The following is a 70,595-nucleotide window of genomic DNA, read 5'->3' as shown; positions in this document are numbered from 1 at the left end:
CTTCCACCACCGTCATGGGGACTTCGTAGATGAGGAGAGGCCAGAGGATTCTTGGGAGGATCCCGTGCTGGTTCCCAGGCAGGATCCCAGGCCTTAAATCTTCCTGGGAGCCCAGACTTATCCACTGCCCTTAGCCAGCTCTCAAGGTCTGTACTGGTTGCCTTGATAGAATCTGCATCCTTTAGACTGCAGTTGAAAAAGCAGTTGAAGACCTTACCAAGGCTCTTCACTGGCCTCTCGGTGACTAATGGAATCTGGTCTTCTCCCAGGCTGAAGCAGAATTTGTCTGTGACTCTGCCCTTCTTCATTACCAGGGACCTGGACTTTGCCGGTTTGAAGCTCATCTGTGCCCACTTCATAACACGCTCCAACCCCTGGAGGATCCACCTGGCTCCTGGTACAGCTGTTATTGTGACCGTGAGGTCATCCATGAAGGCTCTGATGGGAGGTTGCCTTACTCCTGACTTGCTCTGAGGACCTCTACATGGTTCAGCTGCCTTGACCAGCATGTTCATTGCCAGTGCAAAGAGGGTCACTGAGATTGTGCACCCAGTGATTGTACCAACTTGAAGCTGGTGCCAGTCTGAGTGTCAACTCACCAGAGGGGACTCTCAAACTGAACTTGCTATAGTAGTCCAGTATGAGATGCTTAACCTTCTGGGGGACATGATGTCTTTCTAGAGCTACTTCCACCAGCTTGTGGGGTATCGAGCCGTAGGCATTGGCGAGGTCCAGCCACAGCACCGCCAGGTCCCCTTTCCCCTCTCTCGCTTCCCTGATGAGTTGCGTTACCACGCCTGTGTGTTCCAGACAACCAGAAACTCCCGGTATTCCTCCCTTCTGCACAGACGTGTCGATATAACTGTTGCTCAACAGGAAGTTGGAGAGTCTTTTGGCTACAATGCTGAAGAAGATTTTGCTCTCAACATTGAGCAAAGAGATAATGCGGAACTGGTTGATGTTGTCGTACTTGTCGTCCTTCGGTATGTACAGGACTGTCTCAGAAAATTAGAATATTGTGATAAAGTTCTTTATTTTCTGAAATGCAATTAAAAAAACAAAAATGTCATACATTCTGGATTCATTACAAATCAACTGAAATATTTCAAGCCTTTTATTATTTTAATATTGCTGATTATGGCTTACAGCTTAAGAAAACTCAAAAATCCTATCTCAAAATATTAGAATATCATGAAAAAGTATACTAGTAGGCTATTTAACTAATCACTTGAATCGTCTAAATAACTCGAAACACCTGCAAGTGTTTCCTGAGCCTTGAAAAACACTCAGCTTGGTTCAGTAAACTAAATCACAAGTATGGGGAAGACTGCTGATCTGACTGCTGTCCAGAGGACCATCATTGACACCCTCCATCAGGAGGGTAAGACACAAAAAGAAATTTCTCAAAGAGCAGGCTGTCCACAGAGTGCAGTTTCAAAGCACATTCACAAAAAGTCTGTTGAAAGGGAGAAATGTGGCAGGAAACGCTGCACAACCAAGAGAGATGACCGCAGGCTTAACAGCATTGTGAAGAAGAGCCGCTTCCAGAATTTGGGGGAGCTTCAAAGACAGTGGACTGAAGCTGGAGTCCAGGTATCAAAAGCCACTGTTCACAGACGTGTCCGGGAAATGGGCTACAATAGTCGTATTCCCATGGTCAAGCCACTTCTGAACTCAAGACAACGGAAAAAGCGTCTGACTTGCGCTATGGAAAAGAAGCACTGGACAGTTGAAGAGTGATCCAAAGTCCTCTTTTCAGACGAAAGCAAGTTTTGTATTTCATTTGGAAGTCAAGGCGCCAGAGTCTGGAGAAAGGCTGGAGAGGAGCAAAATCCAAGTTGCTTGAAATCCAGTGTGAAGTTTCCACAGTCAGCGATGGTTTGGGGCCATGTCAGCTGCTGGTGTTGGTCCACTGTGTCTCATCAAGTCCAGAGTAAATGCAGCTGTGTACCAAGATATTTTAGAGCACTACATGCTTCCTTCTGCTGAAAAGCTCTATGGAGATGATGATTTCATTTTCCAGCATGATCTGGCACCTGCCCACAGTGCCAAAACCACCAGTAACTGGTGTACTGACCATGGCATTACTGTCCTCGATTGGCCTGCCAATTCCCCTGACCTGAACCCCATTGAGAATTTGTGGGGTATTGTCAAAAAGAAGCTGAAAGACACCAGACCCAACAATGCAAATGAGCTAAAGGCCGCTATTGAAGCATCCTGGGCATCCATAACACCTCAGCAATGCCACAGGCTGATTGCCTCCATGCCACGCCGCATTGATGCAGTAATTCGTGCAAAAGGATTCCCAATCAAGTACTGAGTGCATTAATGGACATTTTCAAATGTTTGATTTTGTTTTGCTGTTATAATTTTGTTTTTTTACTTGGTCTGAGGAAATATTCTAATATTTTGAGATAGGATTTTTGAGTTTTCTTAAGCTGTAAGCCATAATCAGCAATATTAAAATAATAAAAGGCTTGAAATATCTCAGTTGATTTGTAATGAATCCAGAATGTATGACATTTTTGTTTTTTTAATTGCATTTCAGAAAATAAAGAACTTTATCACAATATTCTAATTTTCTGAGACAGTCCTGTACACTCCCTCTGCATACCTCCATGAATGAGCCATCTTCCCTCTCCTCAAAATTACCTTCAGAGCCTTCCAAAGCCGATGTCTAAGCTTTGGGCATTGTTTATAGACCTTATACAGAACTCCGCTTGGGCCTGGGGCTGAGTTTGCCCGTGCCCTCTGCACCACTTCCTCTACTTCACTAAGGCAGGGCTCCTTGAGGTTGAACTCTGATGTGGGCTCTGGTGGTACTGCCAGTGCATCACATGGACCCAGCGGATGTTCTCTGATAGGGTCACTGTACATGGCCTTGAGGTGCTCATTGATGGCATCCTTGGAGCAGGTAAGGCGGCCAGACCTCTTTTGGCCAAGAAGCTGCTTGGTCAACTTGAAGGGATTGGCCAGGAAAGCACTTCTCTTCCGGGCCCGCTCCCTCCGCCTCCTCCTTTGAAACTCTGCCCTCCGCAAGGTCAAGAGTTGTTTCCTCAGAATTGCTCTCAGGTCTGCCAGGCCAGCTCTCTCAACTTCCCCTGTTGACCTGAACCACCTCTTTAGCAGCTTAAGCTCTTTCCTGAGATCCTGGATCGTTCTTACTCTGTGGTTAGGAGCATTAGCCAATGGCGTGGGCTTGGGAGCCTCAGTTCCGAAACGCTCAGCCGCGATGTTTACCATGAGGGTGGCCATTGTTTCCAGTCGACGGTCCACGTCCCCTTTGGCTGTCACTCCCAAGACACGATCTACATCCTCATCGAACTGCTGCCACTCCGATCTCTTTGAGGATTGGGGCCACTGGATCCTCCGCCTGGCTGAAGGCGGCAGGCCAATTGTCATGGTTGAAGTTCGCTGGTTTTGGATTCTCTGTGGGTTGCCTAAAGATGATGCTGTTTCTTGGGGGCTTAGCTAGGCATTCAAACTGTTGACAGTGGTGGTAGGCGACACTGGGAGGCTCTGTGTACTGCCTCCAGGCCTAGCTCCTCCTGCGTCTGACCAGAAGTCACTTCTGTGCGTTGTGTCATCGTTGCCACTGACAAACATTTCATCCTGCCCTGATGTATCTTTAAACCCTTCTGATTCTTGCAGGTTTTGCCACAGATGCATTGTACTGTCGTCGTCGCTGTGCCATTATCCTTAGTCGTCGTTCTTAAATCCGTCCTGTTGGGGTGCTCATCCTCCCCCCCTCTCGGGCACCCCTGGGGGTATTTTCCTGTTGTCGTGCCTGTAGCTTGCTTTGGGATCTTCCTCTCGGAAGATGTGGCTTGGGCTGCAAACCCTCCCCACCCCGGTTTGCCGTCTCTCCAGCCGTCCTCTGTCTCTCCAGATGTCACCACCCTTTTCGTAGTCGTCACCCAGTCTATTCCTGGGTGTCACTGGTACTCCCTAAAATATTTCAGTCCTTTATTTCTTTTTTGTTCAGTTTCCAATCACATGTATGAGGGAATTCTTTTTAAAGCTTCATTTCATATTTATGTACAAACTAAAGACAGAAAAACTACAAAAAATAAGTCGATTATGTCTATATGTTCAGAAGGACCATTCAGAAGTCATGAAAATGCACAAAGAATATAATAATATTTACTCAAATCAGACTATTTGTCTTCAACAAGGAAGTTGTAAACCGTAGTTAAACAAGTGTTTCAATTGTTTCATTTTTATTATGTATATTTAAATAACCGATCAAATTAAATTTTCTTATATGATTTGTCTTTTTGATGAAAATTGTTTTGTGACTATACATATATGTGTGTGTCAAAACTAAACTTGAGATAAAAGACGAAAGAAACTTGACTTATGGATATGAGTGATGATGTTAAATAAATTTCTGACTTGTTATCAGATGATTGGTTCATGCACTGTGTTTGGCTCTGATGCTTCCACTGATCTACGTGTGTGTGCGTGTGTGTGCAGGAGTTTGTGATGATCGTGGTCTTCGGGCTGGAGTACATCATCCGGATCTGGTCTGCAGGATGCTGCTGTCGCTACAGAGGCTGGCAGGGCCGCCTGCGCTTCGTCAGGAAGCCCTTCTGCGTGATAGGTGAGCCGCGCTCCACGTCCGATTTCGGTCCCCCGGCTCCTCTGCTCCTCCGCTCCTCTCTGGAGGTCCGCGGTCGTCCCCTCAGCTCCTCCAACGTCCTGCTGCTTCACCGGGTTTCTCCTGACCAAACACTCAGTAAACCTCTGCCTGAGGATCGCAGGATGTTTTGCATTCTTCGAGTAAATCGGAGATTTTTAGTTCTCACTAAAAAATATAGACCTGGTTGAAGGCCATGCTCAGGAAATGGTGCTAACTAGGGCAGAGATTTAACAGATTTTGCATTTAAATAGTAATTATAGTCGACATGTTGTGCAATAATCCTTTTCCAAGGGCTGCAGTAGAGCTGTTCTTTATCATAGCAGACCTAAAGTTTCCCTCTGCTATCAGTTGATATTAAAAATAATTTTCTCCATAATCTGCACTTTTTTGTTGTAGTTTCCCAAAATGTCCCATGATCCTTTGCAATCTACAGTAATATCCTGTGCGCACACACACACACACACACACACACACACACACACACACACACACACACACACACACACACACACATATTCTGTACTCTTCATTCTAGAAAATGTCTCATGTTTGTAAGAAGACACAGAATAAATAAATAATTTCACCTGTATAGATTTGACCGCTGCTGCTCTGCTGCTCTGATTTCCCATGATGCCCTTGGACATGCACGATCATTTTGTTAATGATTAACATTATTCTGCTGTGAAATACCCAGCAGCAAACGTTCATACATCTGTGTATTGAACACTCTTTGATGAACTCAAGGGGAGATTTCTCTGTGAGGAATAAACATGTTTTCGTTCAACATGCGCAGGTCTTCAGGCACACACACACACACACACACACACACACACACACACACACACACACACACACACACACACACACACACACACACACAAACACACACAAACACATACACACAGTGTTTTTGAAGGATTCCATCCACCCGCCCTCTCAGTGACTCCAGTGGACGACCCTTCGCTGGAATTGGTTCGAACCCTGTTTATTGAGTCCAAACCTCCCTTCCGATGGTTCAGATGTTGCTTCTCGATCTGAACGGCGCAGGCAGAGGATGACTGGAGGTTTTGGCAGCAGCGTGACACCACCTGCTCACATCCAGCTCTGATGTCGAGTCATTCAGGATCCTTGCTGCCTCAGATACTCTGCTTCACACAGTTTCCCTCTGGCTCCAATCAGCAGCTTATAATATGATAGAAGTGGATGAATAAAGATCTGCACTTCATGCATTTGGTGCTATCTGCTTGTCCCTGTTGGGGGATCTGATACTGGTGTACTTTCTTTTCATTAAGTGTCATTGCTTTTTTAGTCTTTTTCTTTTCCATTTGCATTTATTTACTTACTGTATGGAGGGTGAGTGGAAACAAGCTCAGTGCAGCAAAGGTATAAACCTAAAGCAGCTAAAATAGAAAACGGTCCAGGCTTTTCATTCATATCAAGCCCCATTGAAACTCCACTTTGTGCACATGATTGCACACACTCTAATCAGTCAGACCCACATATTTATCTTCTCCTCCTGTTCCTACCTCGGATGGGAAGTGGAAGTGTGCCTCTACTTTCTGAGATCTGCCGCCGACCTCTCGTCTTGTCGTCCTCGCCGTGGGTCAGCCGGTTCACAGCACCTTAGTCAGCATTCTCTTCCTCTTAAGAGGGGTCTGGGAGGACTGAGCTGAATACCATCACCGGGTTCGGTTTCACCGGGTACGTCAGTGGACCGGAGGAGAGAGGGGTTCGGGGGGAACGGGGAGAGGAAAATGTTATTTCTCGAGTCGCAGGAGCTCATTACCGGAGTTGTCTGTGTTCTTTGTGGGTTCCATGTTATTCGTCGGCCCGCTGCGGTTTCTCCGTGAACTTCCTCTGCACACAGCCGGCGCTGTGTGTGTTTGTGCATCTGTCCGTCTCGATTTGCAGCGTCTCGGTAACACAGTGTGTCTGCACTCCGGGAAATGAGCAGAAACAACCGTGAAGGCTCGTGCACATGTATGAACTCTGCTCGTACATGCAAGGGAATGTCAGTGTGAGAACTCTGGCCATGCAGCCATAGAGAGAAGTACTTCGCTGTCAGATTATTACATGCGACAGTCAGTGGGCTCGCACAGATTACAGTGTTTGCAGGAAGAAGCTCAAGGACACTGCTGGACTGTTGATGCACGTGGCAGATGGTGGCATTTCCTCGATACGGAGCCTTTGTTGGGGTAATTTTCTGCGGCGCAGTGAGTGGTGACAACAAAATAACACCGAGGAGCTTTCATTGCAGCAGTTTGACATTAGACTGTCTGGCTTCAGGGCTGGGATGAGCGCAGAGGCCGGAGGAGGAACACTGTTCAGGGTCGCTCGATCCCGGCTATCTGTGGGCAAAGGTCACCGGTTAACCTCACATGCACGACTAACTGATGAACAAATTGTTTTATTGCAGTTCACTGACCCAAGAACACACTCATCAGACATAACATAACTAATACTGACTGATTAAAGCTAAATAAACGAAACTAATATGAAACGTGAACGGAGCCTCAATCACAGCTCCTGTTAGGAGGTGGAACAGGTGAGTCCTAAAGGCTCGCTGATCTAAGAGGAAAAGTACAGTAGATGATGGACGGTCTGATTGAGTGAATGCTGACCCGAGTGGTCCCATCAGAAAAGTTCTCCCTGGTTCTGATAGAAGAATTTACAGTGACTGATAAACTGAAACTCTAATGACAGCCTCTTTGAAAGCTTTTCTGAAAGTGAGGTCTGTTTGTTTGGATTCTCTCTGATGCTGAACGTGTTTGTGCGTGCGTGCGTGCGTGCGTGCGTGCGTGCGTGTGTCTTCTCCCCTCCTAGACATCATCGTCCTGATAGCTTCGGTGGCCGTGGTGTCGGCGGGGAGCCAGGGCAACATCTTCGCCACCTCGGTGCTTCGCAGCCTGAGGTTCCTGCAGATCCTCCGCATGGTGCGGATGGACCGAAGGGGCGGAACGTGGAAGCTGCTGGGCTCCGTGGTCTACGCACACAGCAAGGTGGGAAGACGAGGAAAATGCATCTCTTTCTGCACTAGGATCAGTTTTCTTTACTCATATTTTATTATGAGGCCAATTCTTTCATTGAACGATCCCCTCCCTTTTCCTTCTTCACACTTGTCATTCCTCTGCACGCACTAACCTTTTTTTCTTTTCTCTGAGTTCTTGAAATAAATCAGTGACCTGAGGGTAAGACAGAACTCTTTCTTTACCTCCATCAAAATGACACATTATAAAAGAAAAGGTCAAACGCTGCTCTGACTGCAGATATGCCCTCGCCGCTCCTCCACTGTAACCAAGTCTCTGGCAAGAAAACCGTCTTCAGGGCACTTCTGAGGGAAAACAGACCAAAATACAAAACCGTACAGTCATTTGTTGGATTTTATCACCTACATGCAAAGCACCACATATGATATTTTTTCAAAAAAAAAAAAAAAAATCCTGAAGCAGTATTCCCATTGTATTTTGGGGTAGAATAGTCTAAGTACAATGTGTGACCTTTTGTCCGGGTAGAAGAGGGAACATTGTTCATTTCTCTCCTCTTGTGTTTGGTGTCTTGAGTTGATTTTCCTTTCACAGAGCTCTTGAAGACATTTCCTGGAATCAAACCAAAGAAACCAGTGCTAATCACTGCCCCACCGTGTCAAACCACAGCCTCATTAACTGCGTTCATTGGGACTTGTGCCTACAGGAACTGGTGACTGCCTGGTACATCGGCTTCCTGGTGCTGATCTTCTCCTCCTTCCTGGTTTACCTCGTGGAAAACAAATCCAACAAAGACTTTGCGACCTACGCGGACGCCTTGTGGTGGGGAACGGTGAGTTCAGAGACGTTAAGGAAGCCGAGACGTTACCAGACCCAATGCACAGCAGGCCTCGTCTCCATGACGACGTTTTCCAGTGAAAGCAGGAAACTTCCTTTGGGTCTTTGGGTGTCTGTTTATACGACAATATAATAAGTGTAAGATTCTCTAATTTTTCTGGGTAAACATTTCCACTTGTAACCCCGTCGTGTAAACGTTACCTAGTGAGACTTTGCAGGTTTCACTACGTTGCATCAGTGTCTTCGGCGGCGTCTGGAGTCCTTGCTGCCATTTCCCCTCATTCACGGACAGCTCCTCCATAAACATTGGCTCCATCAGACAGCGCCTCCTCAGATATCCATAATGCTAGAAAATGGCTTTTGTCATGAATACAAATCAGAGTTTGAATGCAGGATAATCAGTCTGCACATCACGGATAGATCGACGGATATAGAGCGCTGCCCCTGTCGGTAAACACTGAAACGTCGCCGCATTAACTGCTAATTTGAGCCTTTTCCAAAGCGGACATTAATGGCTGAATTCAGGGTTACGCTGCACGTGTTAACTGTGACTCATTGTGACACCCAACTCAGTTTCTCCTTTTATGAAAACCGTGCCCAGTCTTTGGCTTCCCATTGTGTGTTTAGATCGTCCCCAGAGACTCAAATGCACACACACACACACACACACACACACACACACACACACACACACACACACACACACACACACACACACACAGTACAGAGCAGAAACAGTATTTCTATATTCTACCAGGGCAGAATAAACATGCAAGGCTTCCATCAGCGTCCTTCAAACCAAGGCCGCGCAGGCGTGAGCCTTTGAAAAAACAGCCTGAAGGCACCAAGAAAAGAAAACATACTTAGAAAAAGCATATTTACCCAACCTGTGTTTTATTTTTAGCTTCAGAAAGTTCCCTCTAAAATAAGGCTGTGGAGCTCCTCTGACCTCTGACCTCTGCATTCCAATCCAGGTCCCCTTTAGGTATTTTAGGGGTGGTTAATTTTCTGCATTCATATAAATATGCAAGACAAAATTATGAAGCTCAGACCAGGTGAAACCTCTGCTGATGTTTGAACGACCTCGAAAAGGTGTCTCACCCCGCTGACCACAGGTTTGGAAACACAGAACTAAAGGAAAGTTCCTCAGAATTTTAATGGAGAATCACTGGTGCATACCGGAGTCCTTAACCCTATGAATCCAATTCAAACGTGTTTAAGGAGCACAAACTAAAGTCCAAGATCAGATCCAAGTCCCCATTTCAAGGTTGGATCGTCTTTGGAACAAAAAAGTTCTAGATTTTCTTTGGCGTTATCTTTGGACCAGTGTTTGGACCCTGTTTTGAATTTCCTCTGTCGATTTGCCCTGATGCTGTTTCAATAGTGTCTCAATAGAAATGTCTCAGTTATTCTGCTGGTCTTCATGCGCCGCGTTTTCACAGATCACCCTGACAACCATCGGATACGGAGACAAGACCCCGAAGACGTGGACGGGACGGATGCTGTCGGCGGGCTTCGCCCTGCTGGGGATCTCCTTCTTCGCTTTACCAGCTGTGAGTCTTTTCCAGCCGATTCGTCATTTCATCCTCTTTGAAAGCTGTTTTCTTGTGTTGATTCAGTGATTCAGTCCTTGAAGAAAACACATCTGAGTAGAGCTTAAAAACAGACTTTAGCTGCAAAAATAGAAAGTAAATCCTTTTTTTTTTTACTAGAATTTTAAATGAGTTGATTTATGTAAAAAAGCAACAATCAGGAGTCAAGAACCTGTCAAATAAAAGCAGGCAAAGATTAATTCTCTAATGAAACCTGTCAGAGTGTAAAAATGATAACAATGACGACCTTCAGAGTGTCATGACTCCCCGGGACTTTGATGTTTTATTGTTGCGAGTCATTCATTCATTCATTCATTCATTCATTCATTCATTCATTCTGTGTTTCTTCAACCCTCTCAGGGTATTCTGGGCTCAGGTTTTGCTCTGAAGGTTCAGGAGCAGCACAGACAGAAGCACTTTGAGAAGAGGAGGAACCCAGCAGCCTACCTCATCCAGGTACACACACACACACACACACACACACACACACACACACAAACACACACACACACACTATTGTCATTTCTGATGACGTATCTCTGCTGATTTAAACTCATGAAGGATCTTTTCCAGTTTCTCTCTTTCCTTTGTGGATCCTTTCAAACTCAAACTGACCCCATAAGAAGCCTGTGGCTCTCTGAGGGGCCCCGGGGCCCCTTCACCGGCCCCTCACGCACTTTGCTCCATCCATTGTCTTCCCCCTTGTGCTCTCCCACCCTCTGTCCTCACCTCCTCTCTTTCATAACGTACAGTCAGCTGTAAAAGAAAGGTTACAATGCAGACATATTTGAACCTACTCGACTGTCCAGGAACAGCTTGTGAAAAATTGAATAAAAATGAAGAAACTGTCTAGATTTATTTGTTCCTCTCATAAATTTTAAAAAGTGTGGCGTTTTTTTGTTTTGTTTTAAGATACTATATATATCACTGAGCCATCTTGTGAGACATTAAGCCAAAAATGCTACAGGAGTTGTTTCTGTTCTCAAGGGGATTAAGAAAGCAAACACAGGATCTCCTCTCTACATCTTACAGCCTCCGTAGCTTCTCTTAGTCTAACATTTATCTGCTTACAGTCTCCAATGTTAGTGCATATGTCAAAATCCTGCAACTTGACGTTTGGAGAAAGCAGAAGTACATAAATAAAGTGAAAGTTGCCTTATGGTACAGAGGAAGTGACATGTAGTTTAGCTAAAAAAAAAAAAAAAGACATCTGTTGAGCAGCTCAAAACCATCGTCTGATCTGTTGCTGCTCATTTTAGTTCATTCAGAAACTCTTCCATGAGAATTACCTTTATTATCTATAAGTTTAATGGTCGATAAGTTGATAAAAACAAGTGTCCTCATTTTTTACACAGAACTGTATTTCTCCCATTCCCTCCTCCATGCGCCTCCTCACTCCTCCATGCACCTCCTCTTAACCTCTTCCATGCACCGCCTCCTGACCTGCTCCTCCTCTCTTGTGTCCTCCTCCTCCTCCTCTTCACGCTGTGCGTCCCCATGTTGCACCAGGCTGCGTGGCGTTATTACTCCACCGACAGCTCCAGGCCGTACCTGGACGCCACGTGGCGGCACTATGAGCGCCTGCTGCCCCCCCTCAGGCATGTATCCATGTCTGACCTCCGCCCAGCCAGTCCAGAGACTCTCCTTCTCTCCTCTTTCTTTTTGGTTTGACTAATCAGCTCTTTTCATTTGTTTTTCTCCTCACCTTCCTCTCCCTCCTCCTTGTTTTCGTTGATTTGTTCCATCCTGACCCGTTTTTATTTCTTTGTTTCTCCTGGATTTACTTTGTCTTTTCTGGGTTTTGTGTATTCTGCATGCAGTGTGTTTGGCGTAGTTATGCGGCTGATGAGAACTCGGTTTCCATTGCTACCTGGAAGCCTCACTTGAAGGCGTTGCATACCTGCAGCCCTACAAAGTAGGTACAACTATGGCAGCTGGTGTCTGTATTTGGTGTCTGTGCCACTGTAGCCATCTTCTCCGACACTGCAGTTATATCCACTTGAACAATGTGAAAAATGCCACCTTAGATGTTCTTTCCTATTCTTTCACACGTCTGCTTCGTTCTCCCTACTGAGCGTATAAATGCACTTTCTGTTTCTTATGGGAAAATGGTTCACAGCCATCAAAAGGACCAATACTTTCCAGGCTCTGTTGATATTGGTGCCTTAAACGTCATTCCTTGTCCCGAACATTGATCCAGCTGGACAATAACATCTTGTACCTTTTACATGGGAACGGGTTATTAGCCCAGCGCCCGGATCGCCCGTCGTCAGGTCTCTACCCTTCAACCTGCTCAGCATGTGTGACCCCAGCAGGAGTATAATACTCCAGCTGACCTAGCTCTAGTCAGCTAGTGAGCCCATTGATAAACACTGAGTCGGTGAAAGTGGTTTAATGTCATAGAAAGGTGAAGTCCATCATCATTAAGAATGCGTTAACACAGTAAATAATTTAAATAATTAAGAATATTTAATAAGTAATTCAGGTGCACTGAATAAAGTTGACATGAAACTGTTGCTGAGCCGCTGTCTCTTCATCATTGTAAGGAGCCTGGAAATATTGGGACAGCCATATGCAATGCTTACAATTCACTTACAATTATCACAACACCCTCCCCCCCCCACCACACACACACACACACACACACACACACACACACACACACACACACACACACACACACACACACACACCTGTCCTGCTGCGTGTGCTTCTTTAGTTCGCCTCCACAGTTTGCATGAACCTGCATGTTTGGACTCTCAGTTCTGCTTATCGCACTGATTCCAAGAGCCACGTGGGTGTGTCTGCGGGTTTCAGCTCCTTATGCATAAACTTTTACAGATTGTAAATATATTTCATTATATAAGGAGCAAATCCAGTGATTTCAATCGCGTGTTACTGGCTGTGGATTTTCTCACCGGAGCAGCTCCACCACAGTGACCGCTGGTATCTGAATGAGGTACAACTGACAAACATCAGGCAACAGCAGAGCTGGGACTGTTTTTACCAAAAAACGACATAATGTACCTTCAAAAGATCAATCTGGTTGATTTAATTTGACTTTATGGCTTATTATTTATAAATTGTTATTGTGGAACACAGCTTTCGTGCGAATACCACGAAATCACCAATAAACGAGCTAAAGCTAGCAAACACACCCGCATCATCATTTAGACACTGAAACGTCATGCTTAAGTGTTTTCTCATTCGTTTTTTTTCTTTTTTTTTGTCTTCTTCTGATTTGCCTCCGACAGGAAGGAGCAGGGAGAATCCACCACGAGGTTTGTGTTGTTTTAACGAACCTTTACAGTTACGTTATGCTGTAGCTTCCCGATAGTAGAATTAAGCTAGCTCAAACCACAGGAGATCAAATAAGATGCTGCCACGACTCGGATCATGTTTTTCAGCCTTAAATCTAGAATAATCCATGGAAACTGCTCACTACTGAAGCCTTCTTCTCTGCGGACAATACATGCATCGGCACCAAATGAAAAGTATTCACTCTGTTAGCCTTGGGAAGACCATGCTAATTGCCTGAAATGCTTTGTGCGAGCTTCCGAGCTCCTGCTGTGAGTCTTGTTAGCCGTGAGGGGAGGAGGACTGTGTGTGATGTAACATGTCGTGTTTGCAGTTATGAAACACTGAACAAATGTTTATCTGCAGACCAGCACCGTGACCTACATCCTGACCTGGATGCATTCCTGCATCTAGGTCTTCATCCAGACCACATTGAAGATTTCGGTCCAGACTTGCATCTAGGTCTTTTTCTAGATCAGATTCAGGTTTTTACCCAGACCTAATTGAAGGTCCCTGTCCACCAGACCTCTAACTAGGTCTTTATTAAAATCTTTCTGTAGACCAGATTCCAGATCTTTGTCTAGATCCAGATCTGATCAAGGTCTTTATCCAGACCTGTACTATGTCCCTCCAGCCCAGTGCCACATCTGAGCCGCTCAAAGTAGAAAACACTAAAATAAAGATGCAAAGCTCACACTCAAAAGAGGAGAGCACATTTTTCTGGTGCATGCTGAAGAACAACAGGCCGTTCACAGGGTCGATTCACAGAGGCTCATTATATGCGAGCAGCCAGACAGAAGAATCACTTTAAAACCTGCATCTTCATCTCCTGGTGCCATGGGGAGTGTGTGTCTGAAGGTTTGGGCTCCACGCGGCTGATTCAGGCACTTGTTGCCATGGCCTGGCTAAATTCACATATTTAAATGAGGGATATCGACATGAAGAGCGTGAGTCACCAAATTGCAGCCTTTTTCAAATGGAGCCGTTCCTCCACTCGGCTCAATTACCTCCGTTCTGCTGCTTCTAAATGTCAGCGGTCCACTAATGGAGGCACCGCCAGCAGCTCGGCTTCTTTAAACTTCAAACACACATTGTTGCTTCTATTGTCCAGAGTTTTAATCATGTTTAAAGCTGATTACTATGTTGTGTACTCATGTGAAACACAGAGACGGTATTAAATAACATGTTAAACTGGATATTTAAAAGAAGTCTTTCGGCTTTACACTGCACAAGTTGATGTCAGCTCATCGTCGATTGAAAATCAGGCAATTAATTGAACATTTAAAAATGCAATCAAATAATTGGAATTATTCTGTTACAAGTCAAGTTGTAAGAGAAACTTCTGTATTAGCACCGTTAATGCTATAAAGCAGCCAAATAGGCCTTTTGCTGTTCAAAAAAAACAAAAACAAGTTCAATTAAACTGTCGAAAAATAAATTTGAGGATGAATAAAAATCAATCAAATATAAGTTATAATCTTGATATAGTTATACGGAGCCCTGGTCATGACATGGTAAAAAAAAAATTAAATTGTGGCCACGAATTACTAATTCGTTCCCACGAATTAGTTACATCATTCATATACTGAACAGTCCAGTAAAGTTGGCAGCATATTGACAGATATGGACTTTCAGTCTCAATAACTCTTTAACAAAATGTCAGTAACATTCAAAGGGCGCTGCATCCCATCGTTGTGAGGTGGACGATATGCTCCAAGCTCATTTTCATTAAAAGTATCTGTCTATCAAGCAGCAGAAAGTGCTGCGGGGTTAAGGGACCGTCTACAAGACGCTGCAACAGTGAAGACAAATACCATATCCAATAAATTTGATAGGAGACAAATGTAGGTTGTAGCGATTATGGTGACACTGTAGTGAATTCCAGTGGTGGTATTACGTTTTTGTTGTTGTTGTTGTTGTTGTTGTTGTTGTTTTTGAGCTATTTGTCTTCACTGTTGCTGCGTCTTGTAAATTGTAGACAGTCCCTGCAGCACTACCGTGCTGATTGAAATCAATATTGTTTCTGCTGCTTGATAGACAGATACTTTTAATAAAATGAGCTTGTAGCATATAGTCCACCTCACAACGATGGGATGGAAGCGCCCTTTGTATGTTACTGATGTTTTGTATTGAGACCGAAGGTCCGTATCTGTCAATATGCTGTCAACTTTACTGGAATGTTCAGTATATGAATGATAGAACTAATTTGTGCGAACGAATTACTAATTCGTGCGCACGATTTAATTAGTTTCGAGGGAATGAATTAGTCATTCGTGGCCACAATATAATTTTTTTTTTTTTTTTTTTTTTTTTTTTTTTTTACCATGTCATGTCCAGGGCTCCGTATAGTTATAATCCCAAGAAAACATGTTTATATATCAGGCAGGTATTTGAAAAAAAACTAAACTAAACTAAAAGGTTTAAGGAATACCACTTTTGCTCATGAGATGACCTCAGTGAATCATGAGAGTCAGTCACTCCACCATCTGCTGGTAGAAACTAGTACTGCACATAGAATCAAGCTAGTGAACCACCTTGGTGAGTTTGGTCAATTTCTATGCTACATTCAAATAATTATTTGATGAAATACAGGGCACTTTGAGCAGGACCTTGCCTGAAGTTTGTATGGGAGGAATTCATTTTTTTTCATGTTGTACAGTCATCGTTTGCTTGACCACCATATATGTGCCTCACTATCAAGCTAATAGTCACTTGAAAACATTCTAATAATCATAATTCATCTTTAAAACACAGGTTCTCATGTTATCGCATAGTTGTGTCAGTTAACTGGAACCAATCAGCATTTTTTAGGTGCAGTTGGTTCGATTTGAGGAATGCCACTTCTGTCCACTGTGGGGCAGTAATGAGTGGTTGTTCCTCGGAAGTTCTACATTTTAATTTTGAGTATTTTCCTCTTCTTATCTATGCCAGAGTCTGCTCTTTTTTATTTTTTTGAACCGAGTTTGAGCAGAGAGACATAATGACTCACAGCATCATCTGCAGGGCTGCAGTTAGCTGCTTAACTTGTTAGTTTTGCTAAATTTACAACTTTCAGATATTTTTTTTTAAATAACTTTGACATGCTGCATATATTCAGAGGACAATCCTGGGTTATTTCCCTCACTTCTGGTGTTGTCTTGACATTTGCCTGGAGGACGCTGGGCCAAATCTTTCTGAAATACGAGTTTCTGGGGCTAACTTGAGTCAAACAGTCAGACCTTGTTTCTTTTTAAAAAAAAAAACAAAAAAAAAAAAAATAAATGCAGAAATTTTAAAATGCTGACAGAAGAAGAGCTGAGGGGCAGTAAGAAGTTCCAAGACAAGAGACAAAGTGTAGATCCCCTTTAAGTCACATCCATCAGCTCCATAGAACATGAACTGGGGTAGTAAGAAACTGAGGGTAAACATTCTCACCTCCTGTCTCTGCATCATGTAACACGTCACGTGTGTCTATCTCCTCTTGGTTTTTAGTCAGATTCATAGTAGTAAACAGAAGCTACTGAGGAGGTGTACCACTCGGAAACATAGGTACACAGCATTTCTGCTCCCGTGGAGTTTTTCTTTGGGAATGCTGACTAATTCTTGGTGCATGGGAATCCGCGGGAGGCCGTGCAGGTCCAGTCCAGTCCTGCAGGGAGGGGGAGGGACTTCGCCCTCCTCCACCTTTTTTGTTTGGATTTCTGCCTGTGCACCGTGCTGCTGCGCCCGCTGTGTGTGTTTCTAAACCGTCCGATCCAGGTTTCACTCTCACATCCCGCACAATAACTCACCACTTGAAGCTTGTGTGCAGAGCGTGGCGCTCCATCTTCACTTTCAGCGTGTCGCTCATCTCCTCATGCTGCATCCCAACAAATAACTGCATCACTCCACAAACTGCACATGCCACGACTCAACTCAAATATTTTGGGCTTCTTATTATCAATAAATTCTTAAATAAAACTAAATTGAATAATCCTCCACCAACAGCACTATACTTACAGTATAAAAAGAATAATTTGATTCCTTTCTGTAAGTGCTGTAAACTCAAATTGTACAAAATTAGTTTTCTTCTGCCTCTAAATGTAGTCCTGTTTCTGTGTGCACAGTGCAAAACATCTATTAAAATGAATTTGTCCTGTGCTGCCACCAGTGTTGCACTTTATAACCTCTACCTTTGATGTTAATGAGCAACTCGGCACGACTGTGAAAATAGTTACTGTTACTGAAGTTTCAGGCCCGAGAGACGAGAGACATTTCAAGTGAAGACTCATTGTATTTTTGCGTTTTAGTTTCAGAAAATCGTTGCATTTACACAACAGTGTTTTGACAACAATGTCCATGTAACACAGAAACACCAGTAAAGACTCCTGGTGCATCGTCATTCGAACTGACATTTCTCTGATCTGTGCCTGATGCCTGAGCTCTGCCTCTGCATGGCGTGTCTGCATAAACTGCGAACCGGGCACTCGAAGCACCTCATTTCACTGTTTGTCCACATCCTGCAGGTCATTTTCATGTAGTTCCACCTAGAAACTGACACATACTGGAAACACACACGAGATTAATCACCACACACATATTTTCAGTTTGTATCGCGACGTTCACACACACACACACAAAGCAACTACAGCCTGCTGCAATGCATGCTGGTCTTTCTTTGTCCTTCCTGCAGCGCAACTCATGGAGTCTTGACTGCAGGCTGCAGTGTGATGAGATGGTGAAAAGAGCAGACTTCGTTCATTCAGTCACGTCAAACTTCTCCAGCTGTCTGACTTTCTCCTCCTCTTCCTCCTCCTCTTCCTCCTCCTCCTCTGGGTTGCAGTCAGAAGTTGAGTTTCAAGGAGCGGGTGAGGATGGCGAGCCCTCGAGGTCAGAGCATCAAGAACCGCCAGACGTCCTCGGGGAACGAGCGGCGCTCCCCGGTGGCCGAGGCGAGCACTGAAGGCAGCAGCCCGGCCAAGGTGCAGAAGAGCTGGAGCTTCAATGACCGCACGCGCTTCAGGCCCTCGCTACGCCTCAAGAGCCAGTCCCGGTCCACCACCGACGGTACACACACACACACACACACACACACACACACACACACACACACACACACACACACACACATACACACTTTTTCACTTTTTACTCGGCACTATTATCATCGTTCAGATTTTAATCAGGTGACACAAACAGCAGGTTTAACAGGGACACTTTCCACAGAAACACACTCCCTTCAGGGTTTTTACACAGTTTGGTTAAACAGAACAAACAGTTTGTCTCCTGAATCGGAGCTCTGGCTGTGACCCCTCAGGGTCCCAACAGTCAAAACCAGAGCCGTTGGCCTGTTATTGTGTGTTTGTACTGTTCCGAGCTGCATTTTCATCTTTATTTTCATGGAATCTTGAAGCTTTTTCGCTGGTTCTTGCACTTACACTCTGCTCTCATCCCAAATACACTCATTGTCTCTGATATTTCATTTCAGACAGGTGTGTAAAAATACCTCATGGTCACAGTAATGTTTGACTCAGCACAGCTACGGTTATAATTCAACAAATTAGGGACTCCATGACACAGCTGTCAGACTAATATGAGCACTATTTCTAGTGGAAACACTCAATAGTAGAGGAGCCACGATCCGGTCAGGCTAAATGACTTGATATCTGAAGCGTATATGGTGAAATTGGGGGCAGTGCTTAGAAATACAGCCAAAGGCAACAAGTAAATCTGGAGTGACAATACTGTCATTTATTGTTTTGGGAGATAAATGTAGCACAAATATCCAATTTGAACTTTTTAAAATATATTTTAGGTTTCATGGGGTCTTTGAATTTTGTTGGAGTTTAATGTATCTATGTGGAATCTGTCATTTCTATAATGTCAGGTGTCCTCGCTCAATGCCTGGCAAAATTGTCCAACTTCAAATATGAGCCAGTTCTTCTGTTATTGTTTTCGTACAAAGAGGTTTGTCTTGTAAATGTGGCACTCTCTCTGTGACTGAAGACGTCTTGTGATGGTTTCAATATGGACCCAGAGCTGTTTTTCTGTTCTGGTAGTATACTTTCTAAATATAATGATCAGTGTTGAAGAATCAAAGAGTTTATGTTCTAAAGCTGAAGATTTTTTTTCTGTTTTAGTAATTTTCAGCTGCTGCATAAAAAAGTTGATCTCATGCCTGCTCTTTGTAAAACTTTTCAAGTAAAAACTCGTCCTGAGATCAGTTGTTCCCAACCTTTTTTCCCTGGAGTCATCTCAGTCAATTCTCTCTGATCTGAAGAGAAAGTTTCTTCTTTCTGCCTCTTCTCAGCTGCAGAATCCAACATGGCCGCCGACGATGCCTTCGATGAGAAAGGGTGTCACTGCGAGATCTCCATGGAGGACTTATTACCCTCGGTCAAGTCCGTCATCCGAGCTGTCAGGTGAGGCCACGCTTCCTTCCCAGTCCATCCAGCACTGGGTTTCCTCCCCATCACCCTCAGGGAGTCTGCACGAATCACCTCCAAAATAGGTCTAAACATAGTTTAGACTGTTTCTAACTTCACACAAAAACTGGATATGAAGTCTAATTTAACTCTATACATTGAATATCATTGTCTTCCTGCAGTTTTTCTTTGTTTACCAGATACATGAGTAGATTTTCCGTGTTTTTTGTGTTTTTGCATCGCATGCACATTTTGTTCTACAAACGTTCACAAAACATGTATTTAATTTCAATCTATTTTTCTTTTTTTTAATATTGGACCAGCGCCAGATTGAATCTAAATGTAATTGCTGAATTTTATGATTTATAGTCTAAAATAAGCAACTCTTTTGTGTGGATCATTGATTTTACAATTCCACCACTATTTCCTGGTCATGTTTGTTGCTGCTGATGTACATACAGTCCATTGACGGTGGAGTCCTCCTGTTGGGGTCAGAGCTCCTCCCGGTGGCCGCTCTGTGAACTTCTGCTGTTTGCTGCAGGATTATGAAGTTCCATGTGGCCAAGAAGAAGTTCAAGGAGACTCTGCGCCCGTACGACGTGAAGGACGTGATCGAGCAGTACTCTGCAGGGCATCTGGACATGCTGTGTCGCATCAAGAGTCTGCAGACCAGGTGGGACCAGCTCACAGACTGACTGCTGCGGGTTTTTACTTTGTATTACATGTATAAAATAAAATAAAATTAAATTAAATTAATTAATAAATGAATAAATGTCTCAAAGATCTTGACATTGAGTTTGAAAAACTTCAACCACTAACCACCCTATGACAGTAAACAGTTCCTCAGACAGTTGGTAAGGTTTCGAGTTAACATTGAGAGAACCTATTTCTGGAGAGCTAATAAAAACAGACTGGCAATAGATGAAACCCAGATAAGTGTGGGTTTGGATCAGTTTTATCTCTGAAAAGATTTTAATTGCTAATTTTAAAAGGTGTCAGTAGATTTCAGTGAATTTCAGAACGACAGTCTCCTGTAGATGCCTCAGAGCAACAAAAAGGAAAAGAAGCAGGTGTAAACTGTGGGGCTAAGTTAAGGAACAGTGGTCAATTTTTCTTTGTATCTGAGAAGATCTTTTCACTTTAGATCTTTCAGGCCCTCCTCTTATTGATGTGCATTGTGTGTGTTTGTGCATTCCTTTGTGTTTCAGGGTGGACCAGATCCTCGGGAAAGGCCAGATTCCTCTAGATAAGAAGATCCGGGAGAAGCTGCTGTCTGAGGGAGACATATTGGAGGATGTGAGCATGCTGGGTCGAGTCTGCAAGGTGGAGCGACAGGTTTGTGTTCTGTTTTTCCTCCTAATTTTTGTCCAGTTAATTTAATTTCACTGAATCATCTAGAGCTTTTAAATATATCTGCATGAGGCTGTTTTCTGATTGTGGAAAAGTCTAATATGCTGGATGGTTTAAACGAAGAATTCCATGTCAAAGTTATTTTTTTCTCCTCTTTTTCTATATTTTCGAGATACTAACATCAGTGTTGGAGAATGAGCAGTTTCCAGGTCTGCTGTGGGATCTAGAAACGAGCTCAGACTGACACTATCACTAAGAGGTGGCAGCTGATTCAATGAAGGTTCTTGATAAGATGACAGTCCGTTTGTTTCATTTTATCTTATATATAGGCTATATTTATCCAGCACTTGCAGCTCATCAAGACTGGGTATGTCCAGCACTGTGCAGGGTCAATCAAGGAGGCAGAAACACAATCAACAGATTGTGTGTGAAAAGTCACTGTGCTTTTCACACAAACTTCCTTCTTAAAGAAAACTGTTGAGAGAATATTTCAGATGTGGCTGTAGCCCACAATTTCTGTTCACTCACACGTTCCTGTTCCCTCCTCGCAGGTCCAGTCCATCGAATCCAAGCTTGACTCTCTGCTTGATGTTTACCGACAAGTTTTGAGGAAAGGTTCGTCCTCAGCGTTGACGCTCTCCTCCCTGCCCTTGTTCGAGCTGGAGCAGACCTCAGACTACCACTCCTCGGTCTTCAGTAAGGACCTCTCCTGCTCCACTCAGGTCAGCAGCAGTGGAGCACCTCCTCCTGGTGGTTACCCCACACGTTCCTCCACCAGCTCCCACCTTTCTCAGGGAGGACTCCGTCTCATCCTGGCGCCTCCTAATGAGCTCAACCTCAATCTCAACACCTCCTCTTCCACGCCTCCCTCCGGCCTCCCGTCCTCCTCTTTCAGCCCTTCACCTCTGCCTCACCACCATCACCACCACCATCATCACCACCACCATCACCCACGCCATCTCCCTCAGCCTCAGGCCACCACGCCCGAGAGTGGCACAGACGAGACCGTGGAGAGTCCTCCACCCATCCTCACCCCTAACAGCGTCAGCAACTCCACGGGCAGAGCAGGGGGAGATGGAGGCTTTCCTCTTCTTGCCAGGCTCCCACCACCGCCCCCTTCTGGCCGAAACCCCGGTAACTTAGTCCGAACAACTTCCATGGAAGTGTCCCCAGACATCGAGAACTTTTGTGGAGGTAGAGGCACTCGGGTGGAGGACAGCAGTGTCAGGGAGGATCTGGGACTTGGACTGGGCCTGGGAAGATTAACGGAGCAGCTACAAGACACCACCAATGGCAATGGCAGGCTCAATGCCAGGGAGGACGGATCCTGGAGGAGACATATGAGCCTGGAGCTGGAGCCCTTGGTGCCACCGGGCATGGGCTGCTGCTCCAGGCCCCCCCAGATAGACCGAGGACTGGGCAAGTCCATGTCAGTGCAGGACCTGATGCAGGCAGCACCAGTGAGCCAGCATGAGGCCCGCCACAGTCTGTCATCACCGAGCCCCAGTACAAGCAGCGACTCTCCCATCGGATTCCACAGCCGGAGTCAAGACCCCGGGGGTGGAGGAGGCGGTGGGTTGGGTCGGAGTGCTGGTGGCAGTGGGTGGGGGGAGGAGGACCTCTTTATCAGTGACAGGGACATTGAGGCGCAGGCGTTTGACTTCTTGTCACAGGGGACTAGCGGGGTCCACCGATTCTCCCCGGAGATCCTGCGGACAGAGGGCAGAGCAGGGGCAGGGTCCCGGGGCTCGAACCATAGTCTTGCCAGCGGCCATGCGTCCACTCCAGCTACTGGCAGCACTGAATTGCTAAACATGCCACATGTACGGCTAAAATAGACCCAACCACACATTGGGACAGCTCACCTCACAAAGACGGTTTTTGTCCTTTTGGAGGGGAGTGGGAGTATGGGGATATGACATGGGGCTTTTTTTTTTTTGGTTTGTTTCTTTTCATGTTGATTCGTTTGACAGGAATCACAGTATTTTCACACAGGCTGGCCATGTATGGTGTATCATTGCATGACTTTGTTTTAAATATGACAGACAAGTCTGAGATAAAAGATGAAGGATTAAATGAAAGCAGTACAGATGCCTAAACGCCTTCACTGGAAAATGGTTGGTGCATCTAGGACTGTGATTTAGAGCATGATGAACTGCATGATATCAGTCAAACGTACGGATTGAACAGTCGGATTTACACTTAAGGACGCAGGCACCTAGAAACGGTGGAGAATCCCACTGAGAGTACTCATCTGTTATAAGTACGTTCAGCCACATGAATGTTACCTCTTCACCTCTGCAGCCATTTCCAAATAGGTAACCCAACCTCTTTACGGTTATATATTCAAAATACAGTCACCAAAAGAAAGGACTTTTTTGCAATTGGTAGATCAGCATGATCTAAATGGTGCCACATTTGGAAGAAACATGCATTTGTCTATTAAAAAAAAAATGTCCAAATCTTTTCTGACAATGTGACGTTCTTGTTTGTTGGCCTGTGTACTGTGGAGAAACCACATCCACACCTCTGGCTCCCCCTCATGGTGGTCTCACTCTGCTATAGAATAATCTGATTCCCCAAGAGTTGGCCAACATGGTTGTGTCAATCACTCCAACACCAACAGTGCATCCAAGCTGTTTGATGGGTGGATGTCAGGACTGGTGGCAGGCCGTTCCTTCTTTGGCAGTGCTGAACTCTGGAGGTGGTCTCTGGTAAACCTGCTCTGTTGGGACCATCGTGGTCAACTTGGAGGACAGAGGTTGGTAGCAGAATGTTGAGAGATCAGAATTCGAATGGTAACAGAGTTTCTAAACTGAACTAATCATATTTTATTATTCCCCCTGGGAAAATTCCTTTGTCCACATTTACCCATATCGCCACATGGGGGCGTCTAGGGAGCTAATAGGCATCAAGGGTCTTTCTCAGGGATCCACAGTAGTGACCTCTCTGCTCTGGGATTCAAGCCTATGAACTTCAGATCCCTAATCCACTTCTCTAGCCTCTAGGGTACACTGCCCACCACCTCCATCTCTTTACATTTAAAGGTGAGAATCTTTGGGTATCAGGAGTTCAGGACAAGAGTCAACACAGAAGAAAAGCTGTGTTTTTATTGGAATGGATGATTTAGAAAATCTTTCTTGTGCTCATCCCGATAAAGCATGTTCCTTACAAATGTGGCCCAGTTTTAAAGGAAAAATCTGACTTTCCAGGGATATCACATATATAGCTAAGAACCATAACAAAGAAATAATCTGACAAACACTAATTTTGTCATATTTCTTACTCATTTATAGGATTGTTGTTCCTTTTTTCAATCAATTATCAATGACTGTGATTCCGTTTGCCAACCAATCATTTCATGAAGGACTTTAATGTGAAGACGATTTCCGAGGTTTAGCTTTTCTTACTGCAGCCTCAGGTGTTTCTTGTCATCATTTTTCTGCAGGATATTGATTTGCAGACTTATGACATTGTGAACATCGGTTCCTTCAGTGTTACGTCATCATGGTGTGGCGGTGCAGTTTTGGGGCAGGTAGGTATCGGAGGGTGACGTGAGTCGTGAATCTTTAAACTTTAGGAACAAAAACCTGGTAATTAGGTTTTTGGTGCAAGTCTTATGGTTGACGTGCACCATGTTAAAAGAATACATATGCATGCACACAATGCGCACAAGTACAGACAAGAATGGTCATGTGCACATGCAGCCAGCCGTCCAGATATGAGGATCCGAAGAACAGGGTGGAGCTTTTTTTTTCCTTTTTTGTTAGTGACTTTTAGATCAATTATGCAGCGACTGGCTGGATTTCCAGCTGAAGACAGCCATGTAATGAAACACGTTGAATGTCATTTCCTGGTTTAAAGAACCTTCTGACACTCTTGTCAGGATAGGAGTGACCGGGCGAAACACTTTGTTTTTGTGCGGAAACAAGAAACACTGAGAAGACTCTTAACTTTGTGTTGCAGTCGGCAGCTTTTTGCTGCTGTGTTTTTACGTGAAAGGAAGGTTTTTCCAAAACTTATTTAAATCATAGTTAATGTTTTCATACAGTGGACTGTGTTTTTTTTTCTTCTTTTTTTTGCTTCCTTGAAGTGAACTTGCTGCAGAATGTAATGCTTTGTAGTAGAAACAGAACATCTATTGCTTGAACTGCTGAGCAGTGACATTAAGATGATTACTCACCGTTCTCCTCCTCCTGCTGCATGGTACAGAGTCAGAACCGGAAAGCGGATCTATTCTAGTTTTAGGAAAATTACGACACAAGAAGGTCATTCAGTTCTACCCTCCGAAGCCTCTGGTGGTCAATCACCCTCCTTCGCTTGCAGTACCTCAATGATCCCACAGATGAGCACGTGCTCCTGGGCAACAAATAGATTTTACTTTCCTCCAGTATATTTTGCATGAAGAGGCTGTCATGTCCCAATCTTAACTATATCTGAGGATGAATGCTCTCTCAAGTCAAATGGCTATTTATGGTTCAAACTGATTGCAACAGAAGAAAATAAAGCGACCCCGGCTCTGATATGAAAAATGTGCAGTACATCCAGTTTAATCGGTGCCTTGCTTTTGTGGTGCATATTCAACTCTGTCCCTTCAGTTTTCCTGAAAAGTGCATCAGGAAAAACGGTTGCACTGTCTTTTGTTTTCTTCTCCCTCCTTGTAAATGTTCTAACTTGAGGCATTTTACAGTTAGTTCTATTTTTAATCAGACATCATTTTGCTACTGGGCATAAAGACAGGCCTGTAAACATTCTGTCTCATTTCTTTTTAATTTATTTAAATTATGTGCACTTATTTACAGACTAGTAATAATCTCAGTTCGATTTATGAAGCCTGTAATGTAATGAAAATGCAAGTGGACTTTTATTCTCATTCATCAATAAAGGAAATTCTACAGAAAAGCCTGAGTCTACTGTGTCCGTGTAAATCAGAGCATATTAAAATGAAATGTGAATTTGGAACCCCGACATTTCAAGTGTTTCTTGGAGCTTCAGGTCTTTGTCTACAACATGTTCAGTTCTGTTCCTTGAGGCTTTGCAGCTTTTGACCTCAATCAATCAAATCAAAGTACTGTTTTTTTTTTTTGTTTGTTTTTTAACCAAACTGAAACAAAGACACCAGGACTGTTTAAATGTCTTTACTTTTTATGAACGTGTGCTCACAAAGAATCATGGTTAAGGTGCATGAACTGAACGGTAACATTCATCAGGGCAGCTACGAGGAAGCAGAAGGGGAACAAAGTGCTGAAGCGTGACGGTTTCACAGTTTCTGAAGCTGGTTAAAGTGCAAACAGCGAACATGCAACAAGTTAATCTATCTCCAGCTACTGAGCGTACACGTTTTATTTAAAGCTAGAGCATAGAGCATTGCTTCAACAAGCTGCTGCTAATGGAACAACCTCTTTACGGGTTTTCTGAACTGGACTGATGCGCAGCTCAAGGTTTACTCCAACCGAGAGGAACCTCTGACACATGGAACGGCATCTTTAACCTGGATTTTCTTCTCTTTTTTTCCTTCGTCTGCTTTTGCGATGCATTGTGATAATAGACCAGATGTTGACTATGGAGTGCAGGAGGGGTGGGCTGTTGGAGGGTCTTCGGCCACGGTGAGCGTTTGGGCCAGCAGCCCAGCACAACGTTCATTTGGCCTTCTGCGCCTTCTGTGCAGACTTCGTGATCTTGCCGCTGGTGGGGGCTTTCTTCTCCACGCCTTTGATCACGCCCACCGCCACCGTCTGACGCATGTCACGGACGGCGAAGCGCCCTGAGGAGGAGCCACATGAGAGCGCCCGTTATTCTGACGTGAATTTTGAAGTGTTGGAGAAAGGAGTGAACCTGCTATTGGTATAATTTCAATCCACAAACAAGTAATGTGAGTTTAATGACCAATGAAGCCTGATTGAGTTACTAGGAGTGTGTTTCGGGAGGAAGCGTACCCAGCGGGGGATACTCCGAGAAGCTCTCCACACACATGGGCTTGCCGGGGATCATGTCCACGATGGCGGCGTCTCCAGACTTCAGGAACTTGGGGTTGTCTTCCAGCTTCTTCCCGGAGCGCCGGTCGATCTTCTCCTTCAGCTCGGCGAACTTGCAGGCGATGTGCGCGGTGTGGCAGTCCAGCACCGGGGCGTATCCGGCACTGATCTGCCCCGGGTGGTTCAGGATGATCACCTGCCGAGCAGCAGAGAGAGGTGAGGCCCCGGGCGGAGGAGGAGGAGGAGGAGGAAGAGTTCGTCACGGTGGCAGCAGACCTGCGAGGTGAAGCCGGCCGCCTCCTGTGGGGGGTCGTTCCTGCTGTCTCCGGCCACGTTGCCTCGGCGGATGTCCTTCACCGACACGTTCTTCACGTTGAAGCCGACGTTGTCCCCGGGCAGAGCCTCGGTCAGCGCCTCGTGGTGCATCTCCACCGACTTCACCTCCGTGGTCACGTTGACGGGGGCAAAGGTCACCACCATGCCGGGCTTGAGGACTCCGGTTTCAACTCGGCCCACCGGGACCGTACCGATACCTGCAAGAGAGGAAGAAGAGAAACGCACAGCAGGAGCATTTAGGACAGAAAGAGCCGCGGGGAGTTCCTCCAAGACCTCATTCCTCAAATACTTCTGAGAAGTGGGACGCAGGACGCCCTCAGGACGCCTCACCTCCGATCTTGTAGACGTCCTGCAGAGGCAGGCGGAGCGGCTTATCGGTGGGACGGGTGGGGGGCTGGATGGCATCCAGAGCCTCCAGCAGGGTGGTGCCGGAGGCGTTCCCGTCTTTACGGTTGATCTTCCAGCCTTTGAACCAAGTCATCTACGGAAAAAAAGCTACTTTTCTGAAATCCTCATGCACAATGAGAAACACGGCCTGACAGGATGATGTTGTGAACCCAGACTCACGTTGGGGCTGGGCTCCAGCATGTTGTCTCCGTTCCAGCCGGAGATGGGCACGAAGGCCACGGTGTCCGGGTTGTATCCGATCTTCTTGATGTAGGTGCTGACCTCCTTCACGATCTCCTCGTAGCGCTTCTGGCTGTAGTTGGGCTCGGTGGAGTCCATCTTGTTGATGCCCACGATGAGCTGCTTCACGCCCAGCGTGTAGGCCAGCAGGGCGTGCTCGCGGGTCTGCCCGTTCTTGGAGATGCCGGCCTCGAACTCGCCGACGCCGGCGGCCACAATAAGCACGGCGCAGTCGGCCTGAAGGAGGAGAGAGGCATTAAAGAGGAGCCTCCTCCCCTCCGGAGCTGGTACTGCTGAGGCGAGAGGCTTCGTACCTGAGAGGTCCCGGTGATCATGTTCTTGATGAAGTCTCTGTGTCCCGGAGCGTCGATGATGGTCACGTAGTATTTGCTGGTCTCGAACTTCCACAGAGAAATGTCGATGGTGATGCCGCGCTCACGCTCCGCCTTCAGTTTATCCAGAACCCAGGCGTATTTGAAGGAACCTTTTCCCATCTGGCAGAAGAAAACAAAAACATTGAGTCTTTGATTGATATCATAAATTTAGGAGAAAATCTGTAATTCACAGCATGAATTAACAGAATGTGATGCAACAGTGCGTTTAGGTTATACTGTGAGACTGTTTTTCATTTGGTCTATATTTATGTTTTCTTTTTTTTTCTGCATCCTTTAATTTCACTTCATGGACTTATTTTCTGTTAGCAGCACTGAAACAACTCCCACCAGCAATAATCTACTCGACAAAGTTTCAAGTGAAATCAAAAGTTTGGCATTTACACTGAAACGTTTTGAAACCAATGTCCGGCTACATGGAAAACGCTGAATGACGTAGCTTTCAAGATGTGACGAGTGGGTGCTGTTGTTCTTGAGGTGAAACTACACACACATGCTCACAGAGAACCCTGGGAACCATTCATCTGATACAACTCCTGAGGTTTTATCAAGACTTTCCAGTTCCTGTTTTTTTTTTTGCCGTTTTACTGTCTTAATGTTTTTTTTAACTGTTCTCACTTCACACACACACACACACTCACACACACAGATCGTGAGCCTGACCTCAGCAGCTTCCTTCTCGAACTTCTCGATGGTCCTCTTGTCGATACCTCCACACTTGTAGATCAGGTGCCCGGTGGTGGTGGACTTCCCGGAGTCCACATGCCCGATGACCACGATATTAATGTGGAGCTTCTCCTTCCCCATGGCGGCTCGCTCTGGAAGACACAGACAGACCCTTGGGAATCAGAAACATGGACAACAAGCACATTTTCACACGTTTACATTAAAACTGAACTGATTCAGTTTTATTAGTTCTGTACATGACATGAACATTTGAACATTTTTAGACCCTAATTTACTTGAAAGCTTAACTCTATAAACTGATTGTACTTTCAGTCTGCATACATTTTGCAAGTAATCAACTAATATTAACACCCCGTGCAAAGACGACGATTCAAATGAGGATTCTGTGCATTTCAAACGCTGTTTAATTACAATGATCTGCTGGAAACTGTAAAGTTTCTGCAGTTGAAGTGATCTCATGGAGCGCTGAGAAAAGTTGAATGTGTTCTGGTAGAAAGTTAAGAAACATGCCAGAGTTACAACATATAAAGCTGAATTTACTTCTTATGAACCTACTCATAATCAAGTCTGCATAAGTCATGTGAAGGCAGATGAGCACAACAGCAGCTTACACCAGTTCAAACCACACATAATCATAAACATTACAAAAAAAAGTGAAGTTTTGCATCATGGGCACTGTAAATTAAACCACATTTTCATGAATAAATTCCAATATTCTGTACAGGACATGCAACCTCTCAACTTAAAGGCAGCTTCACTTCTCTACTACTGGAGTAGAGTAGTAGAGAGTACAGCTCCACTCCTCACTTTCAGCTTTGTTTCCCTTCTCCTATTTTATTAAGGATGCATCGTTTCACTTCCTCATTTTACTGTATTTCACTGTAATTTAAAGCATTTTGAATTGTCCTGCTACGAATGGAGATGTTGAAATAAGATGAATTCACCTCTGAGGTTTCATTTTCCACTCCTCAAACTAAAAAAGCTGCACTTTCAAGATCATCTTATGATCTCATTCTTGCATAAAAGCCTCATGTTTTCATAAATGGAGCAGGGAATATCCAAACCTCTCAATAGATTAACATTTTCAGTAAATTACATACATTTTATACAGCAATTTGAACCATAAACTGAAATCTGTGGCATATATTCCACTTCCCTTAGCATTCATTTAGATATAATACAGATAATTAATCTAATTTTATCTTTAATTCAACCAATTAACGGAAAACATTGTCTCGTGCGTTAGTAATAATGCAATATTAAGACTATCACAAGACTTTTATGGACTTATTTAATGGAATGTGTATTGTAAATGGCTCACTAGGCCCCACGCGACTTAGCTTAGCATGTTAGCAGTAAAACAAATATTGAGGTTTGACGTTTGAATTAAGATTAAACAGAACAAGTATAACCAGTAAAACAATCTGTTACCATAAAAATGGTATTATGAGTACTAAAACATCAAAAACGTGTTTAAAATCCGGCGCGGGACTTACTCTCATAAAAAGTTCCATTTTAAAATCTAAAACTGAGGTTAATCAATTTTTTCAAAAATAAAGTTTTAAGTCAAATGATATCTTACTGCAGTGTAAAACAGAAAGTTTATCTTTATTTTACCTTTATTTTATCGTCCTTGGTTAATTTTCTTTCAGAAGCAGGAGTCCGTGAATGAGTTTTTTTTAATGTTGAAAAACTTTATTGACAAACATTTAGCTAAAAAAACGTTTCCATAATAAATATAAAGATATCTAAATATATAGATATATTGATATATAAAATTCAGAAAAAAACTCTTGAAAATATTAAATATAAGAAAATCCAAGAAAAAAAAGTTTCCATTGTTTTACATCTGAAAAGAGACAAAATGAGCACATGCAGTATTATAAATGTCCAGGAGATGTCACTGTTAACACTCTTTCATCTTAGGCGAATTGAATAGAAGAGAACAGAATAGAAAAGACTTCATAATCCCAGACAGAGGCAGAGCGTGGGTCTCAGTACAGAGGGGATGGAGCCTTCTCGATGGGCCCTTATGATAGTAATTTTACCATTCAGACAATACCTCTTTTAATATTCACATGGACAATACGAATCACTCTCTCACTATGGACTTCTCATCATGCCTGGACAGTTTTGGCTTTCAACAACATATTAATTTCCCCACCCATTCCAAAGGTCATATTCTTGATCTGGTCTGTTGCTCCGGTGTATCCCCCTCTAACTGCTCTTCTTCATATCTCCCCATCTCCGACCATCTGTTTATCTCATTTAATTTAAATTTGATAATCTCCACTACCAAACCTTCACGTATAATGACATTTCGTAACATCAAGGACATTAATCCAACTTCTCTGACCTTGGACATCAAAGCACTCCCCACCATCAGCACCACCTCTACTACTGATGAACTGGTTTCCCACTACAATAACAGTCTCCATACTCAGGTCTCATCAGTGCAGGAGATGGGAACACCCGGACTTTGTTTTCTCTCATTCATAACTCCTTGCGCCCTCCAGATACCTTCCCCCCTCATCTTTACTCCAGCAGCTACTGCAATTCACACATGAGCTTCTTCACTGCAAAAAATGATAATATCCACCAGCAACTGACCTCTGACACTTCCTCCAGTTTATCTCCCTCTGATCCCTTAGTTTCCATCTCTCAGCCACTTTCTCATTTCCACCTTCCCTCGTCTGCTGAAATTTGTGAACTAATCAGAAATTCAAAATCATCCACCTGTCAACTTGACCCTCTTCCAACACCTCTGATCAAAGCCTGCCTCCCCTCCCTGTCACCTCTGATCACTGACATCATCCTGCAACTGCTGGAGCTAAATCTGTCCCCCCCTCTTCTGTGTGCAGAGGTCTACCGCCCCCCCCAAATTCAATAAGGACTTCATCTCTGACTTTGCTGATTTTCTGTCTGGGCTTGTGGTCAGATATGACAATTTTATTATCTGTGGTGATTTCAATGTCCATGTTTGTTGTGTCTCGCAGCCTCTGTCCCAGGATTTTTCAAACTTACTTAATTCATTCAGTCTCGTTTAAGCTGTTGATGGCCCCTCCCACGAAAAGGGCCACACACTTGATCTCGTCTTAGTCCATGGCGTTTCCGTTTCTGTTAATGAAATCTGTCCCATGGCTTTTTCTGACCACTCCCCAATTCTGTTCTCTGTCTCAATACAATGCTCAGGTAGTTCCTACAAGGCCCCTAAACAAGTATCACGCTTTCTGAACTCATCTACTGCTGAGCAGTTCTCTGCCACTTTCAGGGTGTGTAGGCTGCCTCCAGACCCTATAGTTGGAACTCCTGCTGATGAGCTTTTCTTCATGTTCTCCTCAGCTTGCACAAAAATCCTGGACTCAATTGGCCCCCTTAAGTCCAAGCGCCACAAAACTCAGGCCACTCCATGGCTAAATGCCTCCACACGTGCCCTCAGGCGCAACTGCAGACGCGCTGAGCACAAATGGAAGAAGGACCGCCTCCACGTCTCCCTTCAAATTCTCCGCAGTTGCTTGACAGACTAACATCGAGCTATTAAATATGCCAAGTCACAGCACATTTCCACTCTGATCTCTTCAAACTGTCACAAACCCCAGGTTCTTTTTCACACTTTGAACTCCCTCATCAACCCCCGCAATGATCCCCCCATCATGCCCTCTCCTGCCCTCTGTGATAGCTTTCAACAATTCTTTATCAGCAAGATAGCTGCACTCAGGCCCCCTACTGCCCCTTTGTCAGCAACTTTCTCACAATTTGAGCCCGCTTCACTAGCCTCCCTTTCTGCCATAGTCAGGCACTTGCAGCCTTCAAACTGCTCTTCTGACTGTCTACCCTTGCGTCTACTCAAGGATCCAACAGTCCTTGATTCAGTTGCCCCCTTCCTCCTCTCATTAGTTAACTGCATCCTGTCCACTGGTTGTGTCCCGGTGCTCCTAGATCTCACTTCCACTTTCGATACAGTGGACCACAGGGTCCTGTTGTCTCGCCTTGAACACCTAGGCATCAAGGGTACAGTCCTGGAGTTTTTCCGTTCCTACCTGACTGACAGGAGCTTCTCTGTGCAGCTGGGAGAATTCACCTCTTCTGCAGCCCCCCTCTCCTGTGGTGTGCCTCAAGGCTCCATCCCCTAGGCCCCATTTTATTTATTTTGTACACACTGCCCTTAGGAGATATCATAACCAAATATAATATCTCCTTCCACTGCTGTGCAGATGACGTCCAGCTTTACCTCCCCTTCAAGGTCGACGACCCTGCTGCTCTCCAGCCTCTGCTTGACTGCATGTCAGACATTAAGGCATGGATGACAGCCAACTTCCTCAACCTCAATGAAGATAAGACAGAGGTTATTGTGTTTGGCAAAACTCCTCCAGCTCTTTACTTCAACGCTCTGGGTCCTCTTGCCATGAAGTCCAAGCCAGCTGTGAGGAATCTGGGTGTGATTTTTGACAGTTCTCTCAAGTTCGAACAGCAGATCAGTGCAGTCGTCAGAAGAAGTTTTTTCAGTCTGAGGACTTTGGCAAAGAATAAAGCTTACCTTCTCCAGGCAGGGTTAGAGCAGGCCATGCACGCCTTTGTTACCTCTAACTTGGACTATTGCAATAGTCTTTACACCGGTATTGATAAAACCCAACTTCACCGCTTACAGCTTGTTCAGAACTCTGCCGCTCGACTCCTTACCTGCACCAGAAAACATGCTCATATCACCCCGGTTCCCTTCACTGGCTCCCGATCCGCTACCGCATTGACTTTAAAATCCTTCTAACAGTTTTCAAATCACTTCATCAGCTTGCCCCTCCGTACCTGGCCGATCTTCTCCACCCGTTCACCCCGTCCAGAGCATTACGGTCGGCTGATCAACGCCTTCTCGCTGTTCCTAGGTCTAGGTTAAAAACCAGGGGGGACAGAGCCTTTTCTGTGGCGGCCCCTAGACTCTGGAACTCCATTCCCCTCCACATCCGAGCAGCCGACTCTGTGGGAATCTTTAAGTCCCTTCTGAAGACCCACCGCTTTTCTTTGGCCTTCAGCTAGGTCTTACCTTGTTTTTAGTTTTTTTGTGTCTGATTTTGAGATGTGTTTTAATGATTGCTGATTACTTTTGACTTTTTACCTTTTCACCTTTTCACCTCTCTGATTGTTTTATTGTTTGCTCATTGCCCTTGTGAAGCACTTTGGTATGGCTAAGCTGTTTATAAATGTGCTATATAAATAAAAGTGATCTGACTTGACTTGATCATCCACTCCTCCCTCACTTCTGGTTCTGTTCCATCGCCTCTGAAATCCGCTGCAATAACTCCAATTCTCAAAAAACCTGGTTCTGACCCCAATAACTTCATAACCTTGGTCCCATTTCTAATGTGCCATTTCTCTCAAAAATTCTGGAGAAAAAAGTTGTCTCCCAAATCCACTCTCACCTCTCCAATAACAGCCTCTTTGAGCAATTCCAATCTGGTTTTCGTCCCCACCACAGCACAGAAACCGCTCTACTTAAAATAACCAACGACCTCCTGATGGCAGCAGATTCCGGACTTTTATCCATCCCCATCCTTCTAGACCTGAGTGCAGCTTTTGACACCATCTCTCATTCCATCCTTCTCCTTAGACTGGCATCTATTGGTTTATCTGGCACACCCCTGGACTGTTTTACATCATATCTCTCTGGCCGCACTCAGTGCATTCAGTTAAAAACATTCACTTCCCATTCTGTGCCCCTCTCTTCTGGTGTTCCCCAAGGCTCTGTTCTTGGTCCCCTTCTCTTCATCATTTATCCTCTCCCCCTTGGCCAGATATTCCGGAAATATAGCATATAGTTTCATTGCTACGCGGACGACACCCAGCTCTACCTCTCTTCCAAACCCACCTCCACCCTCCCCCCACCTCCCTCTGCGTCTGTCTCCAGGAAATCAAATCCTGGTTTCCTCTAATTTTCTCAAACTGAATAGCGACAAAACTGAGGTTCTCCTCACTGGCTCCAAATCAGTTCGCACTAAAATCAATAGCTTCACCATCACCATTGATAATTCCACCTTTTCTCCTTCCCCGCAGGTCAAGAGTTTGGGTGTCGTCCTCGATGGCACTCTGTCATTTAAAACTCACATCAATAACATCACCCAATCTGCATACGTTCATCTCCGTAACATTAATCATCTCCGTCCCTCCCTCACTCCTGCCAGCACCGCCATCCTGGTCCACTCTCTTGTCACCTCCCGTCTCGACTATTGTAATTCACTTCTCTCCGGTCTTCCACTTAAATGCCTCCATAAACTCCAAATGGTCCAGAATGCATCTGCCCGATTATCACCAGGACTCCCTCTTTCCACTACATCACCCTAGTTCTCCAACAGCTTCACTGGCTTCCAGTCACTCACCGTATCATCTACAAAACCATTCTGTTAACATTCAAGGCCCTCCATAACCTTGCCCCTCTGTACCTCACTGATCGACTCCACATAAACACACCCAGCCGGTCTTTAAGATCCTCTTCATCTCTCAGTCTCAACATCCCCCCTGCCCGCATGACCACCATGGGCTCCAGAGCCTTTAGCCGCTCTGCTCCCCGCCTCTGGAACTCCCTCCCACCTGACATCAGAAACATCAACTCATTACCCATTTTCAAATCCACTCTCAAAACCCACCTGTTCAGACAAGCTTACTCACTTTGATCTCCAGTCCTCCTTCTGTTTTAATCCGGTAAACTTGTATTCGTAAATTCCTTTTAACACTTTTTATGTTTTAACCTATGTATTTGAAACTGTTTTTATCTTGTTTCCTTGTACGGTGACCTTGAGTGTCTTGAAAGGCGCCTATAAATAAAATGTATTATTATTATTATGATTATTCATCCTACCATCAAACAACACACCAATGCTCACTTTTATTGAGCGAAGCAAACATATATGCCTCAGAAAGCAGAATAACGTCACAAACCAGTTCACAAACTTGTTCTGAAGAACAAATACACATACACACGCAAGAACACACACACACACAAATGATGCAGCCTGAACAGGTGTGTCAATCTCAGAGCGTCCTCTGTCCATGGTGCTAAAAACTTAGATGAAAAGTCACTGGCTAAATCTGTACCATCTTTGATACAGCCTAAATATAAAATGAACACAGCTGGTCTAAAATTACACAATCTATTCAGATAGATATAGACACAGCTATCTATATCTTTTGGAATTCACGTATATTAGAAAAAAAATAGACTCGGAGGTCTCTTATAGTTGAGAGCAACACAAGGCACATTCAAATAGGCAGGTGTTTAAGACCACAGCATTCTGATAAAGATAATATTTTTGAAGGTTTCACTGACTCACCAATGGCTCCGATGTTAGGTTTTGGGTAGTACCGCTAGCGGCTAGCATAGTGTTTAGCATACTGTTTAACTTCCCTCCAAAGAGTTCAGATCAAGTGCAAAGAAGAAACTCGTTCATGCCGCACAGCCAATCAGCGCTGGCTTACAGCTCTGACGCATTCATGGACAGTCGTAATATAAGAATTGGCAAATTGGAGCCAACACTCATACGCGTATACCTTCTCTCACACACGGCACATTTTATTATAATAATTTATTTACAAGGAAATGTGAACACATCACATGGAACGGGGGCCCTATGACCTTGTGGGTCCTGGGGCGACCGCCCCCTTGCCCCCACTCTGGCTCCGCTACAAATCCCAGAGTTTTCTTTTCAGTGTTGTTCCACAAAGAATTGATTATAATTAATAGAAAACAATGTTGAAATATGAAATGAGGCTGATTAAAATGTACACAAGTAAAATTAAATATTGAAATGCAAAAGGATACACAGAAAGTAATTTAAAGGTGCATTAAGGAGTTTTACAACCTTAAAAATACTTATTTTCCACCATAAATATGTTACGCATTTTTAATGATGTGTACAATGTGCCCTGACATATTCATTACAAGTACCTCTAACAGCGCTAAATTATCACTTGAAAGTTGCAGTGCCGGTCCGACACCAGCATTTTTTGGAGAGAATTTGAAAGGAATGACGTAATGCTTGCTCCGGCTAGTTAAGTTTCGTCTTGTCCGCCATTACTCCGCCAGATGCTTAGTGAGCAACAACTGAGCAGGAGCTTCCAGAAAGTAAGAAAAGACTGGCTTCTAGCACTGCCACAACTCCAGCACAGACCCCACCAGGTAAAAGACACTTAAATTTTACCTGAGCACTACTAAACGAGCGAGGAAGGAGTTCCTCTCTTCCGTGCACGCGAGCCACAGGCACCACTAAGCTGCATTATGCCCAAGGCCTGCAGGGGGTGCTGTTTCGTATAAAACGTGCAAACTCCTCAATGCACCTTTAAGGATGGAAGAATTTATTCACGGGGAATCCTTTACAAATAACAATTATTGATCTGTTTAGTGGTATTTTTCATGACTTTATTTTTATAAATCAATTTTTGATTTCACCCAATTCTAATAACAAGTGGATCCTAATTCCCCCATCAGAAGTACAATCTGATTGTTGCTTTTTATGATGATGATGATGTTGATAATAATATTAAGAAAAAGTTTGTTTATGTAGCATCTTCCATACAGCTCAAACTGTATCCCAAATTAAAAGGAAGACAAAAAACTGACTTTTAATATTCAATTCAATTCACTTCCGAAACAATTGCAAAAGACAAAAGAGAAAGATATACCATTTGAAGTATGATGAAAGAAATATCTTGTCAATGATAATGAATGATAAAGCTGAGGGTGGTTTTGCATCAGTTTTTTATTGCGCAGGAGCACCACGGTCCTCCCAATTACGCTGATTGATCTTTAAATGCATCACAATGACAAATACAAGGCATTACTTTTATTTTTTGTTTATTATTAGAAAATCAGAAAACATCTGGGTGTATTTCTCAGGTCATGTCAAAACGAACTTTTCATTCCAACACTCAGCCCTGAAATCACCTGACTTTATGACAGTAATTTGAGCATACAAAAATGATAACAACCGTCAGGGCAGTAATAATAATACTGTAAATGACAACAATATGACAGTGTGCGTCAGTGGCGCACTGAGCAGGTGATCATGACTCTGCAGAGCTTGAGGGCGTTTTAATGAATGCCTCCTCCTCATCCTCCTGCAGAGACTCTTTCTTTCTCCTGTGGCAGTATGACAGGACTCGAACAATCCTGCTGTGAAACTGCGCCATAGCCCCCCCGCACACACACCCTGCGCCCCCCTGGATCACATTACCACAACATGGATCCACTGCATGGAAAAGCGTTTATTACATAACTGCTGCTGCACTCTGTCCCCCTCATCCCCGGATCCGCGTGCACCGTGCACGGCAGGCTGATGGAGAAAAGACAGATGTGGAGGTGTCCTACCTTTGGAAGCTCCGAGGCGAAGATGGAACTGAAGCTGCAGACTCACAGCAGGAATCCGCTGCGTCAGCTGACGACCACCTGCAGGACCGCGGACCACCAGCAGGGGGAGACTCCTCTCTCTCTCTCTCTCTCTCTCTCTCTCTCTCTCTCTCTCTCTCTCTCTCTCTCTCTCTCTCTCTCTCTCTCTCTAAAATCGTATTGCTGCGTACAGAGCTGGGTCTGTTTTAGGATATTATTACTCCATCCAAAAATGTACTGAAGAGCAATAAAGTAGTTGGATTGAAAGTTACTAAAGTAGAGAACAATCACAGAGTAATATGCAAAAGTAATATGCAGTATATGCAATCTGGGCAATAAGTTAATCAAATTATTTATAAATAAACACTTTCCTTAATTCTTTATTTCATTTATGTAAGACTGGTTTGCAAAACAAAAGGTGGAATTGGGAATTGTTGGGGAAAAAAAGAAGGGGGGGTATAAAGTAGAAATGAAATGATATTTTTGAAAAATATACAGTAAAAATTGGTTACACAAATGTGATTTCAAAAATTTCTATGTGTTTTTTTCAGGAAAAAAGAAAAAAGGGCAAAGAAAAAAGACAAAAGAAAGTGATGTAGGAAAAAAATGAATGAAAAACGGGGGAACAACACAAAAAACTGAAAAACGAAGGTTAAAAGAAAAATGGAGGGGAAAAGCAGGAAAAAAGAAGAGACAGAAAGATGTAAAAGTGAAGGAAAGAAAAAAAATAAGAAAATAGGAAAACGAAGGAAAAAAATAGACAATAAAAGAAGGGATTATATATGAAATAAACAATTGTTTGTAGAGCTTAAACTGCTCCAACAGTGTGTATGAGCAGTGTGATGTGAAAATAAAATAGTGTGTTTTGAAATTGTAATGAATTGCAGGCTGTTGGAGCCAGAGTGGGGGCAAGGGGGCGGTCGCCCCAGGGCCCGCAAGGTCATAGGGCCCCGTTTCATGTGATGCTTTCACATTTACTCCTAAATAAATTATTATAATAAAATGTGCAGCGTGTGAGAGAAGGTACACGCATGTGGGCTCCAATTTGCCAATTCTTACATTACGACTGTCCATGAATGCATCAGAGCTGCTGATTGGCTGTGCGGCATGAACCAGTTTTTTCTTTTGCACTTGATCTGAACTCTTTGGAGGGAAGTTCAACAGTATGCTAAACACTATGCTAGCCGCTAGCGGTACTACCCAAAACCTAACATCGGAGCCACTGGTGGGTCAGTGAAACCTTCAAAAATATTATCTTTATCAGAATGCTGTGGTCTTAAACACCTGCCTATCTGAATGTGCCTTGTGTTGCTCTCAACTATAAGAGACCTCCGAGTCTATTTTTTTTCTAATATACGTGAATTCCAAAAGATATAGATAGCTGTGTCTCTATCTATCTGAATAGATTGTGTAATTTTAGACCAGCTGTGTTCATTTTATATTTAAGCTGTATCAAAGATGGTACAGATTTAGCCCGTGACTTTTTATCTAAGTTTTTAGCACCATGGACAGCGGACGCTCTGAGATTGACAACTGTCACGCTGCAGTTGTATGTGTGTGCGTGTGTATGTGTATTTGTTCTTCAGAACAAGTTTGTGAACTGGTTTGTGACTTTATTCTGCTTTCTGAGGCATATAGGTTTGCTTGGCTCAATGAAAGTGAGCATTACTGTGTTGTTTGATGGTAGCATGAGGGATTGTTTGAATGGTAAAATTACTGTCATAAGGGCATGTAGAGAATGCTCCGCCCCCTCTGTACTGAGACCCACTCTCTGCCTCTGATTGCAGGACAACTTTATTGAACACTGTCTTGAATTCAGTTGCTCTTTTTTGGCAGTCAGCCAGATACTGTATACTGAGGATTTTATTCCTTTTGTTGATTTACTTTATTGCATAAAAGGGTTTCAAGAGGAGTTTCTTTTGCTTTATCTTGGAATATTTCTTTACATTTCTCATTAACCCAGTCTCCTATTTGTAGAAATTTGAAAAAAAAGACTGTGTATAATAGGAGATCAGCTGAATATGAGGAAAGTTTATGTTCACTTCCACCAAATTTAGCCTCTACCAGGATAAATACTCTTGTCTGCTCTCACTTTCCTTCCATGTATCCACACATGTTCCATTATATACACCCATCTCTACACATTAATGCGTATATGAAACATTTCATTATTCACAACAATTATTCAATAAAAAATGTACAAAATCAAAGAAGAAAACCTACAGAGGGCTAATTTGAGTCTGGTTTAAGAAGGCTCACACCACCACCATGTTAAATCAAATGGGCAGAATGACTAAGGGACTTTTTTCTGCAGTGCTTTTCTGAAACATTTCTTATAGTAATTCACATTAACAGAGCTTTTGTCGACAAAATCCACAGTTTTCCAGACGGCATGTTTCAGCTCCTTCCAAAGATGTTGGATAGGATTCAGGTCAGGGCTCATGGAAGGCCACTTGAGAAGAGTCCAGTGTTTTCCTCTTAGCCATTCTTGGGTGTTTTTAGCTGTGTGTTTAGGGTCATTGTCCTGTGGTAAGACCCATGACCTGCGACTGAGACCAAGCTTTCTGACACTGGCAGCACATTTCTCTCTGGAATCCCTCGATAGTCTTGAGATTTCATTGTACCCTGCACGGATTCAAGACACCCTGTGCCATGCACAAAGCAGCCCCAGAACATAACAGAGTCTCCTCCGTGTTTCACAGTAGGGACAGTGTTCTTTTCCTGATGTGCTTCATTTTTCCTTCTGTTAACATAGAGCTGATGTGGCTTGGCAGAAACTTCCATTTTTGTCTCATCTGTCCATAGGACATTCTCCCAGAAGCCTTGTGGCTTGTCAACATGTAGTTTGGCAAATTCCAGTCTGGCTTTTTTATGATTTGTTTTTAACAATGGTGTCCTCCTTAGTCGTCTCCCATGAAGTCCACTTTGGTTCAAACAACGACGGATGGTGCGATATCACACTGACGTTCCTTGAGTTTGAAGTTCACCTTTAATCTCTTTACATGTTTTTCTTCTTCGTCACCAACAAGCACAGCTTGTTACAAGATTGCAGACACCTGTGATGCTAATTACTGGACACACCTGGGATTGACCCTTTGGTCATTTTTGTCCAGGCCTGTTTCTTGAGTTTATTTTTTTAAATAATTCTGTTGAAGCATGGTTGAAAAGCAATGTCTGACTTAAATTCAAAGATTTTTTTTTTTACTTTCGTCAGATTCCAGTTATTTCTCTTACCACTGTGAATTTTTCTTTCATTACACAAAGGGTAGCTACCAACTATTGTGTCCACATGTGTATCTTAATTCAGTCAAATTTCCACTGAGCTTGTCTGTGTGTGAACTCTGGATTACTTGTGCAGAACTTTTCAAATGATCCCTCCTTTTATGAGAAACATGCATCAGTCACCAAGCAGCTTGAGTTTTCAGAGTCTTTTATAGATTTCCACAGTCAGCGTGGAGCTTCTCAAAAACATCAGAAAACAACAGTGCAGACTTAAAATTACTTTTGAAGAAATAATTGGTATAAATAAGTCCAGTATAGTGTCCAGTACAGAAATATTCAATCAGAATATAAATCTTTGTCACTTTAGGGTTGAAAAATATGTGAATATAAAAATATTTCTACAGAAATATATGTTACAATTGACCAGCAATTGCATGCAAAAGACTTAAAATAAAAAGTCACTTTTCCAATAGTTCCTTTTACTTCTTAAATTAAGATTTTGGTCTTTTAAAACTGATGATCGCTGGACGACTGCTTTCAGTAGCACACAATATATTCCATTCCTTCAAAAGGCACTTGGGAAACAGCAGTTAAGTCAATAATTAGTCATATAAAATACAATTTTTGCCTGGTTTTGGAGGGTAAACATGTCAAACCTGTCTACACTTTTCACCTCCGTCCACATGCTCAAAGAACAAAGAAAACCTGCTACAAACAACCCACAAAAAACACTTTCTATTCTTACTTTTCCTTTTCTGATCTGTTGCACTTTCAAGAGTCCCTCAGAAGAATCCTAATTCACCTTTTAATCAACTCTAAGACATACTTAATATCTGTGTCAACATGCAAATATACAGTTTGGAGGTCATTTCACACTGAAGGACTTTAATTAAACACAAAATGCTGTGTTTTGTATTTTGTTTGACACAAAGAAAAATCATCAGACTGGTAAAACATAGCTTCAGAAAGCTTTTAAACTTTAGTTTTTCTTTGTTGTGGTGTACAGTACACGTGATGAAAATGCCTATATTGTCACAGAACTGAACAGCTAGTTCAGAAAATGACTACAATGGCAACATAAAGCCAGACTGAATGACGGGGGGCAGCTATTGGTGCTGATAACCACAGCAGTGATGGTGAACTTCCCATCCTTGGAATTAATGGAATCATATCAACTAGTTTAGATTCAATCATGATTGTCAATGTGAGCCTTTTTAAAAACTCGTATCTGAGCTGTTATCTTCCTGAGTCAGTGTTAAATTAAAGTCCTTCAGTGTAGAGAAGGAGCTTTACTCCTCATGGAGGCCATTCCCGGTCCCGGTCCCAGTCCGCACAGCGGAGGCGGGGATGCAGAGGTTGAGGTCCAGCGTCCTCCGGTACAGGAAGTGGAAGACGTGCGGCCGCGGCCGGCTGTGCAGCTCGGCCTTGATCCGCTGGGGGTGAGTGTCGGGCGCCAGCTGCTGCCGGCTGTCCTCGCTCACCAGGAACAGGGCAAAGTTCTCAGGGTCGTCGATCTTCAGCTTGTAGGCGCAGAGCGAGCAGACCTCCTCCGTGGTGGTGTACGGGTGCACCATCAGGGTCTTCGCTGTGCAGCCCGAGTCACCGTCCTGCAGAGCCACACGGAGAAAGTTCTGGAAAGAAAAACAAAACAAGAACATGTAGCATGTGAAAGTTTAGCCCTGAGACCTGCTTTGATTAATAGACCTACAGTTTGGCCTCATTCAGTCAACAACACTTAAAGAGAAAACACATCGGTTTAGTGTTTATGCTTCAGAGAAGTTTTGAATTCACACTCCAACATCTTGAAAACGATTACGTGGAAATGACAGGAATACTTGACAATGTGTGGTTAGCATGAGTAGGTGTTGTTTGCTTGTTTTAGTGTATGTGCAGAGGAACCATTTGCTTTGCGGTGTGCATGTGCAGCCCCCTGTTCCTACGGTGATGGAGTTTTCATTAAGTTCCACCTCAAGCGCCAATCCCAAAACACAAGAAAGTTTTGTAAACATGTGAAGTTAGATTGAAGTAATAACACGTTGGTACACCAGGTGGCACAAGTGAGTCACTTTTATAATAATTATTGTTATTAAAAATGTGGTGTTCTTCATCAAAAGTCAGCTGAAATTAGAAAGTGAAAACTGACCAGAATCTCCTTCATATATATCTATATCTATATATATGTATATGTATATATGTTTATATATGTATGTATAGTTCAGATTCAAGGTGTTGAAGTGGGATATTCATCAATAAGGAAGAAGAGATGTTTTGAAGTATTTTTATGTTGATGAGATGTTTCCATTTGTCCATTGAAGCATTGTGATAATAATAAAGCACTAGAATTATAACAAGCTACACCTATCATCGTGTTCACCTTTATAAAGTATGTAGGGAAACATGATTGATTTTGAGAGATTCTTTACAGAATTGTTTCCGTGGAAATTGAATAAAATATTCATCAAATAAGTAAAATCTCAGTCCACCCACGTTAAGAGAAAATAAATAAATACAATTAAAACAAATAAGAACTTTAAAGTTAAAAAAATACTTCAAGAAAGAGTTTTAAAGTCCTGTGATCAACTTCGTGTTAGTTTAAAACAACAAAAAAGGAAGAAAGGTGAAGCCTGATTGACCAGGAAGCAGAACGGTTTCATGCTGTCAGTTGCAGGTGACGGGACACCAGAGGGCGCTGTGTCTGCATGCGGCATGCTGAGCAGCCAGGAGAGCCTTATGCACATTCTCGGGTCTGCTGGCGAGGTTTAGATTCGACTTGGACTCACAGCCTGGACGTTCAAGGTGCGCTCAGGTCAGGCGTGATACCTGGAGGTCGTCCACGGAGGGCGCCGAGCGCTGGGCGGTGCGGCGGCGGTGCCACTGGTGCAGCGTGTTCCGGGCCTCGGAGCTCAGCACCCGCGCCGCCTGCTCCTCCTGGAAGTTCTTGATGAGAGCCATGGCTCCGTAGGCACTGGTCAGGTAGTAGCCACCTGCAGGGGGTCCAGACGGAGACGGTCGTGTTTGGTGGACGGTGCCAGAAACACAAACACACACACATCGACCAGAAGAACATGCAAACAAGTAACGCCTGACCCGCTTCTCCACCGCGCCGCCCTGAAACAAACCCTCGTTAAACACTTTGATTCCACTCCTTACATCAGCCTGCATAAGGCTGGAAGGAAAATATTTATTTCTTGGAGGCTTTTCTTGTGAATCAGTTCCAGCCATTCAACTGCAGCTGAGTGGAATTTCCTCTCCTTATCACGGAGACTTGTTCCTTCCTGTTCCGACTTCACTGGAGGCTTTCTCACCAGACCTGCCGTGAGCTGGATACAGCCTGAAGGTGGACTCTTTTAGTTTGAGAAAAATGTGTACTGACTTGGAAATATTCATAAGTGCTAATTCACACTGCGCGCATGTGCTCATAACAGTTTTATCAATGTACACTTGGTAAATAATGAAGTTTTTTTTTTTTTCAGATTTGTTGTAACCTGTTTTTCAGGGAACACAATTGAAAATATCATTTCTATTATTAACTTCTCATCTATGATTTCTTCAGTTGATCTTTAAAGACCAAAAGTGTGCTGGAAGGATGAAACAGTCTGTATATAACAGGTCATAGCCTCGGTGTAACCTCACGCCACTCTGTGATCGGCTCCACCTCGTGAAGGAGAAATTCCTCTGAACTGACGGAAGGTCTCTGGAATATTTCTCTAAATTCTCTTTAATATTTCTTCATCTTGTGTTATTCCCAGTAAAGTCACGTTTGTTTCTTGACCCTGTTAGTTCGTCTCTGATCCAGAAGACTTCCGGACCCCCCGCAGTCAGGACCTACCCTCCCCCTGCAGCAGTGACGGGTCCAGCAGCTCCATCATGTACTGGATCTCTGTGTCCAGCTCCGGCATGTCGCACTGAGCCAGCACGTAGGTCAGCATGGGAAGGAAGTCGTCGGCTCCGTACATCCTCCCTGAGGGCGAGTTGGAGTGGCGTCGTCATGGAAACATCGTAACAGGAAGGACTGGGCGCCGGGAAACGGAGCGAAGCTCACCTGAGTTATCCTGCATGATGGTGTAGATGAGTTTACACACCCGCAGCAGCAGCGACACCTTCTTCTCTGGCGAATACATCTTCCTCATGTTCAGGAACTTGTGTCGGATCTTCTCAATGGCCAGAGGGTCCGGGGGCACGGCCCCGTCCACCCCCAGCTCCTGGGGCCGCTTGGTCTTGGCCAGGGCCAAGTTCTCCTTCAGCCGCTGCCAAGTCCCACTGTTCACCTGCAGCAACGAGAGAGAGGAACCACCCTCCTGAGGTTCTTCTTCAAGCAGATCGTTCCCCCATCAGACCCCCGTCCTTCAGGTTCTCTATCAAGGTCATCATTCAAAGATCAGAGCACTTCTCAGGGCCACAGGAGACTTCCTCCTCACCTGGAAGCTGTGCAAAACCACCTCGATGACTCCTTTCAGGGGCTTCAGGACACACTTGTGCATCGACTTCTCCAACACCTGATCTGCACAAGGCAACAAACAGAAAGATCTCACACACACACGACGACGCCAACAGCAGGTCAGTGTCTGATCCAGGTTATGTTTCACAGCAAGGTTTTGACGCAGGATTTTCTTTTTTTATCTTCTTGAAATTCTATCCGTTCTTTGATTTTCTGCATTTTATTGTCAATCTTAATCAGTATTTTATCGTTATAGAATCCAAAACACACACGCATGACATGTTTTTAAAGGAGAGTAACTGGAGGAACCCCATCATATTAGCTGTGACGCTGATGCTAACTTGCTAGCAATGAGCTAACTAGCTCAGTTCAGTGTTTTATCATGACTTCTTACTGAACAGTCCAGCCTCTGGTGGATGAGTCCAGAACAGACGTTACTTTTGCTGCTTCCACACTATCACTGGCCGGATTGAGAAGGCTTTTGTGGGCCGGTTTTGTCCACGGGCCACATGTTTTACACCGCAGCTCAACATGAAAAGAGTGTGAGTACTTTTCCGTCCTCTGCTTCACCTTCAAGATTACCTTTATAGCGGCGACAAAGCAAGAGTCAGCAGATGGATGAGTTATTCAGTGTTGAGAGCAGGTTAAACAGTAGCTGCATGAGCGTGATCTCTTCATGCAGAATCCACCCGACAAGCACAAACAAGACGCTGGCACGCCAGGAGCATTTCTTTACTCTTCCTCTGAATCGGATCGAGCTCAAGCATTCAAGCATTTTAATAAATAAAATGTCATATTTCAGAGTTATTCATATGCGTATAAAGCAGTGATGACCGGAAACATCTGCCACATAATGCGCCTTCTCCACTGTTACAAACAACAGACTTTTCAGTCAAACTGTGTTCTTTAAACATTATTTAGGCTACAGTATGTTTGAATTTGCCAGTTTATTTGGCTCATTTAACACTTTTTACTCTTAAAAGTAGGTGTGGTTAAACTATACAACTTTTACCACTTGCCAGATAATGCACTTCGTTAATTTATCCAAACTGATGCTTGAAAGTCAAATCATGTTGCAAATACTTTATCTGTGTTATCATCTGTTGGGTTTCATCAAACTAAAAGTGTTTCATTTAACTTGACTTGATTTAATGAAGCAGTTTTGTGAAAGTTTACAATTGTAGACTCCTGCCAAATAATGCACCTCTCACATTTAAATCCTGCAGGCACTTTAGAGTCAAAAAGGCTCTATTTTGCTGTTAATCTGATTTAATTGATTTGAGTTACATTTCATGCACTTGTAGCTGACTGTATGGCAAATACTAAGAACTGTGAATGCCTGCCAAATAATGCCTCTACTCCCATTTTAACTGATTAAATGTTTGAGCGTAAATGATTAATATGACGCCCTCGAAGAAGTCTGCCCTTCTCACATGCAAACCCCAGTGTTGTGGATGAGCTGAGGCCGGTTTGCTTCAGTTCTGAAGAAAGAGGAAGACTTGAGGATCGATCTCTCTCAGTTCCTCGAGCACGCAGGCGAGGTGCACACTGCTGGTTCAATCCGGAAAACCTGGTTCTCCTCACATATTGACTGATGTTTATGATTGTCTTTTTTTTTTTTAATCTGAGCGACAACCTGCTAAAAATTCCCCTCTCTCTGCACAAATCAGCCCCGCATGCAGCAGAACCGGAGAGAAAAACAGGCTTCTCGTTCACTGATTTACAGCTCAAAACTTTCCACCTTTCCTTTGTTGGTTCTGTCACGAGCTGGCCGTACGTCGGGGTGTGTCTCCACACTCCCGCGGGCTCGTTATTTCACGTTAACCCTTCGTTTGAAGGACTTCCTGGTCTTTCTGAGGATAACGTCAGTGGCCTCTGTGTCAACAGTGACTGGGATCAGAGTGGCTCCACTTCGTGTTTCCTTTTCAAACACATACAGTATGTGAGTGGGCGGTTCGCTGCTGGCGTGACGTCAGCTCAGCTGTGTGCTCCCTAACCGGAGTTTGAAGAGTGAAAACCTCCCTCCCAGGCACAGTTACACCTTGGGCACACATTTGGAACTGAAGTTAATACAGCGTTCCTGGTGTTACCATCCAATCTGTGGCAATCAGCTGAGAAAATTAATTTAATACTGAAAAATACTGGACTGTAAGTCCACTACATACTCACTTACAGATTCTCTTAGTAACAGCTGCTGAGCTGTTGTCTCTGAAACTGACTGACCTGAAGATGAACAGTGTTGTGAAGGGCAGCATGTGAAGTGCTTCTAGATGTTTGACACACTTGTTGAGAGGTATTTGTGTATCATTAGTGAGTGTGGGGTGCTTCGCGTGTGTGTGTGTGGTCTTTTAGCACAATGAGAAAGGATCCTTCTCTGACTCCGAACAAAGCCGTGCTGTATCGTTTACAATGAACAAGGGGCATATTACCATATTCGTGTGAGTCTGCAGTAATCCCAGAGGAATAAAACCCCTCTTTGACAGAGACGTCTGTCTGTGCAAACACTTCACCTCAGTGAGGCACACGAATAACCTTTTATAAGATCGTGAGTTCTTTAAATGATCAAAACACGTCCTATTTGGAGTCAGAGAGTTACAACAATTGAATGAACTAGAAATCTGGATGTCGTCAGCATAGAGACGATAAGAAGCGGTGTTGTAATAATTTCACCCCAGTGGAAAAGTCACAAACCAACAAACTGAAAACAGCTTCCAGAGTGCAACTCTTTCCAAACCGCTGCTTACTGCACACGAGCCCTGAGGTCGTAGTAAAGAGTCCTGCTCGTGCAGGAGTAGGTCGAGCACAACGATAGAGACATTCCTGCACTTGGAGTCAGCCTGTGAAACCGTGCCAGCCTGCAGAGTCCTGGATTAACTGTGAGGCGCAGCACTGGCTGGCATTTCTGTAACTCAACACCAGTAATGGAGGCAGATTAATATGGAAAGGCTCAGGCTCTTCATCAGCATCGCTCATGAATGAGGTCACTCTCAAATGAAGTTTGACTTCCTTAATCATGTGAAATGAAGACGTGTAGACACACACTCACACCCACACACACACACACTGAACATTGGTTCTCTTAAGAACTGACACTGATTACTGCTTGATTCCAGGCATCTCTCATGATTGCAGTTTTCCGTCGAAGGCTCCAAAGACTGTGAAAGTCACTGGTGAAGTGGTTAGCACTCTCACCTCACAACAAGAAAACCTCTGTTTGATTGTGGAGCTGAATGTTCAAAATAGCTCGCAACACTATCTAAAATTTCTGCTTACTTTAATTTATTTAACTTTTATTACATATTTTTCATTTGTTGTTAAATGTCCCTTAAATCCTTGTACTTCAGGCAGCAGCTGTAGGAGGACATTGAGGCTGGTGCCAAATGACACATCAACTTTAACCTTTACTCTTCCTCCTCATTTATCAATATTTTTTCCATAGCAGCATTTCTGGAGCAGGAGGGCCTGAAGCCTCCCTGAAGGAGTTCTGGACTTACCGATCTGGTCCTCGGGTATGAGTGACTCTATTGGGGGGTCGAGCTCGGAGCTCTGGCGCAGGTAAGCCTTCATCTGCGTGAGGAACTGGCGGAGAGTCTGAAGGAAGTCTCCTCCCGTGGTGTGGCAGCTCCGGTTCTCCTGGACGAAGCTGATGTAGTCCTGAACCAGGGAGCCGAAGTACGAGCTCTTGTCCCGCGACAGCTCGGCGATCTTCTTGATGGCGCGGCGCTCCGGGGTCATGAAGGAGCTCAGCATGCCGCTCACCTTGCGGAAGCGTCCCTTCAGGGCCCGGGGCAGGATGAAGGAGCCCCCGCCCAGGCTCACGGCCACCCGCCTCCGGCGGGACTTAAAGGAGGGGCGGAGGCGCATCTCTAGGTCTGCCTCCAGGCCGACTCCGTAATCCTCCTCCTCCTCTTCCTCTCCGTCATCATCATCCTCGCTGGTGTCCTCCACAGGGTCCTGGTGGTTCAGGGGTCCGGGGCCGGGAGCCAGGCCCAGCGAGAAGCCGGGGGACTGTGAATACTCCAAAGAGTCGGAGGACGACGTGGACATGCTCATGTCGCTGAGCCGCTGGCGCCCCCGCTCAGCCCGTCGACTCCCGGCGTGGTTTTCTAGAAGGACGTCAGAGGGGAGGGGGGGTGGAGGCTGGCAGGGGGGCAGTTTGGCTCGAGACAGCGCCTTGGCGATGGTTTCATCATCCAGGGCGATGTGGCAGCGGTGGGCCTCCAGGTCGGGCTTCTTGGGCCTGGGCGGCGGTGGGTTCGAGGGCGATGTGGCGGTTTTTGCGGGGCTGGTTTGCTTGGTGCCCGCTGAAGGTCGAGCGGGGGCGGGGCGCCTGCTGGGGGGCTGCTGCTGCTGCTTCACAGCTACAGTTACAGGTTCTGGCATGGTCTTGGGTCTGGTGGTCACCGCTGGAGGTCCAGGAGGTGGCGGGGCGGGACGCCGGCGTGGCATGGAGCGGGGGGGAGGGGGGCGAGGGGGCGGTGGCTTGGATTTGCCGCTCAGTTTGATCTGCTCTGTGTCCCGTTCGTTACCCAGACTGCTGCTGATCAGCTCCTCTGAACCCCCTGCATCCCTCGGGGGGGAGCTGGCGGCGGCTCGGCGTGACGGTGTTTCCTCCTCACGGTGGTGACGGAGGAAGAGGGGGCTCACGAAGCACAGAGGACCACTGGAGTGTCTCCTCTCCAGGTAAAAGGACGGCGGGCCGGCGTGCGACCGAAGGGTCGGGGGCGCGCTGTCGCACTGAGCGCCGGTATGTCGCTGCGACCCCCCGACCTCCCTGTTCCTGTCCGTCCGCTGAGGGCTGAGGGTCCGGCTCAGGGGCCGCCGGGGACGGGGGGAGGAGCGCCGCTGACTGCACAGAGCCGAGTCCCAGAAGCCTGAAACACACAAACACACCCAGAGGCAAGCATGAACACACACTCAGAGGGAGAATCCCCTCACAGCAGCTTCAGTCCAAAGTCCTCACATGAGAGAAAAGCAGTCAAACACCAGCAGTCATTCCTCACCAACTCTTCAGAAGCTCTCCTCTGGGTTTTCTACAAACTGTCTTCAGTTTCCGCTCGGTGGTGTGTTTTTTCGGAGCTCTGATTCACTGGAAGCCAACACACACCCAGAGAGGGAGTCGCCCATGCTAATGACAGAGTGGGAGGGAACTGAACCACAAGGCACGGCAGGTCCAGTACTTCCACTCCCTCTTTCCTGCTCAGCTTCCCTTTACATACCCTCCCAACTTTCAAACTTTATCTCTGACTTTCCTCTGCTCTCTCTGAGCACCAGTCTCAAATCAAAGCAGAGCACTTGTGCTCTCATTTCTATGCGTTCCCGCTGAATCGGCCCATTGTTGGAACAATGCTGAGGATTGTACTTTGACCCAGCAAACACACGGTTAAACACACAGCACAGACAACAGGCCACATATTTAAACATGCTCCCCTGCCTTTCCTGGGGCAATAAATAAACATGCTCCGGCGGGCGGGGGGAGTCTCGTATGGCCTGACACTGAAATGCTGCATGTGACCCGAGATCTCCTGACACTGCTGCCGTCCATCTGCAGAGCAATCCGACGTCTCAGACACATGCAGGGCTGATCAGCTCTGAGGAACAGAGCGGATCCACACAGCGCGCCTCCTCTCTGGATGGCAGAGCTCATTTTGCAGCCCCTGATTCTTCTGCCTCTGGAGAACCGTCCACTCCTCCCTCTCTGGAAGATGCCACTGAGCACCTCACAGATCTCAGAGAAATAACTGAACAAACTGCAGCGAATTCAGACAACTCATGGATGAACTGTGAGGGGCGTCAGTGTGCATTAAGAAGAACTGGGATTGGGAATCCATTTCTTATCTGAATAGTCTCCATGTCTCGATATCCCAAGATGACTTCAGCCTCCTGACGCAATGAAACATGAACCTGTGCAACTTTTGTTGTTCTGACCGTCAATTAGAGGACAGTTAGCATTAGCATTAGCATGTATCCACAGTTGCCGTGATTAGCATTAAATAGCAGTTAGCCTCCCTATGGAGGAGCTGCTTTTTCCCTTCTTCTCATATTCATTAGTTCAGAAATCTGCTTCTTTTGAGGAGAGCTCACGTCCTCATAGTAGAGCATCTTCCTCCCGTGAACTGATGGAGCTTCAGCTGAACTTAATGCGTGAATGAGACGGACCCACAAGGTTTGTGCTTATTGAACATTATTAACACAGGTAACTAGTAAGAAGAACTAATACTAACTGTGTGGGATATGAGGCTACGGCCCTTCACATCCGCGAAAACAAAGAGTGGTGGATAATTTAATTCAACAGGGACAAATTCTCAAAAGATCAAATGGTCCGAGTAGATCCAAAAAGCCCAAAGTATGCTTGCTTTTGTTCATGTGGTCATCTGGAAATGGTTGGAGTCTGGTTACCTCTGCAGAACAACAAACTATTTAAAACCAAAGTATTGCAAATTAAACTGTGCAAACCTTTATGGAATTTCTTCCTCCTGTCTGCTGGTACAAACAGTGCAAAACACCAGTAATAAGTTCAGTCTTGCCCTCACAGTGACTAATGCTCTCACTATTTAGTACCGAAAACAAGAGTTAGCAGGCTCAGAAGTGGTATCAACACCCTCCGTGTCCTTCAGGGTGCACAGACACCGAGCAGCGGTGTGTTTTTCACATGCGTGTGCATGGAGTCCACAACAGACTTCCCACTGCTCTGCTTCTCGTCTTTAAATAGAAGCTGTGGAGGGGGAGTTTCCCTGGATGACGCGTTGACTTTTAGCCTCTTTGCTTTGACTCGGAGCAGAATGAAAACAGATCTTGAAGATGCATGAACACTCGCACAATAACAACAGCGTTGAATCCATGTGACGCAGCTTTCCTGCATGTCAGAATGCTCTGAGACGGCATGTGTGTGTTTGCAGAGCGGCACAGTAAACTCTCAGCTATGTGGAGGGAGCTGACTCACTGCAGAGAGCCCAGAATAACTCTGCACAGACTGAGAGACCCAACCTGTGAAATCAGAGCTGCACGCTCCATTTGAGCCGAGAAACACAAATAAATCCAACAAGTGAAGACAAACACTGGATCTTTTAACTTCTCTGTTCACCGTCTGTATCATGCTTAAGTAGGTTGTTCGTTTTTGTTTCTAATGATTTTACTATAAAGTCGTTTTCATCAAACTGTCTGCACGTCTAACAAAAGAAAGTCACAACAACTGCAGGTAAAATTATTCACAATTCATAGATGCAAAAATTAATTAATAATCTCAGCTAAAGCTGCTTTTGTTTTGAAATTATGTGGGTTTATTAAATTTTTTTTTAAAATCCTGCTCTGAAATCAGTGTTGCCACTCAGTGGCAGCTATCTGCAGGTCACCCAAGGGGCCAGCAGGGGGCGTTACTTCCCTGGATCTGCAGACTGGGAAGTAACATCATTTCTTCATTCTGCAAGCACGCTGCAACAAGCAAAATTCATGCAAATACTATATCCACAAAGAAATCACACTACCTGCTCCGAGCTGAGCAACCTCCTCCAGCTCTTTCTGTGTCTTGGCAGATGCAATGGCTTCTGGGAGTTTGAGTGTGAAGGGCAGAACATCCCTAGGTTAAAAAAAATAAAAGAATAGAAGGGCAAGCTGAAAGAATAATACAGACTGTAACATAAACACAAACACAGGTGAGGGGTTAAATGAAAGCGTTGGCAGTTTACCTGCTGATACAGTAAAAAGACACCAGACGGAACAGGTCTGCAAAGCTGATCCCAGATCTGTCCAGAGAAAAAGCTGCAGAGCAACACGACACGGGTTTAAAGAGTATTCACTTGTAGTTTGTTATATTTACTACAGAAATCAGCAGGTTAGCTCTGGGTTATGATCATGAACAAAAAAAAAAACTATGAAATGTGAAAAAAGTTGTGGAAAATTTTTCAGGAGAGAAAAACCAAAAAGCAAAATTTTACAATAAGATGAGACTTCAGTGCAGTTTGATGACTTATTCCTCCGTTCTTTTTGATTTTTGATCGATATTTCCCTCTTGTTTCTTTCCAACATAAAACTGCTTTTCAATGATCCCACGGCTCATATGGACACCATGCAAACTCCAACATGGAAACTCCAGGTGGATTTGAACCCGAGGCCTGCAGTGACGTGACGGCACCAAATAGTGGCCAAAAACCATAATCAGAGCATAAAATACAAAATGTATTTATTGTCAATGTGAAAAGCAATGTAAATATCATTGATTAAGGGTCACAGCTATTTTCAAAGCATTGTATCAGAAACAAGATCACATCTTATGATTTAACGTGGTACATTTCACAGGAAAAGCCAACAGATATGAACCATCTCCAGATCTGCAGCCCACAACAATATTCCACCCTGAAATCCATGAATGGACCAAAACTAACGACTTGGCATGAGTCTGTTGTAGTTTAGCTTTTCTGATATTGTGAAAATGTTTCGTGAGCAATCTGCTTTCTTCAGCAGTCTGTGATTTTTAAACTGTGTTTTAGTGTTTGGAGGCGTATTACCAGGCTAATAACAGACATGACACTTACTGTACTGACTCTCCCTGATGGGGACGTGGCTGATGGGGGCTGCTGACTGACCCTCCTGCAGACGCACCGAGAGGACCTTCCTCTGCAGAGCTGTGGACTTCCTCACCAGGAACACCTGAACCACCCAGAGGAAATGGGTTGAGATATCGGTATTTAGCTTACAGACTGTGGAGCGTCTCTGCGTTCACCGCCGGCTCACCCCTGGCGGCTGTCTGGACAGGATCCGATCAGCGTCCTCCTCACTGACGCTCAGCAGCAGCCACACTGGGTGAGTCTGAGTCAGTCGGTCCAACACGCTCATCCTCCTCCGCAGGGAGTCGTACCCAGAATCCCTTTCACCCCCTAGCCCGGCGCAGTGGGACTCCTGCAGGTACACGCCGCACTCCAGGCTGGAAGTGGAGGAGAACGCCACGGCGGTCATCAGACACACAGATTGAGAAATCATGTAGAAAGGGTGTCGTAATAACTTCCACAGACGAGTGATTACACATATTGAGGGGAAAATGAAACAAATGAAGTGTAGGAGGAAGCAGCTCATTCATCGGAAAGAAAACTTAGCCTCTCAAAGTGTGATGAAACTGCAGCTTAGAAAAAAAAAAGTAGTATTTTACCCTTCAGGAGAAAAAATGATCATATTTGATAAAATTACTAATTTATTCTTTCAATAAAATGATAACAACCAAAAAATAAATACATGAGACTGAAATTAAAAGAGGGTAATTAATGAAAATTGTAACAACTTTCTCTGACTGTAAGTTCTCCAAATCATACAAATAATGTTTTGCCTCTGTTTTGAATGAGTATGGCTTTAAAATCTTCAAACTAATGTTAGAAAATATTTGATTGCATGCAAAATACATGAAATAATAAGTGTTTATTGGTTTTCAGCACATATCTGGTCTGCCTTGCACTTTAAAACTGCTTTTTATTAAATATTTTTCAATTAAAATAGCAAGTTCATATACTTCTAAAATCACAAGAGAACTGTAAAATATGAGGGTTAGAATTTCTCTGTTTCTTCTTCTTTTTGATAAACATGTTATCATTTCATGTTTAAAGAATACAAACTGTGTTTATTTTGACATTTACATTACCAACTTTACGAAATATAAAGTCGTGAGACGACCAAAAACCATGTGAGATACATTTAGAATTCCACCAGGGTGCATGTTTACTGATCAATTTGCTTTATTCATATGAAGAATACACTGTGGCCAGTTCACATGTGGCACTAAACCTGTTCCATGAAGGGAACAAATTGACCAAGACTGCAAATAAGTTCAGGTATTTAAGTTCAACTTGAGCTTTGACAAAATTTTCTCGACAGAGTTTTGAACAGAGTTGAAACATACTTGATTGCTTCTTTTATACAGATATAAAACATTAAAGACAATATGAGCATGTAGAAGTGAAAAAGAATCAGTCATTCTGCAGTATTTGAAAGAAAAGAAACCATTTGGATGAATAAATGTGAGGCTTGTGTGCTGCTGTGACGCTGATCGGCCCTCCACTGAGCTCAGCTGTATGAGCCGTCAGAGCAGAAACAAGTCAACAGACACTGAGCTTCTCGCGGTGTTGTGATGCTCTGAGGCGTTGTGCAGCAGCTGACAGCCGCAGCGAGTGAACACGCTTCAGAATAACGGAGGAAAGAGTCTCACCCGGGCAGCTCGGCGGGCTCCGTCTCCAGGCTCCGGGGGGTCTGCACCATTTCCTTCTTCAGCTCGCAGATCTCTGACGCAAACGTGTCAATCAGCTGGAAGGAGACAGAGCGAGGGGCTTTACGAGAGGAGGCAGGAGGAGCAGGGGGGCGGGGGGGAGCCACACTCAGGGCATTTCTCAACATGGATTACAGAGTAAAGAAACCAAGAAGGAGAAAGGAGAACGAGACCTCAAACCGTTGGCCAAATGGAGAACAAAAGGAACGGTTTGGTCATTCTTCCTGAGCCTGGACCTCCTTTTTCCTCTCAGCAGGAAACGTAGAGACAAAGCATGACAGAAAGACTGAGAGGGAAGATTTCCTCTACACACAATCGCCTCCTGGACTCAGCTCGACATGGAGTCTGGAGTCAACTCTGCAACAAGCAGTCTGAGGATGGGGAGAATCACACCTCCACTGAGCTGAAGCCTCAAACCGTGAGCAAAATAAAAACTTGAAATCTGTACTTTTGTCTGTGTTGGTGGAGCTGTTTGAGTCTGCAGGAGAAGGAGCTCCTCTGTGACAAGAAGTCATTTCAAAAAGCACATCTATTGAAAACAAGTCCTGGTTTTAACTGCTTCGTGCTTTAAAAATGGCAGCTAATTGTTTTCGTGTTTTCGTGTTTCTTTCCTCCACATTCCTTCGTTCCACATGTTGAAACCCCTCCCAGGCACTGAAACCCAGCAGATGTGGACAATTGGAGGCTTTTCACTGACAATCTGGGTCAAACAGCTCTGACACACAGGAAGGATCAGAGACTCCATCACGATGTGTGTCCAACACAAACCCTCCGAGACGCAAACTATCTGCCGTCAGTCCACATTTCAGCCAGGAGGAGGCGACCTTTCCCGGACCTTCCTGAAGAATCTGGGTTAAATTCCAGACCGCAGCAGCCACAGGACCCCCGGACTCCCCCACAACCCCTGGTTCTGTTAAAGCCCTCCATTAAAACCCCGATGATCCAGCAGGAGGATGACTGAGCAAAACTTGATCCAGACAGAAAATCTGAACGACAATAAAGACAAACACACCTCAAGTACTGAATCTGACATGCAAGACACCTCCAAACAGCCAGCATGGCCTGTATTTAATCCTTTACTTTAAATATAATGAATCCAGCCGACAGAGTTACGGATCTGCCGCTGGCGTTGCTCCTCTTCAGCGTTTACACTCACGTCAGCCAATGGAGCCTCAGGCTCGGAGCGTGTCAGCTGTCTGAGGTGGATTCCATGAGTAAGGCCTTTTTCGGGGAAAAACACACACCACTAAATCATGATGTGAGAAGACATGACGAAAGCCTGAAGGGATATTTTGACATTTTGAGTGAAACATGTTTCATAGATTAGCTGACGGAGCTGAAACAGAAAACCGCCGGCTAACATATGTGAGCACAACCAGCCGAATGCAAGAGAAATATTTCCATTTTAGTTGATTCAAATGGAGAAAATCCACCAATCTGCACCTTAAAACACAATCTACAGTATGTTTGAGCAAAAACTGCAGAAATACACGTTTCTCATTTTCTTCACTGAGAGTAGTATATGAAGTCAATGAAAAAGTTAATACTTGAAATGAAGTTCTATGAAACTTTTTTATAGTTATACAGATAGAGGAGACAAAGAGTTCACAATAATCCAGAGTTTGTAGTTATTATTACATCTATTTTTCTTCGATCATAAGCACTTTTTTCTTAACACTGTTGCAACTTTGAATAAAGGGTTCATATAGCTTTATACTGCATTAAAAATGACTTGATTTCAAATAAACATGCAGTGGAAGAATGTTATTAGAAGCATACGCAGACATGGAGGGATTCATAAATTGTACTTCTTCACACTCTTCGATGACGTTTGAATGCTGAATGAATAATGATATTAGATCTGCATTTCATTTTATGTACCTTTACTCATTTAGCAAACCGACTTCACCGTTGTCGCGTTAACGAACACTCAAAATGCAATGGATGTTTTCCATTTTCCCTTTAAAGCATTGTCGTGCAAACAGGACCTGCACTGAGCGTTAATGAGGTGCAGAGAAGTTTAAATGAAACTGACATTTTGAGCTCTGGCAAAGGACAGTGACAAAGACAGCAGTTCTATAGATGTTTTCATGCAAGAAAACACTAAAACTTTGCTGTGAAACTTGTACTCCTGACAAACAAGCTTTCCTTTTGTTCTGTTTTGTTCTTGCTTTGGAGCTGGTGAGGCGTCTATCTCTCTGTGGAATGAAGCTGATATAAAGCGCTAACGTCGAGTTAAGAGGGCAGCATTAAATCAAAAGGGGGGAGACGTGTCCGGAGGAGATATCGGGGGTGAATTCCTGAGCTGTAGGAAGGCTGGTGAGCACGTGAGCAGCTGACTGACTGGATCTGGGCAGGAGGCCATGAGGAGGCCTCGCTTTCACGCAGAATAAAAGGTTTCATGACATTTCAGTGAGATCCAATTATGTAGGTTTGTTTCTACTCGTTTAAAGATAATTCAGTTCAAATTCATCTTGTTCATCAGGTGGCAGTAATGACTCCTTTCAACTGTCATCCCTGCTATTTTAAACAAATGTTTTTAGTTTTATTCTAGTCCACAAGTGTTTAATGTCTAATCTGCACTTGAAGAAAAAACAAAAAACAAAAAAAAAGGTTGGGGTTGCAGATAGACTGACTGGGCTGGATGTAGCTAACTGGTTAGCATGCTAATACAAGAGCAACTAAAGCACAACACACACACACACACACACACACACACACACACACACACACACACACACACACACACACACACACACACACACAGAGTATCAATATTAGGTGTTTTTACCTCATAAAAAAGTGGTACTGTACCTTTAAGACGTGTGTGTGCATGTGTGTATGGAGGTAAGTGATTCTCTGCATGGTGCAGTTAAAGCCATGGATGGAGTCAGTGGGAAACTATGTGGTGCACGCGCGCACACACACACACATACACACACACACACACACACACAGTCCTTTCACAGGATGGAAAAAGCTGCAGAGGAAATTAAAAGTGTGACTTTGGGTTCAGTCTGTTATGCATTCCTCTGGTTTTTTTTTCTAACTCTTTGTTTCTCTGTTTCTTCAGACACGTTCATGAGAAAGAAATAAAAAGGACAAATAGGAAGATTACTAAGTACACTTTGCACCAAATGAGCCACCAAGGTTTGATAAAAATCGAATTCAAGACAAAAGTCTGACTTTATGGCACTCCTTCAATGTTTTCACATCCATGTGTATTTATTTGAAAAATCAACCATGTGAATATATTCCCTTACATATGTAATCCTTAAACTGCCATATTATTCAAATGAATCAATAAACTAAACATCAATTACACACTTTATAGTGTATACATTGTAAAAAAAAAAAAAAAAAAAAAAAAACCTGCAAACTATGCAAGAAAACATCTGCTTTGTGTTTATGTCAGAGCGTGAAAATGAGATTTCGAGGGAATATTTCTTTGCTCCGTGAGCTATTTTGGTAGAAAAGGAAAATAAACGGTCAAAGTAAAGCTTAAAGGGATTGAGAAGAGTGGTTAGAAACACAGAAACAGACATGGAGGGTTTTATTACCCCTGCGAGGGTGTTTGTGGAGCTGCCAGCATGCAGCTGGCAGCGCGGCTTTCCAGGACTTATTCAGCGAGTGGCAGAAAGCGAGAGGAAACTGTCGAGACACGGCGAGCAATCAACATTTCATCTGTCCATTATTTTCTAAGGTTACCTGGAAATATGAAGGAAACGTGTTTGGTCTGCTCTGCTAATGTGAGAAATTAAATCCACCATGAAAACTCACCAGAGCATAAACGTTAACTTCGAAGGATAAAAAGTCCCCAGACGGGACGAGACCGACTGAAACTCTCCGCTGACTGTGATCATGGGAAATGCTATGAAAGCATGGCACCTTTTTTTTTTTCTTTTTTTTTTTTTTTTGCTGTTACAATGTTTCAAAGCACACAGCTGATTAATCATCAAGAGTCTGAAATGGAAGCTTGATTGTTCAAAAAGTATTATTATATTAGCCATTTTTTTTTTTGTCTAAATCTTTGGCAAAGAAAATGAAATATAGAGAAAAGGATGTTAAAATAGTTAAATTTATAAATGAGACATTAACTACAAGACATCTGTTAAACAACCTCATGAAGCAGCTGGTAAATTTAAAATTTTGCAGAATCATTTTGTTGTTCTGGGATATTTTCCAGCATGTCATCAACAGCAGAGTAAAATGTGTTTCCAGGCTCCCTGTGGGAAGATTTCTCCTTTTCTAGATTTTCAAGTCTCTTTAAAATCAAATCTTTTATCCCTCAGCGGAAATTATCGCCATGAGAGAAGCGGTCGGGGGCATGGCTGCTGGAATGACGCCACTTCTCCACTATCGGACCAGTTAGCTAGACTGTGAGCTTTCAGGGGTTGAACTTTCAGATTAGCCTGCTAGCTTGAATGATAGAGGTGTGACAGATCTGAATAGAGCGAGAGACCGATATCTGAACTGTGTCGCTCGGAAAACGTTTCAAGAGTTCAGTCAGATTTCAGGACTTGTATATTTTGTGTGAGCGATGAAAACAAACATGACAAACAACCGCGGGTCTGATTATGTAACATCGTACGGACGATGTGCAGAGGTTCACTACAGGTCGCTGGAAGTATTCAACATGCGAAGAGGTGAAAAATAAAGATGAACAAACATCCAATAAACTTTGGCAAAGAGGAAATAAGAACAGGTATCAGTCTTCCGTAGTACAATACAAATCAAACTGATCACTCACAAGAAGATCTGAGCTCCAAAAACCCACAGAAACTCGTCTGACAAGGAAGTAGGTCAGATTGTTCAGGAATTTGTTTTTTATACTGAGGCTCACACTGTCAGCCACAATGGATCTGTCGTTAATGACGATGCACAACACTTCAACAAGAAACATTCCTGAGGAAACAACAGTCATTTTCAATGAAAACTGAACCACTAAAAGAACAATAAATAAGGTGGCGGAGTTTATTTTCATTACATATATATAGAGAATAAAGGAAACCTAACAGTTTGTGGTGGTTCTTTCACACTTTGTGATACAACACAAGCAATAAATGTAATCTTGTCACAGATATTGGAGGAGATTCGCGCCTCACCTTGAAGAAGCTCCCGCTCCGGTCCGTCAGGCCACAGGTGGGGTTCCCAGGATGTGTGTTTGACGCCATGTTGTGGTCCCGGACTCGCTGGTCTGCTCAGGCTGCAGCTCTGAGGGTCACAAACAGGCGTCAGCTGTAGAGCATTCAGAGGAAATTCCTGGTCGGACCACAGGCGGCCTGCAGGAACGATTTCATTGCGACTCTGTCTGCTTCCTTGTCTCTTCACTCTTCTCCCTTCACTGTCCTCAACCTTCTCACATCATTACTGCAGTCAGGTATTCACTGGTTGAGTTTGGCCTCGACTGAAACCTTCCCTGCTCTTTCCTCCATGACAAAGTGAACTTCTCGTCAAACCGTCCTCGTTTTCCCCAAAACAATCCCGGCCATAAACAGGGCACGGATTTCTCCAGTGTATGTCCTCTTGCTGGTTTGCTTTCCTTTGTTATGAAGTCTCTCGTTCGCTGGTCTCTGTGTTTATGTCCGATCCGTCCATCCCCCTCTTCTTCCTCAGCCTCCTCCTCCTTTTCTTCCTTCTCTCTCCAACCAGGCTGAAGTTTTGAGAGCAAACACTCCTGCTGCTGGCAGACATTCGGAGTGCTCATTAAGCGTTTGGAATGATGCTGCACTTCATCTTACATAAATTCCACCCCGACCACTGAGCGGAGTCAGAAGGCTACAAACATTCATATGAGGGAAGCTGGCTCACATAACGTGAAGCTTGAAGACTGGGTGAAGCAAAATCAGGAGATTTGTTTTTAAAACACAGTCATAAAAACTATGATCATGATCAGAGATGGATGCAGAGAAATCAACCATGCAGAGCAACAACAAGGCGCAGAAGACATTTCTTCTGGTGGCTGATGAGCAGATTTAGCTGGAGTTAGATGGAACGAGCTACCATGTGTTGCAGGAGCAAATGACGTCACTCGAATTTTGGGTTGCCTCGATGTGACGACTCCACTCTTGCCGAGGTCGTACTCTACTCTAATGGAAAAGTTGTGCTAGAACCGTGTAATGGAAGAGTGACGATCCACTATTGAGCTGGCATGAGGCAAACTCGTCGCTGTAGTTTCCTCGTCTCTGGTGGATGTTTATGGTAAACCTCCAGTGGAGACGTCACTGCAAACTGTTCCAAAGAGCGTTTAGTGTTTGTAATTAATGTGATGGATCATGGCTTTGGTGGGCTTTCATGGTGTAAAAACTTTGTGTGGTACCTTTTGTGAGGTTCTTGTGGGGAAGACATCTGCAATGAGGAACCAGATGAAAGTGTTAAAGGAACAGTAGAGATTGTGAACCCTCCTCGGACCTCCACGCATCACTGGATGTAGACCTGAAGAGCATCTACAAGGCATCTGCATTTATTGGAACGGGAAGGACAATAGTTATTTGAGGGTCTGAATATATAGTTAAATACCTTAAGTTGCTTATGATATGTCTGTCTGAAAGTTGAGTAAATGCTCTGACCTGCTTGATTCAGTGAACAGCCTTGTCAGATACATAGAACTGCACATCATCAGCATAGAAACAAACAACAGAATGTGGCTGTGTTTTCACCTCTATATCTTTCTGAATTTCACTTTGTTGCTTTGACCGAACAAAGAAGAAAACAACAATTTTGTTGATCTAGGAAGTCATGAACAAGTAATCATGAGCAAATTCTAGAAATATTTATTCAACACAGACCTTGTAAACAGAATCCTGAGCAAACTGCTGACTTTGCAACACACACACTGTGCAGCGTCTGCAGCAGTTTCCTGACTGTCTCGGAGCTGTACGGACCGTCCGGTCCTGGCCTGGAGGTTTCGTTTCCACAAACAGAACAAAGTGAGGAGAACGAGTTTCTGAGAGGATGAAGGAAAGAAAACATGACGTTCACTGAGCGAATCCTGCTGAGGACATTTATTACAAACCAGCTCACAGAGAGTTTCTGAGCTCCTCTGTTTCCATCAAACACCCAAAACTGGAGGCCAATAAAAACTCAAGTAAAAACATTCCCCTGCATGTGTGAACATCTCAAAGAAAAATCCTGTAGAAGCCTCCAGATGGACGAAGGTCAATTTACAGGATGACATGTTTGTGAAAACGGGTTCAAACTCCACTTCGGATTATACAGATGTTTTTTTTTTTTTTTACATTGCATTTCTTCAAAGAATTTTCATTTGTTTTCCTTTTTGCAATATATGCTTTTTTTTTGGGTGTGGGGGGATAACGAGGGGGGGGGTAACGGGGGCTAACAGGGCTGCAGACAGCTGCAGAGCCCCAACACAGAGAAGAACTTCCACATGTGGGTCGTGTGTTTGCCCCAAGGAAAACCAGATGATGGTGTGGGCGTGGGCAGGAAAACAACGATCAGAGGGGGCAGGAATTTATTTATTCTACCGAAAAGCTGTTTTTAAAGAGTGGAGAGCAGAGAGAACTAGAGGAGGAGCAGCAGAGAGGAAGAGGAGTCGAAGGGCTGAAGTGGGTCAGAGGTTCTAGTGGAGTTCAGACGAACCCTCTGGCCTCTTGTGCCGGAGGAGAAATGATGTGAAGAATTTGACCTCTCAGGACAGAAGTTCAGGATTTCTCCTTCAGTGAGATGTTCGTTAACACCAGTCTGACCCCAGCCTCGGAGCGTCGCTATAGCAACTGGTTCAACTCCACCTCCAAAACATCCAGCTGCAGAATAAATGACCGTGACCCCGGCTGAATCATGGCTTTAAGGAAACACCCAGAAACACAATTCCACTGTGAAGTTCAGCCTCGACTCCTCAGTCCCTCCACTTTCAATCTGCTTCAGGATGAAGTGCTTCATCACCACCGGTTTTAAACCTGATGAGGAGTTTTCTGCACTGTGGCGATGGCTTTTCAAGGTAACAGGAAGTGAGAGAGGGATTATTGCGCCTCTCTGAGTCTCAACTGTTTATTTTGATCAGTGGGAGGAAGACGCTACTGCTTTAGTCCTAAAGCCAACAATTGGCAAATTCAGCAAAACAGAGAGATACAGCGGTTACAACACCTTTCACCTACGACAAATTGAACAAGTTCACAGACACTTCACTGACTGGAGCTTGGTTTAGTATTTATTTAAAGCATTCGGTGTGTTATGTTAAAAGTAGTGAAACATCATCTTTCACTACCTGGGTTTGCATGGTTTGTACTGCTTGGGGCGGGACTCCTGTGAAAGTATTCAGCCCTCACTTCCCCCACAGAGGCCGTCCACTCTCACACCGCAGACCGTCCAGCCACAGTTTCATCACTTTTTATAAACCTGCAGAGTTTTCACTTCTTCCTCAAAGCTGCACGCAGAAATTTCCAAAACAGACTCCAGTCAGACTGAAGCAGCTCTTGTGTAACGACCCATTTAAGCTCTGACCAGCCTCAAAACCCAAATCTAGAGCAACATGTTAGTTTTTTCAATAAAATGATGTCTGATGCATTTCCTTGGCTTTTTTTTTTTTTTTTGAGGGGGGAGTTCATGAAAGCTAATCTCTTTAACAGATTCCAGAGGAGCTCGACTCGTTATCATGAATAAACGTCATCTAAAACCAACCAGAGACTCAGAAGCCAAGAGGGAAATATGTGTTCAGGTTCAGACTCGTTTCGCAGTGGAAACAGTGAACATGAGCAGGAACGTGTCGTCGCAGGGCGATTCACTGGCAAATACAGAGAAACCACAATAAACAGGGTCCAACTTCTAATAATCTGGTGTAAGGGAGCAAGAACAGACTTCTAAGATTAATCGTTTCAGAATTTGCTATTTCTTTAAAAGATAATTGTGGATCTCAACCTGTCGTCTGGGAACAGCTACATCTCTGCTGCAGTACCACTTCATACCACAAGAGGCCACAGTGAGTCACTTTACTTCTTGAAATAATGTAATACTCATCAGTTTTCAACTGTAATAAATAATGAATGAAGTTATCACATTGCTAAAGTAAATGTTTTAAATGCTTTTGAAGAGTAATACCTGCTGACAATGCAATAATACATCAAAAAGAATGCTTTTTTAGAAATAAGATGTTTTTTTCAGTTTTGCTGAAAGTGTTGCTTGTATTTTTTTTATTTTTACATTACTGCCTTTATTAAACTTCAAAATACCACACTATTATTGGTTTCCACACCTGTTTACCTCCAGAATCAAATAAAAACTGTAAATTTGAAGCCCTGGTGAACAAAGAACACCCACTCAATTTCCCACCTGGTGGAACACGCTGGTACTGCAAGACGCTGCACAATTCATGAAGGAGAGTCAGAATGAAGTCAACACAGCTGTTTCTTTTTAAACTATTGATTCTTTAGGATATTTTCAAATGTTTAAACAATAAAAAAATACATCAATCATATCTTTAATTGTGCAGCCTGTAAGCTGCTATAAATTGAAGCTACTGCAGCAAACACACACTTTAGAGTTGATTAAATTAATGATTTCTTACATTTCAGTTATTTTTTCTATGCATTAAAAACAAAAACTTTCTATAACTTGCAGCTTTAGAGTGAGAAACTGGCTTCACTAAACATCAGAACAAGCTTCAGCTGCTCTTTCTGCAAATCTGGTTTTATTGCAAAGTCAAAGAAAAGTCCAAGACTTTGAAGTCATGTTAACAACACATGTCAGACTGAACCGTGCACATGTCCACTCCTCTCAAAGCCTGTCTCTTCTCACTCTGAGCTTACTGAAGAGTTTTGCAGCACAGAGGTTCAGATGAACCTCTATCTACACCAACCAGCAGACATGAAGGATTAATAACTGCACATGACAGACTGAACTCCCTCTGAAAGGGGAATATGCTCCATCACGGGCAGCAAAGTCTGAAAATATGAATCAAGAACTGAAAAGTTTACTCACCTTCAGCTATGGTGCCTCAACTCTTCCTCCATCATCAAACTGCTGTTTTCAGTCTGCTGAGACTGAGGAGCTGCAGAGGAGGAGGAGGAGGAGCAAGAGGAGGGGGAGGAGGAAAAGGAAAGGAGGGGAAAGGGGGGGGGTTGTCTAAATTACTTTTTATTAGTAAGTTGTGGTTGAAAATTGCACAAAATGTTTTGATCATGGTGTGAACTTCAGGCGGCTCAAGATTGTAGTAAACAGTCTTATTACAGTACCGGGTAAACACTGAGGTCCCAGCCGGTTAGCTACCTTCCCTCACATTGTACAATATAATTCAGATAATCTCTCCACAAATCCAGATGGGCATCGAATAGGGAAAGGACAAAGGTCGAGACAAGCCAAAAAGCGCAGGGTGGGGAAACCGCCGACACGGACCAAAATGGCCACGACGTGCAAGAGATTAAAGAGTTTTTAAATGAAAACAATCAGGAGTTAAATCAAGGAACCAGTAGCAAATTGTCATTTTTTGGAGACTCCGATCACATGACAACAGTGCTCAAAATTTTTGTGAACTCTTTAACTCTGTTCTGTCGTCGTGTAAATGGGGGAAAAAAACGCAACTTTCTGGAAACACCTGGGAGTCTCTGGGTAGATGGTGGAAATGCTGCTGCTGGTCATTCCAGCTCCAAGTGAAGTAAATGGCACATAAATAGCACATTGTGCTGAGTTACTTGTATTCATTACAAAGTCTGCATCATAATTATATATGAATACAGTTAAAAACAGCATTACAGTAATAATTGAGAATAGTTTGAGTAAATGTACATATTAAAAAGAATACTCATAAAAGTATTCAACGAGACCAGTTGGTATTGATCATTTCAGTATTTGTAACAATTAGAATTTAAAGAAGAACAAAGGTTGTCGGAAACACCGTTTAAAGACAGTGACATAAATATTTTAAAACTATGCCTCCACTTCCTGATGCGTTTTAGTGGCACCGTGTTAAAAGTGTTTTTAGAGCCTCTTGTGATGTTCAATGTTCATATTCTGGGATGTGGCGCACTCGGGTGGTCAGAAATGAAATTACAAGGAAACAAATTCAAATTTTTCCGCACGTTTGAAAGCTGAAAAACGAGGAAAGCTTGGATTTCAGAGTTTATTCATAATAGAAATGTATTACTTTACTAATTTTTGTGAACTTAAATCTCTGTTTTTATACTTTCTAAGTTCAATACACATACCACTGCAATTGAACTGTTTATTTCTTGAGAAATTATTTTTCTTAAAAAACACTCATCTTGCATCTAACCACTTCTAAGATAGATTTACTCAACATGTGGAAACAGAGGTCACAAAATAAGTACTCACCACAACAAGTTGGTAATTAGTTCCTTTTTATTCCCAGCACATTCATCAGTTAAGAAGAAAAACAACACAGAAAAGAGAAAAACAAGCAAACAAACAAAAAAAGAGCTTCAACCCTTTCTGTCTTCAGAATATACATCTGTAAAATATCTTTATTATCATCACAGCAACACAAACTAGATTTACTATAGATGAAGCACTCTTTAATTTATCATCGAAATAAATAAAAATAAAGCCAGGTGAACCTCGTTTCTGATGAATGTGTGTGTGTGCGAGTGTGTTTCTATGTATGTGTTTCAGTACCTATAAATGTCTAGTTCCACATCATGCTGTGAAATAATGGGTTTACTTTGCCCCTGATACGGACTGGCAGGCTCATACTCCCCCACTGCAGTTGTGTTTTTTTTCTCCCACATATCTCGCTTTCTAACACTGTTTTTGTTCTATCAATAAAATGTATAGCTTCAACAAAGTCCTCCGGGTCCTGTAATTTTCCCTTCTGTTGGTAGGTCGACTGATTGAGTACAGAAGAAGAAATGATTACATTTTGAGTGGAACGGTGCAGCCGGACGGAGGAATAAACCCTCGTTTTTCCCATGATTGCGTTGCGATTTCAATATCTCGCGGCTCAACCTGTTGTTTGGACTGTCATTTATTCACATTTCCTTTTTCCTCTGAGTCGTCAGTAATTAATACAATGCAGCGGATAAAATACATTCATTTTCAGGTGAACCACGAGCAGCAACAAACATGCTAAAGCGCTAAAGCTAACAGACAATTATGTCAACATGATGTATCAATGTTCCTCTTCTTATACTTTATCCTGGATTAATATAGAAAACTCATGCTTCAAGACCGTCTTGTGGGTCGTTGATGAGATTTTAGTTCCTGAACACGTTTGGCATCTTTCACCAGCGCAATATTCACTTTAAATCAAATTAAATAAACACTATATTTAAATTTAGAGAGAAAAAATGAAAATATTCCCATATTTATTCTTTATTTTACTGTTTTAGACACCTCTTGATTTAATGTCCATATGACTGTTGTTGCATATATAACAGCTGAAGTCATCAGCATCAAATGAACATTAACAGTGAGACATGATTGACCCAGATGCCAAATAACAAGCAAAAGCTTAATTTTCTTTTAAATTAACACTATTTCTTTGAGGTTTCACATGTAAAAATAGGTTCTGTTTATATAAAATAGCTTCTATACAGGTTTTCTGTGTGAGAGCACCACTTTGAAATGGCCTGTACTGGGTGTACGTGTGTGTGTGTGTGTGTGTGTGTGTGTGTGTGTGTGTGTTTTTGAACCTGATGAGCTGCAGTGAAGGACATCAAACGTGTTTTTTGCAGTAAACACGGAGGAAAAGTCTCAAATGGAGAACTAAAGATAAAACAAATATGCTGAAAACAAGAAATTCAAGGTGTTCTCGACATTTCAACAAAACCAAAAACATCAGTCCATTTAAACCTGCAGTGCCAGTTTTCACCACATGGTGGTGCATTGAGTCGTTTAAAGTAGCAGAGGAAAAGAAGCCGATCTGAGTGTTTTCCTGAAGTCGTGGCAGCAGAGACCTTCAAAATGGAAACTCTGGCAGCTGCTCAGGTCTGTTCTACACTCTGTAAATCATCTTCTTGTCTATTTTCTTTGATAAAAATATTACCGAAACATAGGATAAAAAAAGAAAAAGCAAACTAAGGGCAAAAACTATTAAATGTGAGTAAATGTGAATGAAGCAGACAGTTTTCTATTTGCGCCAGAATCATTTCTGTTCTTCACTGCAGCTCATTGGCACTCAGCTTGACCTGAGGAGAAATCATCAGTGAACCTGTGTTTGATAAATCCAGTGTGTGATTGGTCCATCACAGTGTGTGTGAACATTCATTCATTCATTTGGCAGATTTCCCCAAAAAGAACCACTTCTTGTTCCTCGCCTCATTAAAAGCTGATTAATCTCAGGATAAAGAAGCTTTCCTTTGACTCAGAACCATCTTTTCCACCACTTTGGAGGAGAGAAACTACAGTTTCTTCAGGGTTAGTTAGTTTTCTCTGTACACAGCTGAGAGTTTCCACCAGTGTCAGACTGACTCCGGCAGTAAATGGAAGATGAGGTGAAGCCACAGTGAGATGAACTCTTTATGTTCTACCAGGAGATGGAAGATAAGAGAGAAAGATCAGCTTTCCACTGATGGTTTGATGGTGTCAGGGGAAGTTGAACCACTTCAGTAAATACCCCCTCGCCCCCCCTGTGTCCGTGCACCACCCGGCCGCCCCACTCTTCACCTGCGGTGACCCTTCTTCTTGTTCCTGGAGGGGGTTTTGATTGGCTGGCTGGCGGCTCCGTTGTCCGGCGCGGTGGGAGGCTTGGCCGGGGCGGCCGGCGGGGGGGAGGTGGGCGAGAACAGGTCCGACTCTCCGTCCAGGCTGGACTTGAAGGGTCCGGCGGGGGAAAACTTCAGAGGGCTGAAAGGAACGGAAACAACGAAAACCACTAAAACCACAGGTTATTGACACCTGATCACTTTCCTGTTTACATCTGATCAGCCAATCACACGTCGGCTGTCCGACCCGTCGCAGTGACGGTGATGATGAGCTGAACGCAGATTCAAAAGAGGGGTTATGGGACACGTTGAGAAGACTCGTCCAAACAATAGTAGGTAATTGTCTACTAAACCAGGAGAAGGTCCTGTTTACACGGCATATCGCCACTCGGAAGCACTGAAAATGCCACTTTTTGAAAACTGAAGCATTTTTCAAAGTGAAACCCAGTGCAGACTAATGGAAATTCAAACACTTTCAAAATAAAACTTTTTGCTCTCTCTTTGCCTTCTGGTACCAAATGATCCGCTACAGTTTAGCCTCGTAAACAGTTGTTCTGTTTATTAATCACAGCATGATTGTTGATGAAGGTGATCTGTTGTAAAGAAC

General features: G+C 43.8%; 4 protein-coding genes across 7 annotated transcripts in view; 1 reads left to right on the top strand and 3 right to left on the bottom strand.

The window, feature by feature from the left end:
* kcnq5b (potassium voltage-gated channel, KQT-like subfamily, member 5b) overlaps nt 1-23,166 on the top strand; it is a 108,297-nt gene extending 85,131 nt beyond the window's left edge. The window contains exons 3-14 of one of the 2 annotated variants that reach the window (XM_030093124.1): nt 4,477-4,603; nt 7,466-7,641; nt 8,333-8,458; nt 9,906-10,016; nt 10,416-10,511; nt 11,876-11,970; nt 13,310-13,336; nt 18,154-18,377; nt 19,621-19,732; nt 20,277-20,408; nt 20,944-21,070; nt 21,637-23,166. In XM_030093124.1, the coding sequence (XP_029948984.1) occupies nt 4,477-4,603; nt 7,466-7,641; nt 8,333-8,458; nt 9,906-10,016; nt 10,416-10,511; nt 11,876-11,970; nt 13,310-13,336; nt 18,154-18,377; nt 19,621-19,732; nt 20,277-20,408; nt 20,944-21,070; nt 21,637-22,923 (2,640 nt within the window). In that variant the 3' untranslated portion in view covers nt 22,924-23,166. Of the gene's footprint in view, nt 1-4,476; nt 4,604-7,465; nt 7,642-8,332; nt 8,459-9,905; nt 10,017-10,415; nt 10,512-11,564; nt 11,654-11,875; nt 11,971-13,309; nt 13,337-18,153; nt 18,378-19,620; nt 19,733-20,276; nt 20,409-20,943; nt 21,071-21,636 lie in introns of both variants that reach the window. The other variant, XM_030093125.1, reaches the window with a different exon arrangement.
* Nucleotides 23,167-26,587: 3,421 nt separating this feature from the next.
* LOC115389638 (elongation factor 1-alpha 1) lies at nt 26,588-38,550 on the bottom strand. The gene is made up of 8 exons (XM_030093126.1): nt 38,455-38,550; nt 29,079-29,233; nt 28,338-28,517; nt 27,964-28,260; nt 27,727-27,877; nt 27,337-27,593; nt 27,022-27,256; nt 26,588-26,849 (listed from the first exon to the last, which is right to left on the bottom strand). Exons 2-8 carry the CDS (start codon nt 29,220-29,222, stop codon nt 26,725-26,727), a joined length of 1,389 nt encoding a protein of 462 aa, XP_029948986.1. The 5' UTR covers nt 29,223-29,233; nt 38,455-38,550; the 3' UTR covers nt 26,588-26,724.
* Nucleotides 38,551-41,890: 3,340 nt separating this feature from the next.
* Nucleotides 41,891-66,355, bottom strand: LOC115390368 (ras and Rab interactor 2-like). 3 transcript variants are annotated; one of them, XM_030094211.1, is made up of 15 exons: nt 66,312-66,351; nt 63,167-63,324; nt 62,698-62,726; nt 61,484-61,592; nt 56,322-56,416; nt 54,863-55,052; nt 54,664-54,778; nt 53,818-53,890; nt 53,617-53,708; nt 49,627-51,006; nt 46,113-46,195; nt 45,737-45,962; nt 45,524-45,655; nt 44,515-44,678; nt 41,891-43,325 (listed from the first exon to the last, which is right to left on the bottom strand). In XM_030094211.1, exons 4-15 carry the CDS (start codon nt 61,550-61,552, stop codon nt 42,984-42,986), a joined length of 2,961 nt encoding a protein of 986 aa, XP_029950071.1. In that variant the 5' UTR covers nt 61,553-61,592; nt 62,698-62,726; nt 63,167-63,324; nt 66,312-66,351; the 3' UTR covers nt 41,891-42,983. The 3 variants fall into 3 exon arrangements, with proteins under 3 accessions (XP_029950071.1, XP_029950072.1, XP_029950073.1); XM_030094212.1 differs by lacking the exons at nt 62,698-62,726; nt 63,167-63,324 and having other exon boundaries at nt 66,312-66,355; XM_030094213.1 differs by lacking the exons at nt 62,698-62,726; nt 63,167-63,324; nt 66,312-66,351 and having other exon boundaries at nt 43,187-43,325; nt 44,475-44,678; nt 61,484-62,357.
* Nucleotides 66,356-67,929: 1,574 nt separating this feature from the next.
* LOC115390651 (ribosomal protein S6 kinase beta-2-like) overlaps nt 67,930-70,595 on the bottom strand; it is a 9,532-nt gene continuing 6,866 nt past the window's right edge. Inside the window, exon 16 of the mRNA XM_030094582.1 lies at nt 67,930-70,130. Coding sequence (XP_029950442.1) covers nt 69,947-70,130 — 184 coding nt within the window. The 3' untranslated portion in view covers nt 67,930-69,946. The remainder of the gene's footprint in view (nt 70,131-70,595) is intronic.

This window comes from Salarias fasciatus, chromosome 6 (genome assembly GCF_902148845.1).
Source record: "Salarias fasciatus chromosome 6, fSalaFa1.1, whole genome shotgun sequence".
Classification (NCBI taxonomy): domain Eukaryota; kingdom Metazoa; phylum Chordata; class Actinopteri; order Blenniiformes; family Blenniidae; genus Salarias; species Salarias fasciatus.
Note: the sequence above shows the minus strand (reverse complement) of the source record. Positions and strands in the feature narration are given on the sequence as shown.

What these genes read in the sequence shown, in the direction of transcription:
- LOC115389638 (XM_030093126.1), bottom strand. Translation starts at nt 29,222, where the DNA reads ATGGGGAAGGAGAAGCTCCACATTAATATCGTGGTCATCGGGCATGTG. An exon ending in TCGAGAAGGAAGCTGCTGAG is followed by an intron (nt 28,518 to 29,078) that starts GTCAGGCTCACG and finishes TTCTTCTGCCAG; the next exon opens with ATGGGAAAAGGTTCCTTCAA. An exon ending in CGGCCGGCTTCACCTCGCAG is followed by an intron (nt 27,257 to 27,336) that starts GTCTGCTGCCAC and finishes GCTGCTCGGCAG; the next exon opens with GTGATCATCCTGAACCACCC.
- LOC115390368 (XM_030094212.1), bottom strand. Translation starts at nt 61,552, where the DNA reads ATGGCGTCAAACACACATCCTGGGAACCCCACCTGTGGCCTGACGGAC. An exon ending in GGAGCGGGAGCTTCTTCAAG is followed by an intron (nt 56,417 to 61,483) that starts GTGAGGCGCGAA and finishes GTCTCCTTCCAG; the next exon opens with CTGATTGACACGTTTGCGTC. An exon ending in TCTTTTTACTGTATCAGCAG is followed by an intron (nt 53,709 to 53,817) that starts GTAAACTGCCAA and finishes TTTTTAACCTAG; the next exon opens with GGATGTTCTGCCCTTCACAC.